The sequence below is a fragment of the Gymnoscopelus microlampas genome (genome assembly GCF_963454915.1).
Source record: "Gymnoscopelus microlampas genome assembly, chromosome: 16".
NCBI lineage: Eukaryota > Metazoa > Chordata > Actinopteri > Myctophiformes > Myctophidae > Gymnoscopelus > Gymnoscopelus microlampas.
Window position 1 is genome coordinate 5,993,284 of NC_139953.1, and position 72,089 is coordinate 6,065,372.

The window sequence follows — 72,089 nt, forward strand, 5'->3', positions numbered from 1 at the left end:
TGTGTTCAGGTTAAATCAGTGGCCTGACGCTGGTCATATGGCTGCAAATCAATTGTTACTGAACTTCAGTCCAACTCTGTTACTGTACCACTCTGCTCTACTATAACACTATACTGAACCATGAGTCTAACTCTGTTACTGTACTGCTCTACTCTACTATATCAATATACTGAACCATGAGTCTAACTCTGTTACTGTACCGCTCTACTCTACTATAACACTATACTGAACCATGAGTCTAACTCTGTTACTGTACCGCTCTGCTCTACTATAACACTATACTGAACCATGAGTCTAACTGTGTTACTGTACCGCTCTGCTCTACTATAACACTATACTGAACCATGAGTCTAACTCTGTTACTGTACCGCTCTACTCTACTATAACACTATACTGAACCATGAGTCTAACTCTGTTACTGTACCGCTCTGCTCTACTATAACACTATACTGAACCATGAGTCTAACTCTGTTACTGTACCGCTCTGCTCTACTATAACACTATACTGAACCATGAGTCTAACTCTGTTACTGTACCGCTCTGCTCTACTATAACACTATACTGAACCCGAGTTACTTTTGTGGTTAAAAGTTACAAATCTTAATCATTGCGATAGTGTGTGTTCAGTAACAGGGGTCTCCCCGTCTGTCCAGCTCTTTAATAAACAGAAAATACATGTTCAGTTGAGTTACACATTTCATCCAATCAGGAGAGAGAACACCACAAAGATCATTAATGACCTTGTGTTCCAGTTCCAATTTTGTCTGCTCCTTTTTGTGTGTTTGTTCAATCACTTCCTATTTCACCCGCTTATATCCTGTATCCTGGGAGTTGTCTCTCACCGATTGGATCAAATTGGTATTCCGACCTGAAAATGTATTTTCTGTTTACCAAAGAGCTGGAGAGACAGGGAGACTCCTGTTACTGAACAAACACTCTGTAGCAATGAGCAATGAGTACTATCTGAACATGGAGCTACTTAACACTTATTTGAACTAAACATATCACTTGCAGCACATTTAAAGCTGTATTTAGACAGTAATGTCTTTTTTTCTGGCAGTCCCAGGCTCTTAATTTAGAAATTCAGCATTAAATGATTGCACAGCCAAGGTATACACAGACATTGTAGCCTACAACTAAACACACAGATACAAAGATATGCAAATAGACCTTGCACACATGCACAGTAAAATGTCATTATAAACCTCAATCCTGCTATGCTGAGAATGTGAACAGGTGTGTGGTCCCACTGTTGTCCCCTGTATAGGGCATAGCAGTGGCGGCCATTTTCTGGTTCCACTCCAAAATAGTCAATTCATTTTCCCCATTGACATTTCCAAAAATATTTATATCAATTATTTTAAGCCTAGAATCAAGCCATCCAGCTTTTTTGAAAACGGCAAAACAAAGGGTATTTATTAAATATAGTATATCATATAATTAAATATAAAATAAAATAAAAATCACAGAAATAAATGTTTAATGGTCATGATTCACCAGGACCCTGGATGGCTTGATTCTAGGCTTAATTTAATTGATATAAATATTTTTGGAAATGTCAATGGGGAAAATGCATTGACTATTTTGGAGTGGAACCAGAAAATGGCCGCCACTGCTATCCCCTATAATGCACAGGTACTCTATGCTTCATTTATGCCTTCTGCAGTTAAATTCTTATTCAAGCATTTCACAAACTATATTCCAAGACAATCCAGCGAGTACAATGCTGCCCAGACATTTTAGGCCTGTTTCTGTGCAGAATAGTGTATGTGGACTGGACCAGTGGTGGAAGAAGATATTTTACTTAAGTAAAAGTAGCAATACCACAATATAGAAATACTCTGTTACAAGTAAAAGGCCTGTGTTCAAAATGTTACTTGAGTAAAAGTACAAAAGTATTGGCATCAACATATACTTAAAGTAAGAAAAGTACTAATGTTTGAAAATAGCAGATCTACAAGCTCACAACGCGTCGCGATGCTACGCGTTGTGAGCTTGTAGATCTGCTATTTTCAAATAGCCGATGTATAAAATAGAGCTAAAGTGGTTAATGTATGTTTTATAATATAGTAATTTATATCTGCAAATTAACTAGTAACTAAAGTTTTTAAGTAATTGTAGTGGACTAAAAGTACAATATTTGCCTTTGAGATGTAGTGGAGTAGAAGTAAAAGTATTGCAAATTGGAAATACTCTCGTAAAGTAAAAAGTAACTAAAACTTGTACCTAAGTACAGTACTTAGGTAGCCTACATGTACTTAGTTGGCTCCAGTTCGCTTGAGACTGCGCGCCTCCGAAATGGTTTAGTCAATGGAGGAGATGCGAGGCGGCTATGCACAGATTTGGGGGTTTTCTAGGTGTCTACGCACGGAATGACATCCGCGCAATGTATAAGAAGTTGTGTGAGATCGGGTTGCAAAGAGAGACTCAAAGAGTCTCCTACTGACCAATGACCTGGTCATCAAAACATTGGCTTAGGAATGCGACAAAAACTAAACAATCTCCATGAATTCAAGGCTTCGTTGGGTGTGTAATTGATCTTTTGGGTGAACTACTCCTTTAAGTTTGTCTTTTATATTTGCTCTAGCTTTAGTGTAAGGAACTAAGAACCCAGAGGTCTCTCCTTGTCAAGTCAGGATCAAGCAGAAGGCCATTTTTGGGATGGTGACCCACAGCTTAAGATACGCTGATAACAAAAAATCATACCATTTTGGTCAATAATATATCTATTCTTTAAAGAATATATTACGCTACTGCAGTTCTCAGAATCATCTGTACAGCACTTCTTTCACTGTTACTAAGGATGAGGGTTAGTAAATAATGGTTACTTTTTAACAGTCTCACACTGTGACCCGCAGGCTCATTAAAAACGGTTTATCTTCTAAGGCTCCTTCATTAACCCTGTTGAAGCAACACAGATCCGCATGAGTGCTGAATTTAAAACCCAAATTACACACTATGCTACTGTACATTACGCCCCGTTTCCTGAAATTATTGTTTGGGACACAAAAAATGATAATACGAACCACAGAACTGGTTCTAGTTCGTCCTGATACTAGAATACTACACTCTTCTTATAGTGACAGGCAGGCAGGCAGGCAGGCAGACAGACACATATATATACAGTAGATAAAGCCATGACTGGACAAACAGCAGTTATTTGACAAACACATCCTCGGGCCAGGCAGGCAGACAGACGGCAGTGGTGGAAAAAGTACTCAAATTCTTTACTTAAGTAATAGTATCAATGCTGCAATATTGAAATACGCTGTTACAAGTAAAAGTCCTGAATTCAAAATGTACTCGAGTAAAAGTACAGAAATATTGGCATGAAAATGGACTTAAAGTACCAAAAGTTAAAAGTACTCATTGTGCAAAATGTCCCATTTGAAGTTTTCAAATGTATTAAAATCTTTTGAAAATAGCCGATCTACAAGCTCACAATGCGTCGCAATGCGATGCATTGTGAGCTTGTAGATCTGCTATTTTCAAATGGCCAAAATGTATATAGGGCTGGCTGAAGTGGTTAATGTATATGTTATAATAATAATCTACAAAGTGACTAGTAACGAAAGTTTCCAAATAATTGTAGTGGAGTAAAAGTACAATATTTGCCTCTGAGCTGCAGTGGAGTAGAAGTAAAAGTATTGAAAATTGGAAATACTCCATTGAAGTAAGAAATACCTAAACATTTTACTTAAGTACAGTATTTGAGTAAATGTACTTAGTTACTTTACACCACAGACAGAGACAGACAAACATAGACAGTATACAGACAGACAGACAGACAGACAGACAGACAGACAGACAGACAGACAGACAGACAGACAGACAGATTAGATAGAGTCATGATTGGACAAGCAGCAGTTCTTTGACAAACACATCCCCGAGGGCAGGCAGAGGCAACGTTATCCATCCAGCCTCCCCTCCCTTTTAACTTGATCTGAAATGTCCATGTTGTCTTCTTGAATAATCAATACGCAATGTTAACACAACACAGCAGGCTGCCATGGTCTATGGTTGCAGACTTCCCCCTCTCTCTCTCCATTCATACAGGAGTGTGTTTACTAAACCTTATATTTAGCTCTGTGGTTCAGGTGGGGGAGGTCTAAAATGGACCCCTACACAGTGGTGGAAAGTAACCAAGTACATTTACTTAAGTAGGCCTACTGTACTCAAGTACAATTTTAAGGTATTCGTACTTTCCTTGAGTATTTCCAATTTCCAATACTTTTACTTCTACTCCACTACATCTCAAAGGCAAATGTTGCACCTTTACTCCACTGCATTTATTTGAAAACGTTGGTTACTAGTTACTTTGTAGATTTGGTTTATTATCATAAAACATACACTTTATACCCTGTTTTATTCATCAGCTATTTGACAATAGCCGATCTACAAGCGAGCTTGTAGATCTGCTATTTTCTACCATTTTAGTACTTTTACTTTTGGCACTTTAAGTATATTTTGATGCCAATATACTTTGTACTTTTACTCAAGTAACATTTTGAACACAAGCCCTTTACTTGTGTAACAGAGTATTTTTATATTGTGGTATTGCTACTTTTACATAACAAAAAAAAGTATTTCTTCCACCACTGAGTATAATAATAACAGATCTAAAAGCTCTCTTCCTATAATAAAGGACATCCCATTCTGCTGCTATAGCGGCGTGCGCACTCTGCATTCCAACTTCACTTCATTACGATCTGACACAATAATAAAGGGACAACAACCTCAAACCCCCAAATAATACACAAAACAGAAAACCTAAACACATTGTATTGTGGTGGTAGTACCTTGTTGTTGCCTGGTTTCCATGGTAACCGTCAGGTAAATAGATTGATCGGTGTGGTAGGCTACCGCACGCGCAGCCTCTTGATCCTGTGTGTTTACCGTCTGGATGTCACGCGCCGGTCAGACACCACCGACCGGACCACCCCGCAGGCGGAGCTATAAGACATGGCTTTAATTGTTAAAGGCGTCCGTTTAAAGGGATATTTCACTGTCAAACATGTTTGGGGACATTTTAATGTCTAGCTCGGCCATAAAAGAGCACCCCAGACCGTCTTTAAGTTGCTTTGATTCAGTGTTTATTAAAACATTTGATATTCATTTGTATCAGACACGCCCCCTTCCTATATAAACCTAGCCCTGAAACATGACTGTCATGACGAAACTTCAACGTGTTTTTTGCACTTTCTCCATTTACAGCCCGTACATCTACATAAACGTTCATATTTCAAATATAAAGTGCTTACCCCATGGCCACGGATGTTACAATTATGTACGGGCTCTCATAAGTACCCGTGTCTTCCGTATTGTTTAATAAAACGCATTTGATGCGATTGGTGGCCATTTCCTCATATAATGTTCAGAGTGCAATACACCTCCCAACCGATAGGGTCATGTAGTTGAAAGCATGTGGAGAAAATGGCCACCGATCGGATTAAAATGCTTTTTATTGATATATCATGGTATATATGGTTTATAATTATACAGTATTATATGTGTTTTAACAATACATGTGATCCGTTTGAACTGTTTAAACATGTGTCAGGAGTCTCACGACTAAAAACACAACTATAGGCTCTATTCACAGCAGCCATATTATGAAGAAATTCACAGGTGTTGCCAATGATACTAATGAAGGATCTGTTCCATTCTGGTCAAACAGTGCTGATATTGTGCATGTTGGCCCACTGGAAACACTCTGTTACACCAGTGGGTCTAAAGATGGGGTCCTGTGATCCTCATGGGCTTCCAAATGGCCCCTTACGGGTGTGTAACTCTGAGAGTGTACAAATGGAACCAAATGGACACGGGTCCATTTGGTTCCATTTGTACACTCTCAGAGTTATGGGGTCGTGGAAACCACTGTGCTACACTCAGGGACGTAGCACCAAATTCTGGACCCTGGGGACAAAGATTCACTGTGGGCCCCCCTAAGATTTTTTCCCTTACCTGGGGCCCTAGTAACTCAGTCCCACTTACACCCCCCCCCATGTGATGCCCCTGGCTACACTAAATGGAACAGAGCCTTCATTAGTATCATTGGTAACACCTGTGAAGGAAGTGATAATATGGCTGCTGTGCATAGAGCCTATTATTTGATCAGTTCAATAGAATGATTGTGGCATTAATACGTGTTTTGGGTCTTTGTATGACCTCTAGTGGCTGAAACGTTTAAATGCAAGCAAAAGTAAAAATACTCATTATGCAGAATGTCCCATTTCACAAGTTCAATATGTATACAAATCTTTTGAAAATAGTAGCTTATTCAGCTCCCAACGCCCATCACGACGCGTTATGAACTTGTAGATCGACTAATTTCAATTTGTAATAAAAATTCAAATCTAGTAACAAGTAATTCAAGTTTTCAAATAATTGTAGTGGAGTAAAAGTACAATACTTGCCTCTGAGATGTAGTGGAGTAGGAGTAGAAGTACAGCAAATTGGAAAATACAGTACTTGAGTAAATGTAATGAGTTACTTTCCACCACTGATGAATACGTGAATGTTTAATTGTTTAATTAATTTAATTAACAGTGCAGGTGGACAGGCCAGCCAAGCTACCAACCCACCTGATGATGATTATGACATTAACACATGTTTTGAGGTCTATGTGGGACCTCTAGTGTCTAAAATATGTAACTGCAATCTAAAACTAGTTTTGGAATGAAGACAGTTTTGACTGAAATGTGTTAATTTCGCCATTTTTATAACTGAAATAGGCTCTATTCACAGCAGCCATATTATGAAGACATTAACAGGTGTTGTCAATGATACTAATGAAGGCTCTGTTCCATTCTGGTCACACAGAGTCAGGGTGCTGATATTGTGCATGTTGGCCCACTGGAAACACTCTGTTAAACCAGTGGGTCTACAGTTGGGATCCAGGGACCCTCATGGGCTTCCAAATGGCCCCTTACAAGTGTGTAACGGGTCCATTTGGTTCCATTTGTACACTCTCAGAGTTATGGGGGTCGTGGAAACCACACTAAATGGAACAGAGCCTTCATTAGTATCATTGGTAACACCTGTGAAGGAAGTGATAATATGACTGCTGTGCATAGAGCCTATTGTGCAAAATGCAGGTCTGTTTGGTTACATTTGTACAATGTCTGATTTAAATGAAACACATGAGGTAGACAGGCCTGTCATTTATGTCACTTGATTCAAGTCATTCTAGTGGTAACCGGAACAGTGGGCTCCTGAGAATGCTGGGCAGTGGGCACCATTTTCTTTTCTATTTACATTTATTCTATAAGTTGTCCACCAAATTTGTTTTTTTTCTCCATTTAGTTTTACATTGATGAATACTTTATTAACATTTTGCAAATTGTACAGAGGTACGGTTTACAATGATGAAAGGATAACACAAAAAGCCCTAGGGGGCTTGTTTCCATTGTGTTCCTGTGTATTCAATTAATTAACATTTAAGGCCTAATATTTCTACAATTGCTACACAACCTGTGGATAGCCAGTCATTTTAGACATCAATGGGTCAATGTATGTCCGATAATGATATGACTGTGTATGTTCAAATACTTATACATATATACTGATCATGTTCCAAGCTTACATTTATTTTTATTTTACATTTTAGGGAAAAAAATAGCCAATTTAGCATTGAGATGCCCACAATGTCTAAGTGCCCACTGCCCACTCTTCCTGTATCCGTTCCAGTCACCTGGCATTCACACATAACAAGCCAGACCAGTCAACCAGAACATCTAGTAACGAAAATAAAGCAAAATAACAGGCAACACACCCAAACCGTGACAACAGAATATGTAAGAATGCTTGATGTCAGAGAGCTGGGTCAACTGCCCCCCCCCCCCCCCACACACACACACACACACACTTATGCACACGCACAGAGACGCATCTTGACGTTTTTGATCCAGTTCAACTTTATTCTCCATCAATCAATCAAGCAATCCTTCAGAAGAAAACAGTGTTTGTTAAGAGCATTGGTCGCAGCAAAACAGTGTACAGTCAGCTGTAGTGTATCTGTGACAACAAGTTTAGTTTCACTGGTAGGTATTCTACGGATATGGATTTAGACCTAATAGTCCAGCAAAAAAGCTAACTCAGGAAGTGTACAAATGGAACCAAATGGACCCTTACGTTTCCTTTTGACTCCATTTTGTACACTCTCATAGAGTTAAATTAACACTCAGGATGTAGCTGAGTAAGAAAGTTGCTAGTATCACATTTGTCTGATTGTCACTTTGAATATGTGCCTAAATAGTTGCGTCTTGACCACCACTTGCTGACGTGATGAAATAAACGAATACACCACAAAAGAACTGCACCTTAAGAGTTCAGGTTTCTCGGGGGAAAAAACAACAACCCAAGATACATTATTTATCTTCAAATTTTTCCACTGATGTGACCTTTCTTAACCTCCGTTTGTGCGTGTGTGTGTGTGTGTGTGTTTCTACAGTATGGACTGAAGTTGGTATAGGCCAAAATAACATGACCCTTTATGTTGTGCAAAGCTAGCTAATAAAAAGAGTATTTGGACTATAGCTGATATTCTAAATTATGTTGCAAATATCATTCTGGATATTAGGTTTAAGCCCCGAACACGGACTACCAACAACTCAACTCAACATCATAATATATTCAATTGTGAGTGCTGACTGAAGGGAGCGCACGATTGTTGGCAAAAGTTCCAAATAAAATCGGTGCAGGTACAGTATTGTACATGCATAGACATTATTATGTATTGGGGTAACAGGTCCATAATCTCTGCAACATTTTTCTCTCATGCTTAATTCATTATCCTCCAAAAATAGCAGATCTACAAGCTTGTGAGCCTGCAGCTTTGGAATTTTTGAAGCACGGCACTATCAATCAGGGTTTTGTGACTAATAACCATAACCGAATCATAACCTTTTTATGTTTAAGTATTTGTCCATGAATAACATCTGGGAAAATCGGCCAATTTTTTGAGTTCTTAGTCTGTTTTCTAAGGTGATATCTTTGCACCAAAGTGTTTTGGGGAGCTTGTAGCTCGCCCCGTTCGAGACGTACTGTACAGAGACCCTCGCCTGCTTCCTGGACCACAACAGGATGCAGTGTGGATATTAAAAGGCACCAGAACATTATCATTATTATTATGGCAACATTTTCATGGCAAACAACATTGACATGACTGGAGTTTATCAGCCAGCTGATAAATCCCCAGAAATGAGCAAATCAATAGAAGAATAACAAAAATCATTGAATCTACTACTATACCAACAGGTACTGTATAACTTACTGTAACTACAAACGTATTGTTTAACAAGAGAAGTTTGATTTTAGTGTGTATACTTTGTTGCTTTCCGGCGACTTGACTCAAAATGCTGTCTAGCGTTTTGCCATCGCGCGTCACTGATGAAGATCTCAAGGTGTGAGCAAATCAATATAAAGTACAGCAGTTGCGATAATTCGACAATTAATGACATGACATTTGTGGGCAGCAACTCGGCACTAAAACGTATGCATTCAGCAGCACAACACACCGGAACAAGGATATATCTGCATCGCAGGCGAGGAAATTATTAACAGGTGGGAGGGGCTGTGACCAGAGTTAAGATCACATTTAACCCCATTAAGACCTGGAACGCATCTGTGTCACTTTTTCATTTGAGCTAAAAAGCATTATTTTACACTTTGGCTATTCAAAAATAGAAGATATACAAGCTCATAGCACGGCACCGAGTGCCGCGCTACGAGCTTGTAGATCTGCTATTTTTTGAAAAATTGTGAAAATGTGTGCAAATCTTTGAATGTATATATTCTTTTAAAGCAAACACTTTTAACTCAAATCTTTGCTTCTGGGGGGTCCCTGGAACAAAATATTTTGAGATGGGGGTCCGCGGCCAAATTCATATAATTTTGGGGGTCCTTGACATGAAAAAGTTTGAAACCACTGATATAGAAACATACATTTTTAAGAAAACTGAGGACATTTTGCAGAAACGGAACCTCAGGCCTCAATGGGTTAAACTAAATGTAATTATTTAACCGTCTATTGTTTGACCACGCATGTCAAGTTTGTGTCTGCAATGATGGCCTGGCGACAAAACAGCCCCTTCAATTCCTACACCAGGAAGACGACGTTGTAATGTTTCAAATGTCTCACGATTTGGCACTTTTGTGTGATATATCAACCACTTAATCTCGATTATAATTCATTGCCACATCGTAGACATGGCAATTGTTGCTATTCCATGTCCAAAACAGCGATGCCAGGATGAAAGTGGTCAGAAATCAGGCAATGACAGGACGAAAAGCCTCGGACAGACACAGTTAATTAAATTCCTACCCCATTCTGTTCAATATTTAGTGAATATCTGTATATATTCACTATATTCAGTATCTGTGTTGGCAACAATTATGTATACAGTATGTAATCCTCCACTCATTGTCATAGAGTCAGTTACAATATCAGTTTACCACTTAAATCCTCTCTTCTAAGTAAAACAGACCTGAGTTGCAGCTGTGCTCGGACCTACATCAAATCATCAAATCTTTTTGCTGAAAATAGCTGAGCAACAAGCTCAGAGAACGCGCCGGAATGCGGCGCGTTGCGAGCTTGTAGATCTGCTATTTTTTGGGGCGAACGTTTTGGGGCGAACTGAATAGGGATGCTGGGGTTCAAGTGGTTAGAATCTCACAGTGCAGTTTTAAATGACCATTCAGTGTCATCCAAGTGAATTGACCTGGTTGATGGAGACAAACGTTGTCATCCTTTTGGCCTTCGCCATCATTATTTGTAACACGGTCAAATTGCAACTCCCCTAAAAAACAAACCAAAAAAAAACACTGAAGTTCTCCGTTATATAATCAGGACAACGCAGTGCTATGCTACTATATGTTTTTTTGGTTAAGCAACCATACAGTTTTTGGTTAAAAAGTGTGGATGAATTTGGTTCGCTAATCGCTGGCAACCGTTCCATAAAGGCAATCAAACAAACTGAAGGCCATGATGTATCGGAATTATGCCACAGCTTTGTGTCATGGAAGCAACATAATGAATTGGTATAATTACCATAGACCACAGCCGCTCATGTATTATTGGTAATTTAAAGATAGTTAAGCTGGGAGATGAGATGTGGTAAAACAGACAGCTACCGTCTTGTGTGAAAGAAAGTTGTAACATTATTTAAGGAGATGTACCGATCTCAAATCCAATTCAGTTTCTTTTCACTCCCTGGAACTGAACACTGTTGTGTTTCGGTCAAATCCGTGAAATGTCTTAGATTTGACCCTCACTACGATTATTAAGGATTTAAGGGCTTATATTGCAGCAGAGTACAGAAATGTCAAAACCGTTACAATTGTGAAACGGGATGTAGAGTAGGAGGGTGACATAAATTAGCCTTCATCGTCCATTCGTAACGTCGGAAGACAGGAGAACGAGACCCAGTTGACTGGTGTCCCCCAGGGGTTCATGCCCTACTTTTCCCCCCTCTATACCACATTTCTTAGCCAAAAATAGCCGATCTACAAGTTGTAAACAATGTAAATCAGCTATTTTCACCAAATGTTCGCGGCGGAATAGGGGCGCTAGGGTTTCCAGTGGTTAAACCTGGGTTATGGATTGAAATGTACTGTAACTGTAATAGCTGTTGCACAATATTAGGCAAATATTCTCTCTATTCAAATATGTTTCATGCACAGCAGCCATATTGGAAAGACATTGGGGCCTCTTCCTTACTTCCTTCAGGAAGGTGTTACCAATAATACTAACGAAAACAGAGTTCATGTTGGCTCACTGGAAACACCCCAGTGGGTTTCAAATTGGAGTCCAGGGACCCCCGTGGTTCCTTGAGGGGGTTCCAAATGGCCCCTTACGGATCTATTTGGTTCCATTTATACACTCTCAGAGTTATGGTGGTCCTTGAAAGTACAAGGTTCGAGAACCACTGTGCTACACTAAATGGAACAGAGCCGTCATTAGAATCATTGGTAACACCTGTGAAGGATGTGTGGCTGCTGTGCATAGAGCCTTTTGGTAACATTGGGCAGCATTAGGGATTCCAGTGGCACACGTCTTTTTAGATAGAGCCTAGAGAACAACACAATCTCCCTGAGAATACATTCAGAAGAGTGCAGATTTAGCATTTGATGGCCGCTGACATCAACCAGTAACAATCCATCATCAGTGTTCTGCAGAGACCTCGAATGTAATTCCAGTTTCACACTGTCCACTCTGTCCATTTGCATGTTGTGAGCAATACCATGGATGCATGGGTTTTCAAAGAGTTAAGAAACTAGTTTTCTGCGGTTCTTTGTCCACTTTTCAACCTGGCGTCCATATTTTGGACAAGTCAAATAGGTAACATAGATAAGGGTTTAGTGTCAGTGCTCAGGGACACTTTGACACATAAGGGGCCGTGAGGCGAACCGGTGACCTTCTGATTACCAGACGGCAGTGGCGTCCCCAGGAATAGGCTCTATTCACAGCAGCCATATTATGAGGACATTCGCAGGTGTTACCAATGATACTAATGAAGGCTCTGTTCCATTCTGGTCAAACAGAGTCAGGGTGCTGATATCGTGCATGTTGGCTCACTGGAAACACTCTGCTACACCAGCGGGTCTAAAGTTGGGGTCCAGGGACCCTCATGGGCTTCCAAATGGCCCCTTACAGGTGTGTACGGGTCCATTTGGTTCCATTTGTACACTCTCAGAGTTATGGGGGTCGTGGAAACCACTGTGCTACACTAAATGGAACAGAGCCTTCATTAGTATCATTGATAACACCTGTGAAGGAAGTGATAATATGGCTGCTGTGCATAGAGCCTATTACATTTAGGGCAGGCGAGATTTGTTTTTGCACCCCCCCCCCCTCTATTACCCCCAAAAAATAAATTTCAACTCAATCGAAAACCGGCGAAAGTGGCCGTTTTCGAGATGTTTTGGCCATTATCTCTGCTCAGTTCAAAGCTTGTTGGATGCGTGACAAGCACGCAATGACCCCTTTTCGGGTTATTTGGGTTTTCTAGGGGAGGCGAGACCTTAGTTGGGCAGGCGACCGACCGCCTGTCTCTACAGTGGGTACGCCTCTGCCAGACGGCCTTTCATCGGGTATATGACCCGATTTTGCCCTTCTCGTGTTCACTGCCTGCCCTGACGCCCCTGTCCGTTGAAGTAGGCGCGCAAAAGGACTTGTATAATAACAAGCCCACAATAGTGACGTCAGGTTTCAAGTGCTTAGAAGCTGTCTTCTTAGAGACAGGAGGTTTCTGCAGGACAATGACGTATTTGTACAGCAACATTTATATGTCCTATTGCTGCTAACCAGGCATGTTATATACTGTATATATAATACAGTATCTTTAGAAGTTCTCACAATATGTCAAATGAAAAAAAAAAGGAGTAGTGTTTTCCCACTCTATGCATCCAGTCAGAGACTTTCCACATTGACCAGAGATACCGCATATCGTTGCTGTCGGGCAGAAACCTTGTATGTCTATATTTAAACTTTTTATGTTTCTTCATAAATTAATGCCCTACTTCATCATACTAAAGTGTAATAAACAATAAAAAAAAATGCAGATCTACAAGCTCCCTACGTGCCAAGGAGCGTTGGGAGCTTGTAGATCGGCATGTTTTTTTTTTTTTTAATGGTTAAAGGTAGGGTAAGTGATTTGCAATTATTAAAATAATTGCAAAATGGGTCTATGTTCTGATAGTGCTCGTTACTATAGAGTGTCCTGTCCATATAAGGAGTCTCCATGTCTCTCCAGCTCTTTATTAAACAGAAAATGCATTTTCGTTTCAGTTTCATTTCCAATTTTATCCAATCAGGATAGAGAACTCAATCAGGATATAGATTAAACAAGTGAAATTGGAAGTGATGACACTAAGAAATGAGCATGCAAAATTAGAACTGGAACACTATAAAAATGAAGCTTAAAAATGGGTACTTTCTCCTGATTGGCTGAGATTTTGACACCTACCGGAAAATGTATTTTCTGTTTATTAAAGAGCTGGAGAGACAGGGAGACTCCTGTTACTGAACAAACACTCTATAGCAATGATTACTATCAGAATATAGTGCTTTAACCTTTAAAAAAAATACTTTTTGTTTTAACCCAAAAATATCACTTACCCTACCTTTAAGTGTGCCTGTGGGTTTACTACATGTTTAAACAATGAACATAAATTGTGACTAAATAACTACACTGGATGCATTGGAACACAGCATTCTTTTTTTTTTTTTTACATTTTCTGAAAAGTAACCTTTTTTTTTTTAGATACAAGGTGTCCACCCGGCAGCGACCATATATTGTTTTCATTGTGTCTATTTCTGTCCCATATTTTGTGTCCCTCCACTGAAAACATCTTTGTTGTGGACTCTCAAGAGAGACAGAACCATGAAACCAAACACCCAGAATGCTCTCTGGCGCCGGCGGGTCAAACAGGAAGCCATACTGAACAAAGTAGAGGACTGGAGGAAATGGCTGTGCACGTGGAACATTCAAAGATCTTGCAACCAGTCTTGAGAGAGAGTAGTTTTGGCCGTGGCGTGAAAAACACAGTTTTTTCTCGATGTTTTATCGTTTGCCAACGAAAAGGAAAGCTCCTGTGCACCCTATGCGTACTCAAGCATTTGGATGTGTAGTATCTGAACTCTCACTGTCTCTACCAGGGCAGAGTTCAGTGTTAAGGGCCTTTCCACAGTTATTTCTCTTTTTAGCTGGCAGCGCCTGTCTGCCATGCATTTCTATGGAGAAGACGCACTGGAGCGCACCTCTTCCTAGCGTAGCGCCCTGGGCTCTTCCAGCAGACAATAGTTCCAACTTTTGGAGAGGAGCGCCGGCCATTTGATCCTCCTGATTGTGCCTGAGTGACAACCCGGTAATTTGCCACCCGACGTTGAATCGTTTTCCCACAACCATGGAGAAGTCCTTGTTTACGTCGTTTCAGCTAAGCTATTTGTGCTGGTTAACTCAGATGACAGGACGTTTGGGCAGAGCAACGGTTGATATGTTGAAAAACAAAAAGAAATTACGGCAATGGTTCTCAAACTGTGGGCCCGGGACCACCAGGGTGGTCCCCGAAATACTTTTTTTTGGGGGGGGGTCCCAGATTATTTGCTTAATGTGCCACATTGTTTTCTCAAAAAAACAACACCACGCAGTAGAAGTCTATACAGGGTATCTGCACATTTCTAAAGTTACAATTTAAACCATTAAGACCTGGAACGCATCTGTGTCATGTTTTGATTTGAGCTAAAAAAAGCGTTATTTTACTCTTTCGCTATTCAAAAATAGCAGATCTACAAGCTCATGAGCGCTATGAGCTTGTAGATCTGCTATTTTTGAAAAATCGTGAAAATGTGTGCAAATCTTTGAATATATATATTCTTTTGAAGTGAACATTTGTAACTCAAATCTTTGCTTCTGGGGGTCCCTGGAACTACATTTTGAGATGGGGTTCGCAGTTCAAATATGATTATTTTGGGGGGGGGGGGGGGGGGGGGTGCCAAGGCATCAGATAAAGTCACTTTGCCATGTTGCTGTCTTGGGCTGTTGTGCATGAGTGCCCATTTTCAGGGCGTGTGGTTCGTCTGACGCAACGTTGGGAGTGGTCGGCTCACTGGAAGAAAACTACAAGCCCAATGGCTGTCGAGCAGCGGTCCACCACGGCGCCTCTTTCCAATCGGTCGGTGCCAGGTCAAAGTTCACAGACGAGGTACTTGAACACGCCCTCTCCACCCCCCTTTGCTCAAATAGAATGGAAGTTTATGTGACATCGCCCTTAAGCCTGACTTGGCGCTAAAATAGCCGATCTACAAGCTTGTGAGCGTGAGCCATTTTCGTGCGACTAAGTATAGATCAGGCTTTATGTGCAGTACTAGGAGTTCAGTGGCACGACTCTGGATAGATGGACGGACAGATGGATGGACGGAGTGAGGGAGAGAGTGAGAGAAGGAGGGAGAGGGAGGAACGATAAAGGAAAGAGGGAAGAATGAAGGACAGAGAGCAACGTGTGGCTGTTGCTGGGCGATAACTCATAATGCTCGAGAAAATCCCGTTGCCTGGCAGCACTCCAGGTGTGTGTGTGTGTGTGTGTGTGTGTGTGTGTGTGTGTGTGTGTGTGTGTGTGTGTGTGTGTGTGTGTGTGTGTGTGTGTGTGTGTGTGTGTGTGTGTGTGTGTGTGTGTGTGTGCGTGCGTGCGTGCGTGCGTGTGTGTGTGTTGGAACACTGCAAAGGTCACTCTATGAGCAGGGCTGGCTGACTGTCAGTAACAAACATTCTACTTAAGAGTATATGCTGCAAAAACTCTGCACTAGCGCTGTTTAATCCTTGTATTGACGGTTTTAAAATCTTCCAGCTAGTCTTTATCCTTTAACTTTCATGTTTAAACACAATTTAACTGAAAAGGGGGGCTGGATTGTCATGTCTTCCTGGGTTTGCTGGCCATATCCCACAGCCAAGCCCGGTAAACGCAGACTACACTCGCAAATACAAATTCAGATGTATAACATAGAGTATCTATATCATGTATAACATACAGTATCTATATCATGTATAGCCTATGTAACTGTTTCTCACATCCAAAGTAACTCTTAAGGCTTCTTTTCGCTTTGTCAAATGACGCAAAACGCAGAAAAAAAATTTCCCCCCCATTTCGGTTGAACATACTATATAACATGGCTTTTGACGTACAACACGGTGGTTTAACAAGGTATATTAATTAGCCTTTCGGTGCTCCCTGTTGTCCAACTTTTCATTACTATTTAAAAGGAGCCTATACCTGCCTCATTGTCACATGAGTCCTTTGCCATTATCACTTCCTGTTTCATAATGCATCAGCCTATTCATGACAGTTATTGAAGTCTGACACCTACAGATGTGCCATTTCAAAACTTCAAATGTCCTGCCATCGGCAAGACAGTAAATTTTCAGGGGATTCCCAGGGCAATAAGAGGGACAAAGAAGGGCATTTAAAATGCTGAATTATTTTGATGATCACTGCTTTTATGATGCTAATTAATTTGAGCAACTGGTCAAGGACCTCTTCAAATCACCTTTCGCCTCATAATGAGTCTGACACCTTCTTCAACAGACATTCTTTTGTTCTCATGTATATGGATGTCTGTTGAAGGGAAAAACGGGGGTGTGTAGTGACAACTTCTTTTCAGGGGCAAAACAGTGCATTTTTAAGGGCAGAACAGGGAGGAAAAAATGCATTTTCAGGGCACTTTCAGGGAAAGAACAGTAACGTGTGAAGTTTTGAAGTGGCACATCTGTATAACATCTTAAAACACCACACAATCACGCAAAACTCTAAACTGTGCCCGCTTTTGGTCACGTATGCACACAGAATGTAATCTGTGCAAAACGAAAAAATGTTACTTGTAAACCGTACTGTTATATTGTCATTTCTACCGATAAAAAAAAATCTATTACATAGCGGTGCGCCTTTTGGTTAGTGCTCCCACCAGTGCTACCAAGTAAAACAGTACATTTTGAATGTACGGATATAATAATTGTGCCACATTACGTCCCATATGCACGTACAGTATATGCATGGCAATGGGAGAGGGATAAGGTCATGGCACAGCGGACGTAAATGATTAAAATCTAATCGAGAGCACCGACGTCAGAACAGCATTTTGATGTTTTGAAAGTTTTGTGTGATTTTAAAATGTTTAACCCATTAAGACCTGGAACGCATCTATGTCACTTTTTGATTTGAGCTAAAAAAAAGCATTATTTTAGACTTTTGGCTATTCAAAAATAGCAGATCTACAAGCTCGTAGCGCGGCACCGAGTGCCGCGCTACGAGCTTGTAGATCTGCTATTTTTGAGAAATCGTGAAAATGTGTGCAAATCTTGGAATATATATTATTTTAAAGCGAACATTTTTTGCTCAAATCTTTGCTTCTGGGGGGTCCCTGGAACAAAATATTTTGATCCGCAGGGTCCGCGGCCAAATACATATAATTTTGGGGGTCCTTGACATGAAAAGGTTGGAGAACCACTGATATAGAAACATACGTTTTTTTTTCAGAATACTGTTGGGAATTAGGAGACATTTGTACTGTACGTGGTAGCAATAAAATCGGCCATACGACAGTGTCACGCGCCACGGATGCGACAACGTTGTGAGCTTGTAGATCAGCTATTTCGAGCGTGCGACACCATCATCGTACGACAAACGGGGAGGGGGGGGTGGGGGGGTGTTGGTGTATGAGTGTTGACGTGTCCATGAGCCAGACACTTAACCCCTAAACTGCTCCCCGGGCGCTGTAAGCACCCACTGCTCCTCCCGATACTGTAGCTAGGAGGATGCAGAGGACATAATGTGCACTGTGTCTGTGCAGGTGGACCGACTGGGACAAAAATAACCCTGTTCCCTTTGCTTTCTCTCTTAAGAGTGACAAAGAGACCCACAAACAGGCTGATGTGTCCTTTTAAAGATGATGCAACTAGTGGCATGTGAGGACTGAGGCACTGTGTGTGTCTGCGTGTGTGTGTGTGTGTGTGTGTGTGTGTGTGTGTGTGTGTGTGTGTGTGAGAGAGTGAGAGAGAGAGACCCACACACACACACACACACACACACACACACACACACAGAGACAGACAGTGAGTCACAGTAATCACTGCAAACTTGACCACCATCAGCCTGTGTGTGTGTGTGTGTGTGTGTGTGTGTGTGTGTGTGTGTGTGTGTGTGTGTGTGTGTGTGTGTGTGAGCATCACTTTCGTCATTTCCCTCTCATCCGCCTGCGTTTGGCAGCCCACGATAGAATAGGTGCTAAACACCGGCCTAGAGTCCCTCCTCTCGGCTCAGTGTGAGAGGATACTGGGAAGGATTTGGGGGATAGGGGAGGGGGGGGGTGTGTGACAGAGACAGACAGACAGAGAGAGAGAGAGAGAGAGAGGGTAAAGACTGAAGTTGACAATAACAAGAGAAAAGAGTGTGTGAGAGACAGGAGAAAGTCCCTCGATTTATGTAACCGCAACGGTTACGTAAAAAGCTACTGTTGTCGTCACTTTGTGTGTGCGTGTGTGTGTGTGTTTCTTTTTGGGGGGGGGGGGGGGGGGGCTCTTGGCTGGCACTCTTAAGCCCGATATATACTTCGTGCACCACAAAACAGCAAGCTCAGAAAGCTTTCTGATCTTGAAGGTCTGCTATTTTTGGCATAAATGAGTCATTACTCAGTCAGTACGTCATTCCAGTGTGTGTGTGTGTGTGTGTGTGTGTGTGTGTGTGCGTGTGCGTGTGAACCGTCACTGTATACCGGAGACTGTAGGTGGCGCTAGCAGTAGCAGTTAGTGGTTTATAGACGCCTCAGCCTGAAGACTCCTGATTTTAGCGTTTTGGCTTTAGTGTCTCCGTTGCACACGCGGGAGACACCGGGTTCGAATCCAGGGCGTTACACACTGGCAGAGGTTCAAAGGATTGAGGAAATCAGTAACTCAGTAGCTTTGTGATCAACAGCTTTCATATTATGCACCGTTCGCTCTCTTCCGAACTCCGTTTCCTCCCACGCGACGATGTCGTTTTCCACTCTTCTCTTGAGTCCAGGTACTCCTAAAGAAATGTCAGAGTCTTTCATTATTCGGGTGTCTCGTTTATATGTTCCCAGACCTGAACCTGATGTCGTGAACAGTGAGGTGATATGGGAGGGGCGTGGGCGTCGCCCGGCCAGGGAGGAAACGTGCGAAGGTGGGGGGGGGGTCGTTTCAGATCCAGCGTCCAGAACCCTGAGACTGTTGCTGCTTCCTCCTCCGTTTACACACGTAGTACACAGGAAATACTAGCAGTCCTGGAGGGAGGGAGAGAGAGAGAGAGAGAGAGAGAGAGAGAGAGAGAGAGAGAGAGAGAGAGAGAGAGAGAGAGAGAGAGAGAGAGAGAGAGAGAGAGAGAGAGAAAGAGAAACAGAGAGAATTGTTGCTAGTTATACTAAACATAGTCATGGAATCCCTGTCAACATAAATGACTTATTAGCATTATTGCCCCCCCCGTTTTTCTGTAAATATACTTTTACTGCTCCTAGTATTGATGATTTATTGCAGTGGTTCTCAACCTGGGGGTCGCGACCCCCAGGGGGGTCGCCAAATAATTTTGGGGGGTCGCCAGATTTTTTGGTGAATTTAAAAAAAAAAAAAAAAAAAAAAAAAACGTTTTTTTTTTTTTTTTTTTTTTTTTTACAAAATATTTTTTTATGTTATCATTAATTCATGTTTTATCAGTTAATTTACTCAATTTACCCACTTTTTTCAAAAATGTTTTGATAATAAACAATTATCAAATAACCTATTATAATTAAATAACCTTCGCGCGCGCGAACGGGACCGCACGCGTGCATGCGGGGGGTCGCGGGAAATAATATCATTATTTTGGGGGTCACGGCCTGAAAAGGTTGAGAACCCATGATTTATTGTATAGTATCGTATGTATTTATATGTCTTGATGAATTGAATACACAGGACCACAACGAAAACAAGCCCTCAGGGTTTTGTGTGTTATCCTTTTAGCATTATTGTATAACCGTACCTCTGTACTTTTTGCAAACTGTTAATAAATAAAGTATTCAATCAATCAACAATTCAATCCTTTTATACCTCACCATATGATGGTGCTGCGTGGCAAAAACTGCCGATCTAAAAGCTCACGTTGCGATGCGTTGTGAGCTTGTGAACTGACATAGACGGAGACAAAATAACACAAACCTCTTTGACTTTATCAGTGATGACGATGCATTATATGCGTATGGGTGATTGTAAAGTGCTAGATACGGAAACAAAGAGCTCTCATGTAGCCACCGGCCACAAGTGTTTATGTAAAACACTTTCACCCTCCTGAGATAGCATGTTCAGTAAAAGGTACGGTTACCAGGCAACCCGGTACTATTCCAGCCAGTGAGCCGGGTTCGAGTCGTACAGGGCAGAGTAGCTTTCTTCCTGGTACACACTTTAACCTCTGGCAGTGTAAAAATGGACCCCAGGCTGAGTTTAACACTTAAATCCTGTATATACGTTGATCGGGGTCCCACAGCTACGTAATGGGAAAATTAATCGCATAGGACCCTGGCCAGACTGAGTAGCGAAGTGAGAAAAAGACGAACGTAGCGAATCAGTTTGGATTCCAGGCTAGCACTTAGCCCCGCCTCCATTTTTTCCCTCTACGGCCAATCTACAAGCTCACAACGCGCCGTGACTCAACCCTGACACGTTGTGAGCTTGTAGAGTGGCTATTTTTTGGTAGAATGTTCAGCCTACTATTTTGACATGCCCAGAAATGGATGCTAGGGTTCAAGCGGTTAAAGCAAAGAAAAACGTTGCTCATTTTCAACCTAAATTGCATCGTTCTGATGTGAGGAGATCAATAAAAATGTGTGGCAAAAAAAATGTCTTCAGTGTCTATTTCTCCCCCAAAATGTTACATAGGGTATTTAACATATTATTGATAAGAAAAATAGAGTCCGCACAGGATCACGCTCCAAAGGTTATCAAATGTGTTTTTCTTCCACCATCATACGATGGAGGAAGAAAACAATTGTAATATTTTTGGTGCGTGATCCAGTACGCGGACGCTATTTTTCTTATAGTTTAACTTCTGTCCAATATCCTGGCACTTTACAGTGGATGTGCGTGCTTGTTTGTTCGTTTTATGTGACATATTATTGAGCTCACATCAGCCGACACAATTGGGGGTTTCCATTCAAATGAACACCGGATACTGTACAGTGAAATAAACAAAAACGAAAGGCAACTGTCACAACAGTTTTACAGCTGTGTGTGTGTGTGTGTGTGTGTGTGTGTGTGTGTGTGTGTGTGTGTGTGTGTGTGTGTGTGTGTGTGTACTTACCTATCACTAATGAGAGAGCTCCCAGCACCACGACCAGCACAATGACCACAGGAGCTATTACCAATTTACTGACTGTAGAGACACACACACACACACACACACACACACACACACACACACACACACACACACACACACACACACACACACACACACACACACACACACACACACACACACACACATGAAGCAATTTCTCCCTGATATAACAGCGTACAGTGGAAATGGACAAGTTAATTAAATACAGATACTTTAGCTCCCTGACCTACATGGTAAAATCCTCATTGTTAGCTGAATTACTACGGGACAAATGAACACAGGATTTTTTTTTACTGTGCATCTAACTGTGATGGCTGTAATCATTAAGAGACAGTATCTTTCGCCAAAACAAAAGACACAGTGAGCAGCGTACCTCTGCTATTTTTTTTATGTTTTTTGAAAACTTTTGAACATTTTAACCCATTAAGACCTGGAACGCATATGTGTCACTTTTTCGATTTGAGCTAAAAAAGCATTATTTTACACTTTGGCTATTCAAAAATAGCAGATATACAACCACAACTCTGAGAGTGTACACATTTGTACACTCTCAGAGTTACACACCTGTAAGGGGCCATTTGGAAGCCCATGAGGGTCCCTGGACCCCAACTGTAGACCCACTTGTGTAACAGAGTGTTTCCAGTGAGCCAACATGCACAATATCAGCACCCTGACTCTGTTTGACCAGAATGGAACAGAGCCTTCATTAGTATCATTAGTAACACTTGTGCATTTCTTCATAATATGGCTGCTGTGAATAGAGCCTATTGCCAAAACGAATACATTGGGGGGAAAGGGGCTAAAAAGCAAACAATTAAATGAAAACGAAGTACACAAATAGCTGATTTGGTTGATTATAAAATAATCAATTGAAATTAGTTTTATGTTGATTTGTTGATGTACAAAAAATAAAAACACACTCCTCAATTATTTGACTGAATGAAAAACGAATCAAAAGAATAATCACTAAGAAAACAATGGATAGTTGTAGCCCTTCCAATGGATCCTATTTGGACTGCTGATTCATATAAAAACCCTTGCAGAAAACACAATGACCTCCCCCTGGGTAACAGTATGTATGTCATGTTGGATTCATCTTTCCAGTAGGACATAAAATGTGGTTCTTGGCTCTGTGTTGAAGGCCTGTGATAAGCCACCATGTCAACTCGCAAACAAACAGACAAAAAAAGCAGAAACAGACAAGAAATGTATGGATATGGACATATATTGTACATACAGTACATCACACACTCACACAGACACACACACACAGCTGCACATCATTGCCGTCGGGAAGAAACCTTGTATCTCTATACTTCAACTTTTATGTTTGTTTTGTTTTTTCATAAATGAATGCCCTACTTTGTCGCCCAAAAGTAGCAACAACAGCCGGTCTACAAGACTTGTTGACCAGCTTGTAGATTGGCTATTTTTCCTACTTTTTGAAAACGTTTCAGAGTGAATGTGGTTATGTGGTTTTTATAAATATTTAACCAATGGAAAGTATTAACTTTGAAAGAAGTTTTCCACCCCACAGCACGAAATATGTTTTCCTCCTGTACAATAAGTTTCTTCCTTCCATAGTGCCATCTATCGACCGATCTTTTTTCATGCACCTTATAATATGTTGATTTAACAGTGCCTTCCTGTTAGTTTTGTTTTCTCTTTACTATTCCAACTCTTCCTGTACACACGCACGCACGCACGGTGGCCCTTTGCTTATCTTCTGACATTGCTTATCACAGAGTGTGTGTGTCTGTATCTGTGTACAACATCTCTCTACAGATCTACTCAGCTTTTGTTGTGAAAGATAAATATCTTAAGAGCAGTAAAGCCGTTCTACAGCCACTCAGGAAGAGGAAAGTGTTTCACCGGCAGTGTGTTACACCTTCTAGCTAGCAGGGCAGCCTTACTTCGTTATCTATAGGCTCTACGCACAGCAGCCATATTATCACTTCCTTCACAGGTGTTACCAATGATACTAATGAAGGTTCTGTTCCATTTAGTGTCGCACAGTGGTTTCCACGACCCCCATAACTCTGAGAGTGTACAAATGGAACCAAATGGACCCTTACGGGTCCATTTGGTTCCATTTGTACACTCTCAGAGTTACACACCCGCAAGCGGCCATTTGGAAGCCCATGAGGGTCCCTGGACCCCAACTGTAGACCCACTGGTGTAACAGGGTGTTTCCAGTGGGCCAACATGCACACAATATCAGCACCCTGACTCTGTCTGACCAGAATGGAACAGAGCCTTCATTAGTATCATTGGTAACACCTGTGAATGTCTTCATAATACGGCTGCTGTGAATAGAGCCTATCGTAACTCAATATCATAAACGACAGAGTCACATACCGTACAGAATCGCCCCGGGGTGGTTTGTTTATTTTTGGAACACAGTGATGACGATGCTAAGATGACCCTTGGGTATTTTTCAATAGAAAGAATACTTCCGTGACGTGACCCAGGGGGATAGCGGAGTGACGTCAGGACCTCGACACTCGATACTTCGATATTCGGTCCTGCTGCTAGCGGGGCTAAAATATGATCCTAAATTTAACCCATTAAGACCTGGAACTGTGTCATTTTTAGATTTGAGCTAAAAAGCATTATTTTACACTTTGGGCTATTCAAAAATAGCAGATATACAAGCTCATAGCGCGGCACCGAGTGCCGCGCTATGAGCTTGTAGATCTGCTATTTTTGAAAAATCGTGAAAATGTGTGCAAATCTTCTGAATATATATATTTTTAAAGCAAACATTTTTAACTCAAATCTTTGTTTCTGGGGGTCCCTGGAACAAAATATTTTGATGGGGGTCCGCGGCCAAATATATATCATTTTGGGGGTCCTTGACATGAAAAAGATTGAGCACCACTGATATAGAAACATACGTTTTTCTGAAAACTGTTGAGATTTAGGAGACATGTAGAATCGGCTTCAGGTCTCAATGGGTTAAAATGATACCACAGCCTCAGGTAGAGACACCCATCACACGTGCACAGACACAGACACACACACACACACACACACACACACACACACACACACACTCACCACAAACAGAGCCTCTAACCAGCCGTCTCAGGTGAGGTTTATCCGGCAGGTAGCGATACTTGCAGCCAAACACGCTGAGGTTGGACGTGTGATCTCCAAAAAACCTGGAGACAGAAAGATAAGAAAACAGACAAACGGACTCAGAGGCCATGTTCAGCTCACAGGCAAATCTGATCTTTAGGACCGACTGTGCACTTTGTTATATATGGGGGCGGCAGTGGCTCAGGAGGTGGAGCGGCCGCTTGGGAAACTCGGAAGGTTCCCGAGTTCGATCCCGGGCTCCCCCTGTGTTACTGTCAAAATGTCCTTGAGCAAGACACTGAAGGTTGTTGCCTTTCATGGTTCCCTCTGCCATCGGTGCAGTGTTGGAAAAGTTACTAAAACACAGTAATATATTACTTATTACATATTACTGGTTTAAAAAATAGTTACTTTACTTATTACTCCCTGCCAAAAGTAATTAGTTACTTTACTAGTTACTGGGAAACAAAGTAATATATTACTTTAAGTTACAAATTACTTTAGTTACTTTCCAACACTGTGTTGGAATAGTTACTAAAACATTAGTTTCCAACACTGTGTTGGAAAAGTTACTAAAACATAGTAATATATTACTTATTACATATTACATATTACTTGTTTAAAAAGTAATAGTTACTTTACTTATTACTCCCTGCCAAAAGTAATTAGTTACTTTACTAGTTACTGGAAAAAAGTAATAATATTACTTTAAGTTACATATTACTTTAGTTACTTTCCAACACTGCATCGGTGTATGCATGTAATGCACATTGTAAAGTGCTTTGGATAAAGGTGCTATATAAATGCGATTTTATTTTACCAAGGTTTGATTTGTGTATTCAAGACATCGTCGGAGGAACTATCTGCATTGTTTGCTGTTGTAACATCGTAACTAATAAATAGGCGTGTAGTACTTCGCCACCCGCCGAAAATAGTCGATCTACGAGTTCACAATACCTGTTGTGAGCTTCATACAACCAAGTATAAATCAGGCTTCAGCAGGGCTGGGCTGTGGATTATTTAGTTAGTGGAGCACTGCGTCGGCGCGTACACGCGCACGTGAGCGATCGCCAATTGAAATAGCCTCTTTAATGTGTAGGCCTATGTATTAACTCATTGAGTGCCATTAACGTGTTTCACGTGTTTTTACCGCTATGCCAATGACGTGTTTGACGTGTTTTTGAAAAAAATAGTAAAAAGAAAAAACATTTTTTTTTTTTTTTTTAAACATGTCTAGAACCCAAGATATCATCATCTGAAGATTTGCAGCTCCATCCACTCCTTGTTTAACTTAGAAATGAAAAAGGCTGTATCTCGCTTCCTAAGCACTTTTTGTTTTCTGTGAAAAAAACTCTGGCACTGGGACAACATAATATAGAAATATTTTTTGTTTATTCGTTTCTGTTCTTTTACATACTCATAGGTAGTACAATTGAGTGCCAGAATTGCCAAACGTTTAAAAAAAAATAAACATTCTGGCACTCAATGAGTTAACTCACAAATATACTGTAAATCAAATTTTATTCTATTTACTTGCATAATTGGAAAAAGTTTAGCGATGCAGACGTCTCTGTAATTTAATGCAGGGGTCTTCAACTGGGGGTCCTCAGAGTAACTTCAGGGGGTCCGCCAAATCTTTGTGTGATAAGATTTTTTTTTACCTTAACCCTAGCATCCCTTTTCTGAGGAGAACTTTAGCCGATCTACAAGCTCACATTTTGCTCACTACAAAATAGCCGATCTACAAGCTCACAACGCCTCGCGCTGCGAGGCGTTGTGAGCTTGTAGATCGGCTAGTTTTGGCAAAGAGGTGTAGGTATAGAGGGAAAAAAGAACAGTAAACGTAAACAAAAAAAAGTTGAATCTAAAACACAACATAGAGGGGGTCTCTGCTTCATCTCTCTCTCTCAGCTAGGGGGTCCATGGGCTGAAAACGTTGAAGACCCCTGATTTAATGAGTTCATGAGCCACTGTTATCCAACTCTTTGGACTGCTTCAGACCAGAACATCTGACACCTTCTGACCTTTAGGCTAACTTAGCAGGTCACACAATTGGAGCATTGACACGCATCCAGCCAGGTCGGTCATTCCTGTTCATTCAAGCTGTGGCGCTCGGCGTCGATCGGCAGGTTTTTGTTAGCGAGGTGCGGAAACTGCTGCGAATGGTGCATGTGCCATTAGCTTCAAAGCTAATAGGCTCTATTCACAGCAGCCATATTATCACTTCCTTCCCAGGTGTTACCAATGATACTAATGAAGGCTCTGTTCCATTTAGTGTAGCACAGTGGTTTCCACGACCCCCATAACTCTGAGAGTGTACAAATGGAACCAAATGGACCCTTACGGGTCCATTTGGTTCCATTTGTAAACTCTCAGAGTTACACACCTGTAAGGGGCCATTTGGAAGGTTTCCAGTGAGCCAACATGCACAATATCAGCACCCTGACTCTGTTTGACCAGAATGGAACAGAGCCTTCATTAGTATCATTGGTAACACCTGTGGAATGTCTTCATAATATGGCTGCTGTGAATAGAGCCTAGTAGTGGCGCTGCGCTCCACTAGGCTCCACCGGCAGCCCGCCCACCCCCTGGGCTTCAGTATCCGAGTATCCAGGCTGAGACACATCTTATTCAAAGAGGAAGGTGCAAATGTACTGTACACACCCTTCATCAGGACAGACAATGTTAGTCACACCGTACCTCAGGTGTCTGTAGCGCTCTCCACAGCGGTAGCAGAAGTTGGTGTTACACTGCGTACACGTCATGTGGTCACAGCCCTCTGTGCGCTGAATGTGGATCTAAACCAGAGACAAGAGACACCAGAAAACACATCGTTTGCTGTCGTCGGGCAGAGACTTTGTAATGTTTAAACGTTTTGTTTTTCGTCTTACACCGGCGGCGCACAAAAGTAGCGAGAATAGCCGATCCACAAGCCTATCAACTGCGTTGTACGAATGCCACCTGCTCCGATACAAATACTTGATACATAAATACTGTTCCCTCTAGTTTCACGTAGCCAGACAACTATTCCACAATCTCCGAATGCTACTACATTACATTACATTACATTACATTACATTACATTACATTACAGTCATTTAGCAGACGCTTTTATCCAAAGCGACTTACAATAAGTGCATTCAACATAGGTAGGGAACGAAACTACTAATCACCAGAAGTCTTAAGTGCATTTCCTGTAAAAACAAGCAACCAAGAGTATACCTAGCGCTAAGGTAAAAGTGCAATATATAGAACTACACCTCCCGAAAGCAGAGAAAGACAGCTGTCAGCTGTTCGTCATTTCCGGTCACAAAAATACATGTTTAAATATCTTGACATTTTATTTTTGAATTTTCATTTCTGAGGGTTAGGGCTAGGGTTAGCAGCAAGCTATATACTGTAGGTGTCGATTATTTTGATTTATATTGGGACAAATTTGCGTGACTGTGAAGACGAAACAGATCATTTTCAGAGCTTCCGTGCTCCAGACTGTATGACAGAAGCATTTGAAAATCGTGGGAGGCGACAGTCTGGATCACAAGACTATCCTCCCTCCATCCCGACCATAACAAAAATCGCACCCTGTGTGAAGGAAGCGGTGCCTTTGGTGAGTGGCCTCCTGGTGGCGCTATAATAGGGCGGGGCGGGGCTTCAGCAATTAATGCTCGTCCCTATTGGTGGTCTAAGTCCACATACCAAATTTGGACTTGGTGGCATGCTGCAAACTGGAGTTATAGCTGTTTAAAGCCAGTGGCCTCCTGGTGGCGCTATAATAGGGCGGGGCGGGGCTTCAGCAGTCAATGCTCGTCCCTATTGGTGGTCTAAGTCCACATACCAAATTTGGACTTGCTGGCATGCTGCGAACTGGAGTTATAGCTGTTTAAAGCCCGTGCTCAAACGGACATCTGGGCTCAAACGGACAAACGGACATACGGACGGACATAGTCAAGTGTAGAGCGGCTGGCACCGCTAAAAATCATATTTTATTTGAGACTATTTGAGTCAATTTATCGATTGAAAATATATATTAGGAAAACATAAAAAACGTGCTAAACGATGCAAAACGAATCAAAAAAGTAATTGATAGAATAATCACTAAGAAAACAATGTATAATTGCAGCCCTGTAGCTCAATGTCTACCTTGCACTGTGGACACTTCTGGGCGTTCCTCTGTCCGTGCTCCACCACGCTGGCCCAGTGGCGTAGCAGCTTGTCCCCTCTCCTGTAGTCGCGGCACTTCAGGCCGTCGTGCCAGGGGGCGTGGCATTTGAAGCACCAAACAAACTGGCATTTGCTACACTGGATCTGTAGCAAAGGGAGTGCAGCAAAAAATGTATTAAAGGAGACACACCATGAATTTCACTTTTAAAAAAAAAAATTGTATTTTTTGGGCTCCCCAGTGTCTCTTGTACCCCAAAAAATATTTTTTTTTAACATTCAGTCATTCATTCTCATTTCAGAGATTTTCAGAATGGGCGTGTCTGAACAGGCCATCTCAGAATGGCAAGTTTGCTTACCTCACGAAACTTTCTGCCCATGTATTTTGACAGACAGAATTGCTCAGTACCGCAGTACAGCACCCCTCTGCCCAACAGGACGTTTTGGTATTGCAGCTGAAAGTGCTTTATAAGCCTGAGAGAATTGACTTGGGATGAGTATATCTGAGTGTTGATTTAGGCTCAAACCTTTTGAAAATGGTTTGAGGGACATACACCATATGATATTAAATATCAAATATTTTTTTTAAATTCATGGTGTGTCTCCTTTAATATAGCATCACTTTAACCACTTTGACCATATTTTATACTTTGGCCATTCAAAAATAGCAGATATACAACCTCATAGCGCGGCACCGAGTGCCGCGCTATGAGCTTGTAGATCTGCTATTTTTTGAAAAATCCCCGGCGCAATATATTTTTGAGATGGGGTCCGAAGCCATATACATATCATTTTGGGGGTCCTTGACGTGAAAGAGTTTGAGAACCGCTGAGTTACACCTCATGGGAATACAGCCACAGAGGCAAAAACACAGCCGCAAGAAGAGCTCGCTGATCTATCAAACCTGTGGAGTTGGTTTGAACCAGTGAAATGTTAAGACAACATACATCAGATGGTTTCTCGAACCTTTTCATGTTAAGGACCCCCAAATGAATATGTACGGAACCCCATTTGAAACGATTTTGTGCCAGGAGCGCCAATTAGAGAAGGTTTGTCAATATTTTTAATTTTTAAAAAATGTTACTAACTTTCCGCGGTGTTGGCTCCGAGGACGCCATTGATGAATGAATTTGGGAAACACATTAAAAAGCGAACGCACATATGTAAATCCCGCCCACTACACTTGATTGGGTAAAGCACGGCTTGCTTCCTGATCTGAAGCCCCGCCCACTTGTACGCCGACGTTCAGACGTTCTGAACGGCCCTCCCGACAGATGCAGAAGCGCAGCTCGGAATCTGTTCTTCAGAGATTAGGGGGATCCTTGATGCGTGATTATGGATCCCACCTACGCTCCAGGATAATAGACCCGCCTTACCTGTCTGATTGGCTCCCTGGCAGGCATAGTTTTACTGAGGTTAGGGTTAAGGTTAGGTTTAGGCATCGAAACAAGAACTGTCAATCACAGCGACTACTGACCAATCACAGCGGGGTTTGCCTGGAGCTGCGGTAGGATCCATAATAGGCTCTATGCACAGCAGCCATATTATCACTTCCTTCCCAGGTGTTACCAATGATACTAATGAAGGCTCTGTTCCATTTAGTCTAGCACAGTGGTTTCCACGACCCCCATAACTCTGAGAGTGTACAGAGTTCCAAATGGACCCTTACGGGTCCATTTGGAAGCCCATGAGGGTCCCTGGACCCCAACTGTAGACCCACTGGTGTCACAGAGTGTTTCCAGTGAGCCAACATGCACAATATCCGCACCCTGACTCTGTTTGACCAGTATGGAACAGAGCCTTCATTAGTGTCATTGGTAACACCTGTGAATGTCTTCATAATATGGCTGCTGTGAATAGAGCCCATAACGCGTCCTTGACATGAACACGTTTGAGAACCACTGTTACGGTGTGTTTGTGGCGTGTTGTGTTCACCTTGTACTTGGTCTCCTTGGTGCTGGGGGGTGTGCGTGGGGTTAGCGAGGTGAACAGGCTGCAGTGAGGACACGGCTTGGTGCTGGCGTCCAGCCGGCTCAGCTCCAGGAAGTACCGGTACTTTCCCACTTCCTCGTTGGCCAGGTGGGAAACCACAAGCCCCTCCTCCAGCAGACCAAAGCACTCTGGGATTGGACAGGTGATGTAGGCCCTGCCCACTCGGACCTGTGGAAAATTATGTTAAATAAAAAAAAAAATAGTCGATACAAAAAAAAGTAAGCACAATATAGCTATTATAATAATGATTAAGACCTATAATTTATACTAATAAAAAACGATCCTTCATTTATATAAAACAGATTTTTTTTTTAAAGGTCGGAAAATGACTTTTAATTATCACACACGAGAATTTACACTTTTAGTTTGAACCTATTAACACCTGAGGCCGATTCTACAAATGCCTTCTGAATCAGTGGTTTTAAAACTTTTTTCAAGGACCCCCAAAATGATATGTATTTGGCCACGGACCCCCCCATCTGAAAACGTTTTGTGCCAAGGACCCCCCAGGAGTGAAGATTTGTGTTCAAAAAATCTAAACGATTCCCAACTTTTCAAAAATAGCAGATTTACAAGCTTGCAGCGTGGCAGGTAGTGACGCGCTGTGAGCTTGTAGATCTGCTATTTTTGAGAACCACTGTTCTGAATTCTAAGAGTTTTTTGAAAAACGTATGTTGCTATTATGTATATAGCTAGAATCAGAAATTCCCGGTTTTAACCCATTAAGACCTGAAGCCGATTCTACAAATGTCTTCTAAATCCCAACAGTATTCTGAAAAAACGTATGTTTCTATATCAGTGGTTCTTAAACTTTTTCATGTCAAGGCCCCGCTAAATTATATGTATTTGGCCGCCGACCCCCAACTCAAAATATTTTGTTCCAGGGACCCCCAGAAGCAAAAATCTGAGTTACAAATGTTCGCTTTAAAACAATATATATTCCAAGATTTGCACACATTTTCACGATTTCTCAAAAATAGCCGATCTACAAGCTTGTAGCGGGGCACTCGGTGCCGCGCTACGAGCTTGTATATCTGATATTTTTGAATAGCCAAAGTGTAAAATAATGCTTTTTAGCTCAAATCTAAAAATGACGTTCCCGGTCTTAATGGGTTAAGTCAACTAATAAAATATTGAAAACATGAAAACAAGTGGAAAAGTTTTTGCCTGCAGGCCAGACTCCTTTCAGGAAGGAGTCTGGCCTGAAGGATTGTCTGAGCGTTTCTAGTCCGTTCACCAAATGGACGAGCCTATCAGCGTCGTCGCTAATCGTTCTGTGATTGACAGCGAAAGTTGCCCAATCAGGTGGCGAGTTCGAGTGAGCCCAAATGGAACCGAGTGCAGCCGACAAAAAACAAACGGCAGCCATCTTTTTTTCTTCAAAACGCTCTCAAACTTCTATTTTGAGGCACGGAATTTACTTTTAAGGTATCGTTTGGATAGAATTTAGTTGTTTAACTTCATATATGTGGTCAATTAATCATGACAGAGCCTATTTAAAAATACAAATTCAGAGAACCGACAGGGGCGGGCAGTGACGCGAGATTTCCGGAGGGAGCGTTTACCTGGCTAGAAAAGTTTTACAGCCAATAGTGTTACAGTTAAATGCATACATACATCAGAAGAAAAGTGGAGTTGTGAACGTCTCACGCTGCGCTTGGCACAACGCTTAACTCAGCGTCTGTGTTTGGCATTCTTCGTCAAAGCTAAACCCTGTCTGGTATTTCCAGTTACTTAACCCACCGTCGTTACATCATAAGTGTGATATAACCGTATTACCGCGCATATTATGTACATTGAGAGCCATTCATTCATTCAAGTCTCCCCGCTAGGCTAAGCAGCACAGAAAGTGATCTGGTATAACCATGACTGCAGCACATTGACCTGGTTCAGCCCAGTGTGATGGTGGGAACTTCACTGAAAGACATACTCATGACTACGCCCCAAACACTGTATAGTTAACACCCAAAGGAATGATGTGGGCAACACGCACGCACGCACACGCGCACACACACACTCACTCTATTACCACTGTAGAACTGTTAAAGCTGTAAACCACACTAATTATATGAGTTTGTATTGTGTTAACATACTCTACCATACAGATAGAATTACATTTTATTCATAAACAAAAAGTTACATAGTGGTGCTTTAAAGTGGTGTGGTAGTGTAAGTGATATGTTTTTGGTTGAGACAAAACCATTTTTTGTTGAGAAGTTAACGCTCTGTAATCAGATAGTAATCATTGCTCTAGAGCAGGGGTGGGCAACTTTGATGATGAGGGCCACTATATTTCCACACTCACTCCAGAGGGCCACATTGCATATACTGTCGGGCCATTCTATGTCACACAGAAGTAGCAAAAATACGAAAAACCATGCGGCGCGTTTTGAGTTTGTAGATCGGCTATTTTTTAATTGGAATCCTGATTTTCTTTTTGCCATTTTTGAATTGGAATCCTGAAAAGTTCCATTTTTATTTAATTTCAAATGCATTTAGTTATACTTATGTTAACTTTATGAACTTAAATACAAACACATTGGACATAAAAAAAGACAATAGAATTGTAATACTAGTCAATAAGCTACTAATATAGACTGAAGTAATTAAAGCGGGTCATGTTTGCATGTTTGGAATTGTAACAGCTGAAATCAATAATATATCAGTACCGGTATACTGATATTAACCTGCGGGCCGCATCAAGTGAAGGTGGGGGCCGCATGTGGCCCCCGGGCCGCCAGTTGCCCATGTATGCTATAGAGTGTTTGTTCAGTAACAGGGGTCTCTCCTCCGTCTCTCCAGCTCTTTTAACACATGGGGTGCCAGTTTTTTTTTTAAAACAGAGTACACTGAGTGCCAGGATTTTTAACCATTTTTGAGGAGCCGAGATACAGGCTTTTGAAGTCATAAGTTAACCAGGAAGTGGATTGGAGTCTAAATCTTCGGAAAATGATATCTCCTGGTGCTGTGAAAAAAAAAAAAAAAGTTTTTTTTTTTCAAATTTTTTTTTTCTTCAAAAAACGTATATATATACGGTTTTGGCACCCAATGTGTTAATAAACAGAAAATATATTTTCAGGTGGTTTGCCATTTTTATCCAATCAGGAGAGAGTACCCATTTACCAGATCACTTTTTGTGTCATCACTTCTAATGTCACCTGTTTATCCTGAATCTCCTGCACGTTCTGTTTAATAAAGAGCTGGAGAGGCAAGGAGACTCCTGTTACTGAACAAACACTCTATAGCAATGAGTACTATCAGAATATAGAGCGCATTAACACTTATTTTAACAAAAGAAAATCACTTACTCTCTGTGTGTGTGTGTGTGTGTGTGTGTGTGTGTGTGATTTGACATGACTGCGTTCAGTAATTCCTCTCTCTCTCTGTCCTACAGTCTGTCTTTTAACCTCGCTTTACCTCTTCTGATTACATAATTCACTGTTCACTGTTTCCCCCTCCGTCCAACTTTCTCTACACCTTCTCATGTTCTGCCTTTCATTTTCTTATCACTCTCTCACACACACACAGGTTTTTATTACTACTCTCGTGGGGACATTTAGTCCTCACAAGTATAGCTATACAAACACACACACTTAAAATCACAAACGGTCTCTCCCTACAACACAAACCCCAGTTAAACCCCATCGGGTCTGTAGAATGGATATGTATTAACCCATTAAGACCTGGAACGCATCTGTGTCACTTTAGATTTCTTTGGCTATTCAAAAATAGCAGATCTACAAGATCATAGCGCGGCACAGAGTGCCGTGCTATGAGCTTGTAGATCTGCTATTTTTTGAAAAAAATTTGTTGTTTTTTTTTGTTTGTTTTTAAAGAAAAAAAAACAGAAATACAAAGCCTCTGTCTGTCCGTGTGTGTGTGTGTGTGTGTGTGTGTGTGTGTGTGTGTGTGTGTGTGTGTGTGTGAGATGGACACCAATCAGAAAACAATGGGGGCTGCATACACAGTAAGGTGGTGATACACACCCACACATGTAAATGACTGTTACATGGCATTAACAAAACTCTATACGCACTGCTGCTCGCAGGGCTGTTTGTGTCACTGTGTGTTGACCGTTGCCACAGACCGGTTTGACAGGCTACAACCTACAGTCTCTCGTAGTCACACACACACACACACACACACACACACACACACACACACACACACACACACACACACACACACACACACACACACACACACACACACACACACACACACACACACACACACACACACACACACACACACACACACACACACACACACACAACCCAGGTCAACTTTCTGTGTGTCAGCAATAAGAGCAAAAAGCACCCCTGTCTCCTAGTAGTATAACCATACAGGTGCTGCTTACTGTGTGAAACACTGCATAATGTACCAACCACATCAACTAGAACACTCAGCCAAAAGACCATCTTCTCAAAGGCTACGTTCAGACTGGCAGCGTGAAATCCCATTTCTGACCTATCTAGATTAGAATATGGATATGGTTTGAACGGCACATTTTCAGGTTTGAAATGCGATTCAAATCTGATGGATGTGTTCCGAGGCGACCATAGGTTTGGGATTTGTAGTGCGCCCCCCCCCCCCCCCATCCGGTTATTACCCTGGCCCGGGGTGCAGTCCGCAGAAAGAGACAAGAAGGAGAAACATATAGGACAAGACAAAGAAGACTAGACTAGGACTACACAAACTCAGTCACACTGTCAGTCACAATAGGGAGTAGAAAACTAAACACACACACACACACACACACACACACACACACACACACACACACACACACACACACACACACACACACACACACACACACACACACACACACACACACACACACACACACGATGGGGGCAGCTTGGATCCTCAAAGGGAGTTTGTTCCACAACTTCGGTGCCAACACAGCAAAGGCAATGTCACCCGTCCTTACTGTGCTAGACCAAAAGTAAGGGGTCAATAACATACCTTAACCTACTCACTAGCTGATATAGTGGGGCATATTAAGTCAATATTCCATCAGAATCTTTCACTTGGTGATACAAGCACCAAAATTGGCACAAATGATGTCCAGGATGTACTATCTAAGAAAAGTACGAGATCCAGCTGACAATCCAAGATGGCCGCCAGTTTTCAAGATGGCCGCCTCATCAAATGCAAAATAAATGTTTTTTGAAGTAAAACTTGAATGAACACAAATGTATTAATGATCCAAACATCAAAATGAATGTATTCTGACTGGAAGAACTCAATAGTGTCAATTGAATTCCAATATGGCCGCCAGTTTTCAAGATGGCGGTTATTACGTGACTCAAAATGAGCATTTTCGGAAGCTGTCTGATCACAGATATTGCATTAAGTTGAAGGGAAACATCCATGATCATTCATTGAAATGCTGTGGTCAAGCTCTATTGGTTTGTCATTTTTTATAAGAGTGATGTCAAAGCACAACCCGGGCACACTGGTGACATCACTGCTGTGAGACTCAGCATGGGGTTCAGTGTCGGCTTGTAGTGTACTAGCTGTACTGTAGGTGTAGTTTACTAACTGTTGTAGTGGTGTACTCATTGTAGTTTGTACTGTAGTATACGTTAATGTCCCAAATGCTAATAAGCCCCTGTATATATCTCAACTACAAGTTTAGTTTGTTGTAGTATTGTAGTTAGATTGCCGCACCTGAATTGACAGGATGTGCCAGCGCGGGAGACAAACAAACTCATCAGCCTTGAAGGCTTAAGTGCTTGCAACCACGAAGAAGCTGACTCCAGCATCTTCATACATGCTCTCCATGCAGCCAAGCAACAAATGAAGTCTGTGTTGATTGAGGCATGCAACACAGATATTCTTGTTGTTGCAGTCAGTGCAGGCTTAGAAATTATGTGGGTATAATTTGGCCAGGGTCAGTCCATTAGGTGATTGCCAATTCATGATATGGTAGTAATTGTTGGCCCAGAGAAATCCAGTGGCATGCTGTCCTTCCACGCCAGTGGAAAGACAGTTGTGTCAGCTTTTCATGGTAAAGGCAAGAAAACTGCATGTCAGGCAACAGTGTGCAAAATGCAAACTGAAAGCCCTGCCAACTGTGGCTGGCAAAAAGATGGAGAGGTCTGGACAATCCCTCCACCTATTGTTCAGACTTGTGAGCAGTTGACAAAATGTGTCTAAAAGACTGAATCCCGAGGACGATGCAAATGCTACCACTTCATGCTTAAGTGTACACAGTTGTGTGTCTGCAAATGCGAGGACTAAAAGAAGAACCAAACTGTTACGGTTTGGTTCCATATGACCAAAGTGCAGTCCAGTCCAGTCCAGTCCAGCATAATACAGTACAGTCCAGTACAGTACTACAGTCCAATACAGTACAGTCCAGTATAATACAGTCCAGTCCAGTCCAGTAAAGCACAGTACTGTGCCGCAAAGTGCAGTACAGTATAATACAGTGCCGTACAGTGCCTACAGTGCCGTACAGTGCCTACAGTGCCGTACAGTACAGCACAGCATAGTACAGCACAGCACAGCACAGCACAGCATTTGTATCATCATAATATCCAATAATTAAAATTTTGTAAATGCAGAATTGGATTTCACATACTCAAAAACATATATTTGAATGTATAGACCATCAAAATAGGATTATTCAATCAAAATATAGTTCAAACACCATTTAAAACCACTTCGAATGGCGGCCATCTTGAAAAATGGCGGCCATATTGTTTTTTCAAGTGGATCTCGTACTTTTCTGAGAGAGTAGGTTCTGAAGCACTTGTGTGCCAAATTTGGTGCTTGAAACGGGACCGAGGCAAACTGTACCCGTTCCAAAACGAACGGAGGATAATTCAAATGTATTCGACCTGGTCTGACCGAGTCTCTAGACCTGTACTGGACCCGGAGCTCATTTATAGCAAAAATCACTGTGGTATTAAGATTAGCCATGTGTGTCAGTCAAGAGCTACCCCCGCCCCAACAGAGTAATCACAGACTAGCTGCTCGCGTGCTTTCTGCTGTGTTGCAGACAGACAGACAACATTTCACCGACTTTATACCGTCTGTCCCCGCAGATTATGTCCATAAACATGCTCCACACAGACGACGTTCCAACTTGCATCTTCCCGGTGGCTTTTGTTTGCATTTCACCTGCTAACAAGCCTCCATGGTGGTACTACGCAGGTCGCAGGGTAGCCACCCGGAAGACTCGCCCCAAAACACACTCGCCCCCATTTTCTTGTATTTTTTTTTTACTGAGGACAAGGTTAGAAATACGTTTAGGTTTAGGCATAGTTTTACTGAGGTTAAGTTTAGGAATAAGGTTAGATTTTGGCACCGTTTTAACGAGGTTACGTTTAGGATTAAGGTGAGGTTTAGGCATAGTTTACTGAGGTTACGGGGCGACTGTGTTTTGGGGACTGCAGTGCGGTGCGCGTGAGATTGGCTGCGTTTCAATCGGCTGTTAACATTAAACTATGAGAGAACAGGCGATATGGATTTGGGAGCGTAATTACAACACATTGGTCTCATTTTAAAACCGAAGGTTAAAGAGATTAATATAATAATAATAATACAAAGCTGGTCGTTGTGTCCACACGGGTCCATCCATTTCAAATGGACCCGACCGCGGCAACTGGAACTGATCCGACCCGTGCCCGAGGGACATGTCAATATTTTGGGTCTTCGGTACCGGGTGGACCCGTGCTACCCTCTAATGCAAGGTACATTATTTGTAATGTGTAAATAGCGCATTATATTATGCAGAGGGAAAAACAGTGTATTTATTTTTTTTATTGGTAAATAGCGCTTTTTTTTGGAACACATTTCCTTAACGGTTAATGATCAATTGATGGTAAGGCCTAACGGTAACCGGTTAATAAAATGTCTCCATTGGCCATCCCTATTCCGCACTATAAGGCGCACCGTCAGTGCGCCTTATAGTGCGGATGCGCCTTATAATGCGGTGCGCCCTATATATGAAAATAATAAATTTATTGAAGGTGCGCCTTATAGTGCGGAAAATGCGTACTACAACAACATGCTAGCAATCTTCCAGTGGATATTTCTCCTCAAAAGTACGACAAAGAATTTCACTCCATATTTAAACCTCCAGACACCATTTAGGGGCTCACATTATCCAACAAATGCAACTAAAAATGTTCATTGTTCGCACCGCAGTTCCCTATACATTAATTAGCAGGTCTGTCAATGTTTGTGTGTATGTGTGGGTGCATCTAAATGATATGCTGGTGCAACCATATGAAAAAGTTAAGCGCACCAGTGCAAAAAGTCCTGCCTGTAAATCTGTGATGTGACAATAAAGTTGGTTTGAGTTGAGTTTTCAGTAACCAACGTGAGGTTATCACCCCTTCTCATGATGAACCTGCCCCACGAATGATGGTGTGCCCCCCCCTGTCCCGCATGTACTCTTATGTGTATAATTTGCATATTCTCTGATACATGGGCAAAGTTCAAAACAATATTTTAGCAAAAACCATAATGTATGTCATTGCTGACATAGCTTAAAAGTTGACCATGCAGGGATGGTTAATGAATAAATCCCACACAGTTCGCCTGTTTCACAGACCTCACTTGAACTCATGGCATACGTTCCATTGCAAAGCAATGACTTCAAAGGTTAGGCGTGCTCAACTCCTCAAGTCTTTGACCTCAAGCCTTGAGGTCAAACTGGGAGCACATTCTTGACAACTTGAACAACAGAAACATCCACACTTAAAAAAAACAAAAACATATAGCAGAATTACAAGAAGGGTGCGTTTTGGCCTGTTTCGGCCTTCGTCGACGAAGGCCACAGGCTGAAACGCCTCAGTCTTAAAACACTTGTTTTAAGCTTTGATCGGGAGTGCGGAGAGAGATGAAGCAGGGACTCCCACTACTTATTGTATAAAATTGTGTTGCAGATTAAACTTTTTCAAGATTTCATAGATAGCTTCACTGACTATCAGTGTTGTGTAAAGGAGTGGTAGACATTTAACCACTTAAACCCTCAATAGAATAGGGACGCTAGGGTTCAAGTGGTTAATGTAAAAAAAAAAAAAAAATCCTATCAATCACACAAAGACCTGTAGTAACTTTGAGGACCCCCTAGGGGTCCCGGACCCCCTGTTGAAGAGTCATATGTTCCATTGCAACAACATACACACCTGCTTGCAGAGAGACGGCCTCTAGCTTCAGTTAGTGTTACAGTTGTTTGCAGTTTGAAAAAAAAAACATCTTTTGTGTGGAATAGGCTCTATGCACAGCAGCCATATTGGGAATGAATTGGGCCCCTTCCTTACTTCCTTCACAGGTGTTACCAATGATACTAATTAAGGCTCTGTTCCATTTAGTGTGGCATAGTGGTTGTCTTATTTACAAGGACCCCCATAACTCTGAGAGTGTACAAATGGAACCAAATGGACCCTTACGGGTCCATTTGGTTCCATTTGTACACTCTCAGAGTTACACACCCACCACAAGGGGCCATTTGGGAACCAAAATGGAGTGTTTCTAGTGAGCCAACATGCACAATATCAGCACCCTGACCAGAATGGAACAGAGCCTTCATTAGTATCATTGGTAACACCTGTGAAGGAAGTAGGAAGAGACCCAATTTCTTTCCAATATGGCTTCTGTGCATAGAGCCTATTCATGACGTCTGGGCTGGTGTAAAAACATTACATTGTGTCACACAGCAGGAGGACTGACTGTGTGGCCTCAAGTTACAGAACCAGCGGGCAGACGGTTTGATCTCTCCACTCTCTACAACAGCAGCATGTAATACAGCTCTGAGCTAATAACATGCGCTAGAGCTCAATGTTCCTCTACCTACCTCATACATGGGCAACTGCTCACAATAATTTGTGAGCTTGTAGATCGGCCGCTATTGTGTGCAAATGTTCCTGCCGGAATAGGGATGCTAGGGTTGTGGTTACCCGTTGTATTCTCTCAAAATGATTACCTTCTTTTAATGAGTATCTTGCTCAGTACTGTAGCCCACCCACAATACCCACGAGACAATAGACTCTATGCACAGCACAGCAGACATATTGGAAAGAAATTGGGCCTCTTCCTTACTTCCTTCACAGGTCTTACCAATAGGCTCTATGCACAGCAGCCATTTTGGAGAGAAATTGGGCCTCTTCTTACTTCCTCCACAGGTGTTACCAATGATACTAATGAAGGCTCTGTTCCATTCTGGTCAGGGTGCTGATATCGTGCATGTTGGCTCACTAGAAACACTCCATTTTGGTTCCCAAATAGCCCCTTATGGTGGGTGTGTAACTCTGAGAGTTATGGGGGTTCTTGAAAATAAGACAACCACTATGCCACACTAAATGGAACAGAGCCTTAATTAGTATTATTGGTAACACCTGTGAAGGAAGTAACGAAGGGGCCCAATTCATTCCCAATATGGCTGCTGTGCATAGAGCCTATTATACATAAGAAGGCTCTGTTCCATTTAGTGTAGCACAGTGGTTCTCAAACATTTAAAATTACAAGGACCCCCATAACTCTGAGAGTGTACAAAATGGAACCAAATGGACCCCTCAGAGTTACACACCCGTAGAGGCCATTTAGAATGCCCCTCAAGGAACCATGAGGGTCCCTGGACCAACCTTTGAGACCCACTGGTGTAGCAGAAGTGTTTCCAGTGAGCCAACATGCACAATATCAGCACCCTGACTCTGTTTGACCAGAATGGAACAGAGCCTTCATTAGTATCATTGGCCTATGGTGCCCACCACACATTATTTATTTTATTTTATTTTGGTCAAAGAAATACGAGTAAACACAATATAGCTTAAAAACCCAGGATATACACATAAAAGCGTAATAAGATAAAACACTTTCCAATGTGGTCCTGTGTCACACACACACACACACACACACACACGTTGTAGGGGGCACGTTGATCCAAAATTAGTTTTGTATTACATGAATTTGACCTTTAATCTCAAACTGCATGTGTGAGTGTGACATAACCGAAGCAAGCCTGTACACTGCATAGAGTACACACACACACACACACACACACACACACACACACACACACACACACACACACACACACACACACACACACACACACACACACACACACACACACACACACACACACACACACACACACACACACGTGACAGGCCTGGTGTGTGTGTGTGTGTGGGGGGGGGGGGGGGTGTACTGAATGGCTGTTATGCATACAAAGGGATGTTCACACACACACACACACACACACACACACACACACACACACACACACACACACACACACACGCACACGCACACGCACACCCACACCCACACAGCACGCCATGACAGAATAGTTAACTGACCTCATAGTGAAGGCCATTTCCAACTACCTTACATCTACAGTGAGAACGCACAAACATTTCCATTCATGTTCCATCTCTGTATCAGACATGTTTACAGCGAACACACCTGATGTTGTGGTTAATTAAGACTCCAGAGAAGTGTCTGTATTAGTGTATTAGCGATAGCCTGCCTGCACCTTTGACCCTAGCCTAGAGAGGAAGCCGTGACCAAGGTCATTAAATGACCAACCATTCCCAAATTCCACTTCAAAGCTAGGCTTTTTGAGTGGTGCCAACCACTCCTATACGTGACTTTGTCTGTGTGCGTGTGCGTGTGTGTGTGTGTGTGTGTGTGTGTGTGTGTGTCTGTCCGTATGTATGTTTGAGCACGAACTGAGCATGACCTCAACAGCTGCGGCTGATTGCAACACAAAGATGCAACCAGTTACACTGATTATACACGAACAGGAGTGCAACACACACACGCACGCACGCACACACACACACACACACACACACACACACACACACACACACACACACACACACACACACACACACACACACACACACACACACACACACACACACACACACACACACACACACACACACACACACTTTTGAGTAGAAATACTTAAACTGAGTAAAAATACTTAAACTGAGTAAAAAATACTTAAAATTAGTAAAAACACGTAAAAGATGTTAAAATGAATAAAAACACGTAAAAGGCACCACTCTCTTCACACTGGGTGTGGTTTTTTTGTATTGGGCAGCCTAGGACATGCCCACGTCTTTGTTAAGAGGGTTTCAACCTCTAACAGGCTTGTGTGTGCTGTCTCTGCTATCATTGGCAGCCGGCAGACAATGGCGGAGATGCTGTTACTTATACCCATGAGTACCGAGTGAAATGCTTCTCGTATCTTGAACACATAATATGCCATGATTCTGGGAATGTAACCGTAGCGCACCTTTAATATTTGAGTCCTCGACTCCTTGTATGCTCTCCCTTTTTCATGTGGACGTGAATGTGTGTGTGTGCGTGTGTGTGTGTGTGTGTGTGTGTGTGTGTGTGTGTGTGTGTGTGTGTGTGTGTGTGTGTCAGTGGTGGAAAAAGTACTCAGATATTTTACTTAAGTAAAAGTAGCAATACCACAATATAAAAATACTCTGTCACAAGTAAAAGGCCTGTGTTCAAAATGTTACTTGAGTAAAAGTTCAAAAAGTACTGGCATCAAAATATACTTAAAGTACCAAAAGTAAAAGGACTAAATTGTTTGAAAATAGCAGATCTACAAGTTCACAACGCGTCGCATCGCGACGCGTTGTGAACTTGTAGATCTGCTATTTTCAAATAGCCTATGTATAAAACAGGCCTAAAGTTGCTTATGTATGTTTTATAACGTAATAATGAATATCTGCAACTAGTAACTAAAGTTTTAAACAACAATTGTAGTGGAGTAAAAGTACAATACTTGCCTCTGAGATGTAGTGGAGTAGAAGTAAAAGTACTGAAAATTGGAAATACTCCAGTAAAGTAAAAAACACTTCAAATTTGTACTTATAGTACAGCACTGGAGTAAATGCACTCAGTTACTTTCCACCACTGGTGTGTGCGTGTGCGTGCGTGTGCACGCGCGCGCGACTCTCTCACCTGGGAGCTGACGTAGAGCTTCAGGCACTCTCCGCAGACGGCCTTGCGGCAGCAGTGCAGCGGCGATATGGCCTTGTCGTCCAGACACACGCGGCAGCAGCGCACCGCCGCGCCCACGCCCCCCCCCTCCTCCCCCGACAGGGGGTCCACCAAGTCGTCCAGCGTGTACGGCTCGGGAACCGCCGACGAAGAGAACGAGAACCGAATGGAACCGGCGGAAACGGGAACAACAACCGAACCGCCGGCGTCTTCTTCCTCCCCCTCCCCCTCCCCCTCCTGGCCGGACTCGAACTCTCTCTCTCGTCCCCGTTCGCCGTCGAGGGCAGATCGACCCAGAAGTTCCGCGATTTTGATCTCGGCGTCCGTCGTTGTTGTGGCGTTGTTGGCGCGACGGTCGTTGACGATGCAGTACACCGTGCAGTAAACGTGCTCCCTCGCGGCGCCGGTCGTCGCCAGCGACCCGTCCGACGAAGACGACGTCGTCGTCGTCGTTCCGTTAGCCGTGCGGAAACACTCCGGAGGCGCCGCCGAATCCCCTCGGTTCGAATCCGACGGCGTCGGATTCGAACCGAGGGGATTCGGCGCCTCCTTCTTCTTCTGGCAGTCGCCGCACTCGATCCGGACGCCGCCGCCGCCGCCGCCGCAGCTCCCTCTGTCGTTGCTGTTGCCGTCCGTGTTGTTGTTGTTTCTGCTGCTGCGCTGCTGCTGCTGTTGGAGGACCCGGTTGTTGTTGTTCAGGTTGAGAGACGGAGACTTGGAGACGGACACCAGGCTCCTCCTCAGGAGCTCCACGGCGCTCGTTCTCCTCCGCTCGCCTCCTCCTCCACCGTGGTGGTGGTGGTGGTGGTGGGGGTCCGGGGGCGGGGCTGATGGGGCGACCAAAACGGACAAATATCAAATATCACGACATTTTGTTGAGTTGTGACTCGATATCATTGTTGTGATGATGTTGCATTGTTACCTATTATAGAGCAGTGCTTTTCAACCCTTTTCGGGCTAGTGTGTGTGTGTGTGTGTGTGTGTGTGCAATTTGGGGGTCCTTGACATGAAAAAGTTTGAGAACCACTGCACTGAAAAAAAACTTTTGCGGGCTATTTAACCCTTTAAGACCGGGAACGCATCTGTGTCATTTTAAGATTTCTTTGGCTCTATAAAAATAGCAGATCTACAAGCTTGTCGTGCCGAGTGCCGCGCTACGAGCTTGTAGATCTGCTATTTATTTTTTTTATCGTGAAAATGTGTGCAAATCTTTAGTTTGAATATATATATATACTTTTTTAAAGCGAAAGTTTTTAACTCAAATCTTTGCTTCTGGGGATTTTACAAATGTCTTCTAAATCCTAACAGGTTTTTATTTATTTTATTTTTTACTTATGTTGCTATATTTTCAATGGTTTTACATTTTTTTTCATGTCAAGGACCCCCAAAATAATATGTATTTGTCCGCGGACCCCCTCCCATCTAAAACATTTTTTTTTTTTTATAGTAATGGGGTTGACACTACAGTATACCAGTGGTTCTCAGAGTGGGTCTTTGAGGGGGTCCCCCAGATAAATGATGGACAGTAGGAACCAAATGGACCCTTATGGGGCTGTAATTCTGAGAGTGTACAAATGGAACCAAATGGACCCGTATGTCTACACTCTCAAGAGTTATGGTGGTCCGTGGTCTAATGCAGGGGTCCTCAGACCACCAGGGCCTTATACTGTATACAGCAACAGAAAAATGTTGAATATGTTTGACATTTTTAACACCACAAATCTTGTATAGGGGTCCCTGGCACAAAACATTTGGGGTCCGTGGCCAAATACACATTAAAGGGATAGTTCACCCCAAAAAATACTTTTTTTCCTATTGATTAGTCACCCCATGGAGACTTGAATTCACGGATATTTTTTTGTTTTTGTCGCATTCCTAAGCCAATACTTTGAGCGGTTCCGGTAGGAGACATACATAAAGAGTCTCCTTTGTGTCTCGGACTGTCTCCTACCGGAACCGCTGTCTACGGGTCCGCTGGTTATCAAATTATTGGCTTAGGAATGAGACAAAAACTAAAAAATATCCATGAATTCCAAGTCTCCATGGGGTGACTAATCGAATGGGGAAAAAAAGTAATTTTGGGGGTGAACTATCCCTTTAATTTAGGGGTCTTTGACACGAAAAAAGTTTGAGAACCACTGCAGTATATATTACTGGTGAGAGTACAGGTACATATGTGTAATATGGCGCCCTGGAGTGAGTGTGGCCCCCTCCATCATCAAAGTTAACCACCCCCCCTGGAGTCTATGGGTGCGTTCGGGAAATTACGCACCGGAGCACACTCGCCTATTAGTTTGTATTGGCCAGTGCGCTCAGTGCTGTATTTTCGAACGCGCCCAAAATGATTACGATGTGAATATAGAGCTATTTAACACTTAACAAACAAACACAAACAATTACACCACCTTGTACAGTACGTGATTAAAACCAGGAAAACACTTACTGTGTGGCATATCACAATATATCTAAAATCCCAGACAATTACCGTAGTGTCATATCACTGGTTTTCAACCCTTTTCATATCAAGGTCCATTATTTATTCGGCATTTGAGCCACGGAACCACCATTTGATGACATTTAGACTCTTAGACCCAAAACTTTGAACATTTTGTCATCGTTGGACACAATTTTGTCCACTATTCCATGCTGTATTGATGTTGGTACTGTGGAGTATCGCCACAATACCGCCTGTCAGGTAAGCACCTCACCAGGGAGAGGCCATGGGACAGAGACAGAGTGAGACCAGAGAGACAGCGCACCAGCCTGGGCAGCGTCATAGAGGGGCGGTACCTGCCACTCACCATCATGAATCAGCCCCAACTCAGCGCAGCTGCGGCGACAGGTTAGGTGTGGCACCTGGCTACAAGTATGGCTACTCTGTCTCAGTCTGGCATTGGCTCTCCTGGTGACTGGACGGGTGCTACAGGCGGTAAGGCAATATTCTCCACTATTCCCGCACATTGTTAAATGCTTGTGAATCGTAGTATTAAAAAGGACACTCTTTGTTTACTCCTAGGCAACCTGTGGGAGTTAATCACATTACCCGACACAATGCATGGATAAATGACGATGACGCTGAGGCGCATGGAATCCAAACAGAGACATTGTGATGCATGAAAATACCCCGACGCGGGGCGAACTTTGAGTTTGATCTTTATTATTTGAAGTTATTTGAAAGTATTACCAAGGACCTGCGGGTCCCACATACAAAGAGGTGTGAATAAATACCCTTCATTGGGCTTGTACCCTGCATTTTGTGTTTGGCGTTGATCAGTTCCCCACAGTACCAATAGGAGAGATACGTTGATCAAAATAACAATTCTTCTAAGTCTTGTGTAGACTTAAATTAAGTAATGCAGATGTTTAAGAATAATTGAACGCTTGAGAGAGTAAAATGAAACCAAATGGACCCGTAAGGGTCCATTTGGTTTCATTTTACACTCTCAAGAGTTAAAGAGCTAATAAGGGTCCATTAGCAACTCTCCCTCATTTAGCTGGGGACCACCTGGAACCCCCTCAAGGACCACTGGTGGTCCCCGGACCACTGGTTGAGAACCACTGTCATATCACAATATCAATCAATATATTATAGATATATATATTATTGCCCTGCCCTACCGTGGTCGTTGTTGTTGCTGTCTGCTGCGTCTTTCTCCTCCTCACCGCTGCCTTCCTCCTCCTCCTCCTCCTCCTGCCCCCCTCCATGATGTCTGTCACCCTGTCTACTGATAATGATGGCAGTAGAGTTCCTCCTGCTGGTGACATACCGGGTTAAATGGCAATCTCTAGTGTTAGGGTTAGATCTCTATTCTCTGGTGGCACTGGTGCTGACATACTGGTTCAATATCATTAGTGACACTACTGGTTCAGATCACTAATGACATACTGGTTCATATCACTAATGACATACTGGTTCATATCACTAGTGACATACTGGTTCATATCACTAGTGACATACTGGTTCATATCACAAGTGACATACTGGTTCATATCACTAGTGACACTACTGGTTCATATCACTAGTGACATACTGGTTCATATCACTAGTGACATACTGGTTCATATCACTAGTGACATACTGGTTCATATCACTAGTGACATACTGGTTCATATCACTAGTGACATACTGGTTCAGATCACTAATGACATACTGGTTCATATCACTAGTGACACTACTGGTTCATATCACTAGTGACATACTGGTTCATATCACTAGTGACATACTGGTTCATATCACTAGTGACATACTGGTTCATATCACTAGTGACATACTGGTTCATATCACTAATGGCATACTGGTTCAATCATATCACTAGTGACATACTGGTTCATATCACTAGTGACATACTGGTTCGTATCACTAGTGACATACTGGTTCATATCACTAATGACATACTGGTTCATATCACTAGTGACACTACTGGTTCATATCACCAGTGACACTACTGGTTCATATCACCAATGACATACTGGTTCATATCACTAATGACATACTGGTTCATATCACTAGTGACACTACTGGTTCATATCACCAATGACATACTGGTTCATATCACTAATGACATACTGGTTCATATCACTAGTGACACTACTGGTTCATATCACCAGTGACACTACTGGTTCATATCACCAATGACATACTGGTTCATATCACTAATGACATACTGGTTCATATCACTAATGACACTACTGGTTCATATCACTAGTGACACTACTGGTTCATATCACTAGTGACATACTGGTTCATATCACTAGTGACATACTGGTTCATATCACTAGTGACACTATTGGTTCAGATCACTAGTGACATACTGGTTCATATCACTAGTGACACTACTGGTTCATATCACTAGTGACATACTGGTTCATATCACTAGTGACATACTGGTTCATATCACTAGTGACACTACTGGTTCATATCACTAGTGACATACTGGTTCATATCACTAGTGACATACTGGTTCAGATCACTAGTGACATACTGGTTCATATCACTAGTGACATACTGGTTCAGATCACTAGTGACATACTGGTTCATATCACTAGTGACATACTGGTTCAGATCACTAGTGACATACTGGTTCATATCACTAGTGACACTACTGGTTCATATCACTAGTGACATACTGGTTCATATCACTAGTGACATACTGGTTCATATCACTAGTGACATACTGGTTCATATCACTAGTGACACTACTGGTTCATATCACTAGTGACATACTGGTTCATATCACTAGTGACACTACTGGTTCATATCACTAGTGACATACTGGTTCATATCACTAGTGACACTACTGGTTCATATCACTAGTGACATACTGGCTCATATCACTAGTGACACTACTGGTTCATATCACTAATGACATACTGGTTCATATCACTAGTGACACTACTGGTTCATATCACTAATGACATACTGGTTCATATGACTAGTGACAGACTGGTTCATATCACTAGTGACATACTGGTTCATATCACTAGTGACATACTGGTTCATATCACTAGTGACATACTGGTTCATATCACTAGTGATATACTGGTTCATATCACTAATGACATACTGGTTCATATCACTAGTGACACTACTGGTTCATATCACTAGTGACATACTGGTTCATATCACTAGTGACATACTGGTTCATATCACTAATGACATACTGGTTCAGATCACTAGTGACACTACTGGTTCATATCACTAGTGACATACTGGTTCATATCACTAGTGACATACTGGTTCATATCACTAGTGACATACTGGTTCATATCACTAGTGACATACTGGTTCATATCACTAGTGACATACTGGTTCATATCACTAGTGACACTACTGGTTCATATCACTAGTGACATACTGGTTCATATCACTAGTGACATACTGGTTCATATCACTAGTGACACTACTGGTTCATATCACTAGTGACACTACTGGTTCATATCACTTGTGACATACTGGTTCATATCACTAGTGACACTACTGGTTCATATCACTAGTGACATACTGGTTCATATCACTAGTGACATACTGGTTCGTATCACTAGTGACACTACTGGTTCATATCACTAATGACATACTGGTTCATATCACTAGTGACACTACTGGTTCATATCACTAGTGACACTACTGGTTCATATCACTAGTGACACTACTGGTTCATATCACTAATGACATACTGGTTCATATCACTAATGACATACTGGTTCATATCACTAGTGACACTACTGGTTCATATCACTAATGACATACTGGTTCATATCACTAGTGACATACTGGTTCATATCACTAGTGACATACTGGTTCAAATCACTAGTGACATACTGGTTCATATCACTAGTGACACTACTGGTTCATATCACTAGTGACATACTGGTTCATATCACTAGTGACATACTGGTTCATATCACTAGTGACATACTGGTTCATATCACTAGTGACACTACTGGTTCATATCACTAGTGACACTACTGGTTCATATCACTAGTGACATACTGGTTCATATCACTAGTGACACTACTGGTTCATATCACTAGTGACACTACTGGTTCATATCACTTGTGACATACTGGTTCATATCACTAGTGACACTACTGGTTCATATCACTAATGACATACTGGTTCATATCACTAGTGACACTACTGGTTCATATCACTAGTGACATACTGGTTCATATCACTAGTGACATACTGGTTCGTATCACTAGTGACACTACTGGTTCATATCACTAATGACATACTGGTTCATATCACTAGTGACACTACTGGTTCATATCACTAGTGACACTACTGGTTCATATCACTAGTGACATACTGGTTCATATCACTAATGACATACTGGTTCATATCACTAGTGACATACTGGTTCATATCACTAATGACAGACTGGTTCATATCACTAGTGACACTACTGGTTCATATCACTAATGACATACTGGTTCATATCACTAGTGACATACTGGTTCATATCACTAGTGACAGACTGGTTCAGATCACTAATGACATACTGGTTCATATCACTAGTGACACTACTGGTTCATATCACTAATGACATACTGGTTCAGATAACTAATGACATACTGGTTCATATCACTAGTGACAGACTGGTTCAGATCACTAATGACATACTGGTTCATATCACTAATGACATACTGGTTCATATCACTAATGACATACTGGTTCATATCACTAATGACATACTGGTTCATATCACTAGTGACACTACTGGTTCATATCACTAGTGACACTACTGGTTCATATCACTAATGACATACTGGTTCATATCACTAGTAACATACTGGTTCATATCACTAATGACATACTGGTTCATATCACTAGTGACATACTGGTTCATATCACTAATGACAGACTGGTTCATATCACTAGTGACACTACTGGTTCATATCACTAATGACATACTGGTTCATATCACTAGTGACATACTGGTTCATATCACTAGTGACATACTGGTTCATATCACTAATGACATACTGGTTCATATCACTAATGACATACTGGTTCAATCATATCACTAGTGACACTACTGGTTCATATCACTAATGACATACAGGTTCATTATCACTAATGACACTACTGGTTCATATCACTAGTGACGCTACTGGTTCATATCACTAGTGACATACTGGTTCATATCACTAATGACATATTGGTTCATATCACTAGTGACACTACTGGTTCATATCACTAGTGACATACTGGTTCATATCACTAATGACATATTGGTTCATATCACTAGTGACACTACTGGTTCATATCACTAATGACATACTGGTTCATATCACTAGTGACATACTGGTTCATATCACTAATGACATATTGGTTCATATCACTAGTGACACTACTGGTTCATTATCACTAATGACATACTGGTTCATATCACTAGTGACATACTGGTTCATATCACTAATGACATATTGGTTCATATCACTAGTGACACTACTGGTTCATTATCACTAATGACATACTGGTTCATATCACTAGTGACATACTGGTTCATATCACTAATGACATACTGGTTCAGATCAATAATGACATACTGGTTCAGATAACTAATGATATACTGGTTCAGATCACTAATGACATACTGGTTCAGATCACTAATGACATACTGGTTCATATCACTAATGACATACTGGTTCATATCACTAATGACATACTGGTTCATATCACCAATGACATACTGGTTCATATCACTATTGACATACTGGTTCATATCACTAATGACATACTGGTTCATATCACTATTGACATACTGGTTCATATCACTAGTGACACTACTGGTTCATATCACTAATGACATACTGGTTCATATCACTAATGACATACTGGTTCATATCACTAATGACATACTGGTTCATATCACTATTGACATACTGGTTCATATCACTAGTGACATACTGGTTCATATCACTAGTGACATACTGGTTCAGATCAATAATGACACTACTGGTTCAGATCAATAATGACACTACTGGTTCAGATCACTAATGACATACTGGTTCAGATCACTAATGACTACTGGTTCAGATCAATAATGACACTACTGGTTCATATCACTAATGACATACTGGTTCATATCACTAATGACACTACTGGTTCAGATCACTAGTGACGTACTGGTTCAGATCACTAATGACATACTGGTTCAGATCACTAATGACATACTGGTTCAGATCACTAGTGACACTACTGGTTCAGGTCACTAATGACATACTGGTTCAGATCACTAATGACATACTGGTTCAGATCACTAGTGACACTACTGGTTCAGATCAATAATGACATACTGGTTCAGATCACTAATGACATACTGGTTCAGATCACTAGTGACACTACTGGTTCAGGTCACTAATGACATACTGGTTCAGGTCACTAATGACATACTGGTTCAGATCACTAATGACATTACTGGTTCAGATCACTAGTGACACTACTGGTTCAGGTCACTAATGACATACTGGTTCAGATCACTAGTGACACTACTGGTTCAGGTCACTAATGACATACTGGTTCAGATCACTAGTGACACTACTGGTTCAGGTCACTAATGACATACTGGTTCAGATCACTAGTGACACTACTGGTTCAGGTCACTAATGACATACTGGTTCAGATCACTAGTGACACTACTGGTTCAGGTCACTAATGACATACTGGTTCAGATCACTAATGACATTACTGGTTCAGATCACTAATGACACAACTGGTTCAGGTCACTAATGACACTACTGGTTCAGATCACTAGTGGTGCTGACATACTGGTTTAGATCTCTAGATCACTGGTGCTGACACACTGGTTTAGATATCTACTGGTGCTGACACACTGGTTTAGATATCTACTGGTGCTGACACACTGGTTTAGAATAGATATCTACTGGTGCTGACATACTGGTTTAGATCTCTCAGACCACACTGACCTCCTCTCAACTTTGCCGTCGATGAAGGAAGTCTCGGTGATCGTCAGCTTGTTGTTGCTGTTGAGGCGTGTTGTTGTTGTTGATGAGGACAATGTTGATGATGAAGACAGCCTGACCGGCTTCCCTTCGTCCAGGCTGCTGATCAGAGTGATCTTACAGCTGTTGTTGTGATCATAAACTCTTCCCGGTGGGTGATCCTCCATCCCCGGCGATGTGTTTGTCCTCCCCATAGGACTGAGATTTTACTGTGATCTGCTGCCGTGTGTGTGTGTGTGTGTGTGTGTGTGTGTGTGTGTGTGTGTGTGTGTGTGTGTATGTGTGTGTGTGTGTGGTGGCTATAACCTCCACTAGTCTGTCTGCCATCAAAACAAACACAACAGCAGCAGCTCCAGCCACCGCGTTGCCAGATCGTGTGAGAGAAATAAGCAAACCAGGTCTAGGAAAACAAACCCAAAAGAAGCAACTAGGCATGAGCACTTTAAACCTATACTCAGTGTATTTCCAATTTTCCAATTCCTATTTTATACATAGGCTATTTGAAAATAGCCGATCTACAAGCTCACAACGCGTCGCATCGTGACGCGTTGTGAGCTTGTAGATCTGCTATTTTCAAATATTTAGTACTTTTGCTTTTGGTACTTTAAGTACATTTTGATGCCAATACTTTTGTACTTTTACTCTGTACATTTTTAATTCTGGACTTTTACTTGTAACAGAGTATTTTTATATTGCAGTATTGGTACTTTTACTTAAGTAAAGAATTTGAGTACTTTTTCCACCACTGCCTATACTGTATATACATTGATTGAAATATTTTCAAAACATCTTGAAATAAAATGTGGGATATTTGGAATATTTTTTTAAACATTCTAACAACACACATCTGGCACAAAACATGTTCAGATGGGGGTTAGGGACAAATACATATTAAAGAAGTAGTTCACCCAAAAAAAATACTTATTTTCTATCAATTGCACACCCCAGGAAGCCTTGAATTCATCGATTTGTTTTTGTTTTTGTCACATTCCTAAGCTAATAATTTGATTCCCGTCTCCTACCGACTAATGTGTCCGGTAGGAGACACAAAGTAGATTATTTGTGTCTCCTACCGGAAATACACACGGTAGGCTAATCAAATTGTTGGCTTAGGAATGCCACAAAATCAAAAATAAATCCATGAATTCAAGGCTTCATGGGGTGTGCAATTGATATAAAATAAGTCATTTTTTGGGTGAACTCCTCCTTTAATGTATATATTAATAAAACGTTTGAGAAACACTGGTTTAAACAACATTAGGAAACAAGCCCACATTAAGCAGTTGCATTTTTATTTTGGGCTTGTTTCTAAAGTGTATACAATAATACAAAATAAGCCCAAAGTCGCTTATAATAAGCGGACATGGCAACGTTGCCAGCCAGCCAGCAGTGCTGCTGGATGCTTCCTGGTGTGCGTCAGCATGGGAGGAGCGATGGGAGAAAACGTTCAACCACTGGGATGACCAATTAACTTTGCAGGATGCAGATCCGGTGTAGAGCGGATACGGAAACGGTCTGCGTGCATGCATACATGTGTATTGAAATGACTGGACACAGTGGGCGGGCTTTAGACCGGATCTGAGCACTGAGCAGTAAATAGAAACCAGGCTTTTTTTTTTTTTTTTTTTTTTTTTACAAATCTTTGCTTTTTGTTACACAGTTATAAAGCCTAGTGACGTCAGACTGGAAGAAGTAGGCCTACTCAGATTTGGGACTTATTAAGTAAAAGTAGCAATACCACAGTATAAAATTACTTTGTTACAAGTAAAAGTGCTGGTTTCAAAATCTTAAGTACACTTTTGAGGATTTCTTTTTTACTTTACTGGAGTATTTAGTATACTTTTACTTCTACTCCACTACATCTCAGAGGCAAATATTGTACTTTTACTCCACTACAATTATTTGGCAACTTTAGTTACTTTGCAGATTTAGATTATCACAAAACATATATTAACCACTTCAGCCCTATATTTCTTATATTTCAATGTGTCGCGATGCGACTGTGAGCTTGTAGATCTGCTATTTTCAAATGGAACGTGTGAAATGGGACATTCTGCACAATGAGTACTTTGACAAGTACATTTTAATTACTGGACTTTTACTTGTAACAGAGTATTTCTTCAATGCTGTATTGATACTTTTACTTAAGTAAAAAAAATGAGTACTTTTTCCACAACTGGACCAATCTTCAATGTTGTTCAGGCCAAGGACCCCTTTAGCTGAGAGAGAGATGAAGCAGGGACCCCCACTACATATTCAATTGATGTTAAATGTGTTTTCAGACATTTAATAACTTGACCTTTGGCTCTGTACTTGGTCTGCTCTTTTTTCCCTCTACACCAAACCTCTTCGCCGAAAACAAGCTGAGCTTGTAGATCTGCTATTTTCGGCTAATGTTCCCCACAGAACATAGGGATGTGAGGGTTGAAGTGGTGAATGTAAAAAATAAAAACAATAAAGTCCCAGTATCGCACAAAGATTTGCCGGCCCCACTGTACTAACTCTGAGGACCGCCCTAGTGGTCCCGGACCCCCTGTTGACGACCCCCTGCACTAGACTGCTACACTGCGGGACCCTGTCTGGGTCTACAGAGTGTGAGTGGTGTTTAACGTTGGTTCGTCTTGTTGAAACCAGGTCAGTCATTCTAAAAGCAGATGTAATCTGTCACTATACTGATGATGTAAGAATATCAGCTCTCTCTCCGCTCACTTTACCAGATTAAATTTCCACTGAATATACTTCCTGGTGGCTGCTGCAGTGTGTGTGTGTGTGTGTGTGTGTGTGTGTGTGTGTGTGTGTGTGTGTGTGTGTGTGTGTGTGTGTGTGTGTGTGTGTGTGTGAGAGAGAGAGAGAGAGAGAGAGAGAGAGAGAGAGAGAGAGAGAGAGAGAGAGAGAACAACAATACTACCTGCTCTCTGTGTGTGTCAGAGGAAATGGTTAGAGTGTTGCCCTTGGCTTGTTCACTGATCCTGTTACAATGGGGAACACAACCGGTTCCAATTCACTTTCAGTTCTACAATTCATCCACGTGAACACTTTTTGCACCTTATGTTTTAACCTCATGACGTACATACAGTACTTACTGGTTTGTGTATTATGTAGATATATCTTTGAGTGTGTTCTTTTTTTCTCCTTGCTCTCCCTGTCCCTCCCCCCTATTTTTTAGCGGCGCTAGCCGCTCTATACCTATACCTTTAGGTATAGAGCGGATCCTGCTCTATACCTGACTTTGTCCGTGTTCACCGTCAACGTTCTGATTGGTCAGACACGTCAACAAAGTGATTGGTCAAGCTTCACGTGACACGTGGCTATAAACACATTATAAACACATATCGATGACAAAATGTATCAAAGGCGGCGCTACCTTCACAGCGCTTCTGTGTGAACTACTAGTGGGGGGGGGGGGGGCAACATTGTTTTTGGGGGGTCCCCTCCCCAGGTGACAGTAAAGGGACAATTTAAATGGATATTTCACTTTCAAGGCTTTGGGGCAAACGCAGTGAGTGGGGCAAACGCAGTCCCCACCAATATTATTTACGATTCTGTCCCTATCGGTATATAACTCGGACGGCGCTTAGTCGACTAGCAGACCATCGGCTGGTCGTTGCGGGCACTCGCGCCTGGAGGCGCTCGGGCGCAACTCCTCAGCCTCAAGGTCTGCTGAGTCGGCGAGCCTCCGTCATGGTCCAAAACTATAAAGTTGTCCGCGGATGACTGAAAAAGTTTATCCCAAGCGGGAGTCGATCCCACACTCCCAGTGATAGTGGGTTGGGAGTCTAATGATTAGCGAGGTGCGCCACTGTGGTCGGTGCCGAGATCGGGTATTTTGGTTGTATTAGAATGTGACGTCTTAACTCTTCTATTGTAGAAGAAAGAAGTCCCCGCCCGCGCCCCCGCCCAAAAACAGTGCACTTAGATAGCTGGCCCTCTCAACACGCTACCAGCAGTGTTGAGGACCCACAGTTTACTGACCTGCTAACTGCCTGTTCAGAATCCTCTTAAATGGGAGTCTCACTCAAGACGTCAGTCTGCACTCTGCTACCCTCTAGGGGCTACACAAGGACGGGTGTTTTTGATGAATCTAACAAATTCATCAACTTTTGTTTGAAGTTATAATGGGTTTATATAGGAAGGGGGCGTGTCTGATAAAATGTATATCAAATATCTAAATACTGAATCAAGCAACTTAAAAACGGTCTGGGGGGCTGACCAAAGCCTGAGTAGACGATAAAATGACCCAAAGTTGAAGTGAAATATCCCTTTAAGGACTTTTAAGACCTTTAAAAAAAAAAAAAAAAATTGTCAAATAATATAAGAAAGAGGTAGAAATTGTGAAAATAGCCGATCTACAAGCTCACAACGTGTAGATCGGCTATTTTCACAATATATCTATATGTGGAACCAAGTCAAACAAAATGTAAGCCTCAACTCCTACATTTTCAAGTGGCTGTCTGGGTGAGGGGTCCAGCCTTCCCTCATCAACACACAGGCACATGCACAGATGCACAGGACCAAGAGGGGCTCTTGGCCTGCTTTTCATGAAAAGAGAGCATCCAATGGATGCAACGTAGAAGTTATTATTTGGTCACAAGCTCTTTGTTAAAGAGGTGGTGCCATAGTTTTGCACTTTTTCTGTTTTTCATGTGTCTATGAGGTCGATAGAACTTCATTAAGCCCCATGGTGGTGTTTTAATGGTGTTTTATGTCTTCTCTGACTATTTTGAGTTTCTTCCTGGAGGCTGAAACTTTGAGGGTCAAACGTGCCAATAGAAAAACAGCCCTTTAGTGACACAGTAAAAACTCCCCTCATTATCATAACACAACAGGTGTGGGCATGAGGAGGAGGAGGGACTAGGACAGGTGGGTGGTGCTAAGGTGGTGGAGGAGGTGCTAAGGTGAGAACCAGGTATACTTAATGAACTGGAGGCGTGTCCACATAAAAACTTTTTTTTTTTTTTTTTTAATCTTCCTCCTAGTATAACCATAATGCCTGGTGATTATGTTTTAGGGGGGGGGGGGAATCACTGAAAATCACAGCACCACCTCTTTAATACTTTTCATTGGTTCAATATTTATAAACCCCACGCTTAACAACCTTTTTCACTTTCAAAGTTATTTCCAAAATAGCCGATCTGCAAGCTCACAACCCCCAAATCGACATGCACTCGACCACGGACGCCCATCCGAAAATATTTTGTGCCACGGATCCAATAAGAGAAGATCTGCATTGTTACAATTTACTCAAAGTGACCCAAAATCTTGCCAATTCTTCTAAGATTTTGCACACATTTTCAAATAGACACACTCGGATAAAATAGGGTTAAAGTGGTTATTCCTCTTTTTTGGCTGGAGACCCCCCTGGAACCAGTGTTGCCAGTGTCTGAGAGAGAAACAAGCAACCAGGTCTAGGAAAACCAGCCCAGAAGAAGCAACTATTGGCTACATGAGCACTTTAACATGTATATCAGCTATTTTAAAATAGCAGATCTACAAGCTCACATGAGCTTGTAGATCGGCTATTTTCAAATAAAATATTGCTGGGAAATTATAATAAGCAGATCTGGCAACCCTGCCTGAAACCCCCATTAAGGACCCCTGAGGGTCCCCGGGGCCCCACTTTGAGAACCGCTGGAGTAGAGCATTAATTTTACGAATAAACATACAAAGTTGAGATAAAAGGTTTCTGCCCAGCAACAAGGATAATACTGGTTATGTGAGTCATTTTGGAGGCAGATGTGTGAAAGGTGACAGAGAACAGAAGACAGCAGATGACCGTATTCCCCATCACTGTCTACTTTATTGTATGTACAGTCAGTCACCATGGGAACACACCAGAAGCACACAAGAGAAGGTCGTGTCAGTGGTGAACATGAACAACCCAAACCAGAGCCCCATATGGACAAAAGTTAAACACATAACCCGCTAAGACCTATTTGGAAAAAAAAGTTTTATATTATTGATCAAATAAAATAAAAATAATCTATATTAAAATGCCTTTTAAGAAAATATCTGATCTACAAGCTCACAATGAATCACATGGTGACGTGTTATGAGCTTGTAGATCTGCTATTTTCCCACACTTTAGTCACACTTAAAAAAAGAAAAAAAGCAGATCTACAAGCTCTCATGTTGTGACCTTGTAAATCTGTCATTTTAACTATTTGGGGGGAACGTGGGGAGGGGGGACGTTTTGAAAGATATTTGACTTTTTCTTTTTAACATCTTTGGCATTGCCCAAAATAAGAAGGCCAGCATTTGGTAAACAACATGGGAATATTTCCACATATTGTGGACACATGCCCATTGATTACCTATTTTTACAGGCATGGCATTTTTATTTTATTATTTTTATCCCAAAAAAAATAAAACAAAAATAATAATCAGAAATCTTTCAAAAGAATTTCAGAAACCTTAAAATAACAATTCCATGAATAAATATAACAAAAAACTTTCAAGAAATAGCTAAAATAGCACATCTGCAAGCTCACAGCGAGTTTGAAGATGCTATTTTCACTATTAAATAGGGGTTATAAACGGTTAATTCATAATGTATTTTTATGTGGTCCCTGGAAGACTCCAACATTTTTGGCTCTCGAGTTGAAAGGTTTTGGGTCTATAGGCTCTATTCACAGCAGCCATATTATGAAGACATTCACAGGTGTTACCAATGATACTAATGAAGGCTCTGTTCCATTCTGGTCAAACAGAGTCAGGGTGCTGATATTGTGCATGTTGGCTCACTGGAAACACTCTGTTACACCAGTGGGTCTACAGTTGGGGTCCAGGGACCCTCATGGGCTCATACAATGGAACCAAATGGACCCTTACAGTCCATTTGGTTCCATTCGTACACTCTCAGAGTTATGGGCGTCGTGGAAACCACTGTGCTACACTAAATGGAACAGAGCCTTCATTAGTATCATTGGTAACACCTGGGAAGGAAGTGATAATATGGCTGCTGTGCATAGAGCCTGTCTACAGAATGCCTCAGTCTTAGAGAGGTTCTGGGTTCAACGCTGGTCAGTTCACCACATACACAGAAAAGTAGAATGTACCAGCCACAGTACAATGTCTAGAGCGTGCACACACGCACACGCACGCACGCACACACACACACACACACACACACACACACACACACACACACACACACACACACACACACACACACACACACACAGTCACATATCATTTGAAATCCTTTCTGATGCCTTGAGAAGTCGCCTCAGTATAGTCGGTTGGTCGTGTCTGACGGAGGAACGGGTCCATCAGGTTAAGTTACGTTGGTTCTCAAGGAACTATAGGCAAGATCAATCCATCACAGAAGACAGGGTTAGAATGGAATTCACTTTCAGGTCAATAAAGCCAAAAAAAAATCCATGTTCAATGGAATGAATACATTTTCTAATTTCCCTTTTTAATCTCTATCAGTCATTATCGACTGAGAGCATAATTGCTTCCGTATTCAATGCTGTTTTTATTTTTATTTTAAACGTTTGCTGGGGGGGGACCTAAATAACAAAGTAACCAGCATAGTGTTCATTAGTGCAATAAAAGTCTAATTATTATTAAAAACATTAATAAATAAACCACAAAAAACAACAACATTCATGCTATGAAGTGAAAGTGAATTCACATCCTTGATAGAACAATATAATTAACCACATGAACCCTACAGCGTCCCTATTCTGGGCATTTTTCATGGCGGGTGAACATTAATGAAAACAGGCAAACGTATAGGCGAAAACAGCCGATCCACAAGCTCACAATGTGTTGCAAGTTGCAACCCGTTGTGAGCTTGTAGATCGGATATTTTCACTATTTGACGTACAACAAAGTAACGCAGGGTTCAAATGGTTAAAGTAAAGTATTACAGCGACTGTAGTGTGACTGGAGTCCCTTCACTTCTCTCACTCTCCTCTGGATACATCCTAGTTTAGAACAATGGTTCTCAACCTATTCAGGCCGCTACCCCCCCACAATAATCATATTTGAACTGGGGACCAGTGTTGCCAGATGCTGTGACAGAAACAAGCAACCAGGTCTAGGAAAACCAGCCCCAAAGAAGCGATTATGGGCCACATGAGTACTTTAACATCAGCTATTTGAAAATAGCCGATCTACAAGCTCACAACGCGTCGCATCGACGCGTTGTGAGCTTGTAGATCGGCTATTTTCAAATAAAATCTTGCGGGGAAATTATAATAAGCAGATCTGGCAACCCTGCTGGGGACCCCCCAAAATACTGATATTTGAACTGGAAGAACTATGAGCTTCCGGTTCAGAAGAGTTTGTTGATTACTTTTGATGCATTAATGCATTAATGGTCTTTTCCATTTCATTTCGGGGTTTTTTTCAGGTATTAAAAAGGTCCTTATATTGTCATTTTACTGTCATCTGGGACCCCGACCCCCCTCCCCAAATCCACAGGTTGAGAACCACTGTTTTGGAAGAAAAGTTAAATCGCAGTCCCACTTGTACAACGACATCATACTGTACATTAGTAGTCGACTAGAAAAAACAGTAAACACGGCCACGGGATTAAAAATAAAAAATAAAACGTCTAGAAGTTTTTCCAAAAAAGTTACATTTCAGCTTTTTACACAGTAAGTCGTTAACCCCCCCGCCCCCGCCCCGCCCCGCCCCCCACCCCTTTATTTGGCAGACGTTTCAGACTGTGTTATTTATAGATAAAAAAAGAACCACCGACTTCAACACCGATAACGCTTTTTGAAGAGAACTAGTGGAGCGTTTGACCGACCAAACGATTCCTGCTTTTTAAGTAGCTAAGTTAGTCAGCTTGAGATTAAATAAGCAACAGTTTTGACACTTCATGCAAAACACACAAATGTCAGGTTTTTTTTTTTTTTTTTTTTGCCTCCACAATGACCGTGAACTCAGCTTCACAGTTTATCGTGACTTTGAACGTAGCAGCCCCGCGACAGAACGCCGTTACGAATTCACATTTTCGCTCATAGTTCGAGTTCAAAGTCCATTTATATAGTTATGAACAACTAAAGCGTTTTTTTTTTCTTTTTTTCTCCCCACCAGAAATGTTCCTTGGAGACTTGGGAAAGGCCTCGTACAACATTTGGTCCACATACAAAAGAAAGAAAGAAAGAAAACAACGACCTAGAACCGACGTAAAGTGAAAACACATTTAAGTCACATGATCCCCCCGGACACGATCGGCTCGCTCCTTCTTGAAACCGAATCAAAAAAACGGAAAACAAACCCGCTCGTCTAAATGAGACTAAATTCGTCACCGTTTTTCAAACTTTCTCTATCTAACAACAAACAACATGGTATAGCGGAGGAGCACTGGTCCCATTCCATTGGTTTGAGAATCAGAATCATTATTGCCGTGTGCCTCATTCATAAGTCCGTCGTACGGCGGTGTCGCGACGGTCGAAAAAGAGCAGATCTACAATCTAGTGCAGGGGTCTTCAACGTTTTCAGGACAAGGACCCCCTCGCTGAAAGAGATGAAGCAGGGACCCCCTCTATATTGTAAAAAAAAAATTGTTTCAGATTCAACTTTTTTTGTTTACTTGGTCTGCTCTTTTTTCCCTCTACACCAAACACCTCTTTAGCCAAAAATAGCCGATCTGCTATTTTTGGCTAAAGTTCTCCTCAGAAAAGGGATGCTAGGGTTCAAGTGGTTAAGGTAAAAAAAATAAAATCATATCACACAAAGATTTTTGTGGACCCCCTGTAGTAACTCTGAGGACCCCCTAAGGGGTCCCAGACCGCCTGTTGAAGACCCCTGATCTAGTGAGTTTGTAAATCTGCCGTTTTTACACTGTGCGACGCGGCCGTACGATAACGTATAAATCAGGCTTTTAGTCCTTTACACGAGTGAGGAAGTTACCGTAGACCTGATAGGGGGTTTTGCTGCAATGGCGTCGCAGCATGGGGAAAGCAAGTCTTCCATGGCGCTATAAGCTAGGACGCTTTGACCTTTGTCCAAAGGGGGGGGGGGGGGATTGAACCATGTTCACGACGGCATGGGTTATAGTCTCCTCATGGTGTCTCTGTAAAGTGGACCGAGCCTCCAATCCTTTTTGGACCCAAAAATAGCTTAAAAACAAGGATCTACAGATGTATCCACGTCCGTAGATATATAGACTGTTGTTGGTTGGCACTGCTTCAGTGACGTCATCCATCGGAAAAAAGGGGGAAAGGTTTTGGAAGCGGGCGGCTGAAGAGCGCCGAGTCTTTTTGAAAACAGCCGTCCACTCCGGAACCTTCTCTGGAAGTCCGTCCTGGTTGCTCAGCAACGGGCGCAAGCATTTCCACGTCCTTGTGTCATCCGAAAATCATAGTATGTGCGTCTGAATTCTCTCGGCACTACTTGATGGAGGACTCTCTGTCATTGTCCAGGTTCCTGGATTGTTAACTTGTTTTTTTTTGTTGGATTTCTTAAGATGGTAGAAAGGATAAGAATTCTCCAGTTCTCTGTACTGACTGTATCCCCCCGACTGAGTTTGTCCTTCCTTTTCGGTAAAGGATCTTCAACTGTTTGTCTGTGAAAGTTTTGGAACTGCTTTAGGCTAGTTCTGTTTTGTTTTTTTTATCAGGAAGCGCTGGATGCCGAGGAGAAGAAATTGGGAGGTTTGGGTTTCCCCTGGGTTTCCCCTGGGTATATCCAATACTTTCAGCATATTTTTCATAAAGAAAGGACAAAACCTAGTAGCCTGCCCTGCAGCAAGTGATGGTCTATAGTGGACAGGTGGGGGAAAAAAAGCTGAAATAATTTCTATAATAACCTGCACTACACAGCCATTTTTACACTCTGGAACTTTACAGTGAAGACTTTGAAGAAAACAGGAACTGTTGTATGGTCTATAAAGGGCCGTGCACATACCAAGAACGAGTTCTATAAAGAAAACTATAATAGTTATAGTTATATGTATAGAGCTAGCTATGGACGGTCCTTCAATCCATCTGACTGTCTGTCTGTCTGTCTGTCTGTCTGTCTGTCTGACTCCCTGTCTGACTCCCTGTCTGACTCCCTCTCTGTCTGTGTGTCTGTGTGTGTGTCTGTCTGTCTGTCTGTCTGTGTGTGTCCGTCTGTCCGTCTGTCAGAGACTGGTGTAAGAGTCCCATCTCAAACAATGGTGTCACCTGTACCGTACAACGACGGAACCATTAAAAACTGCATGGGATGGACCCTTGTGAGTCTGTTCTTAACTTGGAAAGAACTCCTCTCTGTCTGTCTGTCTGTCTGTCTGTCTGCCTGTCTGTCTACTGTACTTGTCTGTCTGTCTGTCTGTCTATCCGTCATTTAGTCTCACTGACAGAATAAATTAGTATTGTAAACACAGCTTAGCTCCATACAGGATTTGAAAGAAAGTCACTTATGAATGTGTTGAAGATTTGTTTGTGTGCATTATGTGATAGGCTCTATGCACAGCAGCCATATTGGAAAGACACTGGGCTTCTTCCTTACTTCCTGCACAGGTCTTACCAATAGGCTCTATTCACAGCAGCCATATTATGAAGACATTCACAGGTGTTACCAATGATACTAATGAAGGCTCTGTTCCATTCTGGTCAAACAGAGTCAGGGTGCTGATATTGTGCGTGTTGGCTCACTGGAAACACTCTGTTACACCAGTGGGTCTACAGTTGGGGTCCAGGGACCCTCATGGGCTTCCAAATGGCCACTTACAGGTGTGTAACTCTGAGAGTGTACAAATGGGACCAAATGGACCCGTAAGGGTCCATTTGGTCCCATTTGTACACTCTCAGAGTTTTGTACACTCTCAAGAGTTATGGGGGTTGTGGAAACCACTGTGCTACACTAAATGGAACAGAGCCTTCATTAGTATCATTGGTAACACCTTGTTGATTGTACAAATGGAACCAAATGGGCCCGCACTCTAAGAGTTACACACCCGTAAGGGGTTAGAGACCCACTGATGTAGAAGAGTATCAGCACCCAGAATGGTTTGACCAGAATGGAACGCAACAGAGCCTTAATTAGTACAATTGATAAGACCTGTGAATGAAGTAAGGAAGAGGCCCAATTTCTTTCCAAAATGGCTGCTGTGCATAGAGCCTATTAGGCATCATTGGACTTATTGTACACTGTCCAACAAAACCGAAATGTACTGGGGGAAAAAACAGTCTTGGGGGGGGGAAAGGTGTTCCTTAACATTCCTTAATCAGTAGTAGTTTGAAGGAGGCCCACCATCTATCCAGTCAAAGAGGCACAGAGAGTAGAACATTCCAAGACAGGGTCTGTTGTGTACGTAGAGATGTTGCGTTTCATTTCTGCTTCTGTCACTCTGTTTTCATCAGAGTGACACAGCATTTTAGAACCTGGAAGGAATGTGTCTATGACATCGCAGCCGTTCCATGGGGGCCACAGCCTCTGGGAGCTTCAGCTTCCCTTCCAATCCCGGTTGAATCCGCGTCCAAACTAAGTCCAGTGACATTGTTCCGTAGTCGCGGCAAGTGAAAGTCCCAACTGTCACCCTTGCGGCAGCCACTTCGTGTCCCCTCTATCCCTGCTTGATAATTCCGGTTAATTCATTTTGGGGATGTGAAACTGGAGGCGATGAGTTTAGCCTCCTGGGCTGAGTAGATAAACGGTATCTCTTAACAGAAGTGTTCCTTTATTTTTTACTAATATGGTGCACCACATGTCCCGAAGTTACCGGGCTCCACCACACGAGGTCAGTGCTTTACCAGGAATAGCCTGCACAGTGCAGGCAGACAGTGGAAACCATAGATATGACAGAATATGTGTGGTGTGTGTGTGTGTGTGTGTGTGTGTGTGGGGGGGGGCTTCTCATCAACATCCACTGTTTATCCGTTGAATCTGTCAGTCTGTTAGTTTCGTTTAAGACATTTAGAGTAGAATTTAACCAGCAGTCCTCCGTGGTGGTTGGTTGGGTCACTGTAAGGCAGCACTCCCTCTTACTTTCCTCCTTTTACTTTGACCTGAGGAGAGGAGAGGAGAGGAGAGGAGAGGAGAGGAGAGGAGAGGAGAGGAGAGGAGATATTCAATGCATTCTTTTGACAGTTAAAACTATTGGTGTAAAACATCAGCAACAACCCAACATAACTGCTGTACGGCTGTGTAATTAGCGAGTTATTGAACAACTCATAGTTGCTCAGGGAGAACACCAGTGTTCAGTGTTGAGATGATGTTCATCTCACCTTATTACACGGCTTGGTTGAATGCTCGATTCTGATTGGTCTATCACGGTCTGTAATTTTTTCAATAATGACTGCTGAACTCAACGACAGACCGCTGTCTAATCACAGGCTCATATCAATCTGCGCTGCTTCGGCAGCTTTGTAAACAAACACACAATGTACTTTATTGAAAACATTTGAGGTGAGAAATAGACAATGCAGTAACGGAATATTGATTTATTTGATTTATACAACACTTCCCGTTGTTTTCCGAGGCAACCACATTGCACTGGACGCACCTGGCATAGCAATGAGTTCCTTTGTTTTGTTTTTAATTTTGGGTCAATTTATTAATTTCTTTAAGACCTGGAACGCATCTGTGTCACTTTTTGATTTGAGCTAAAACGCATTATTTTACACTTTGGCTATTTTTTGAAAAATCGTGAATATGTGTGCAAATCTTTGAATATATATTCTTTTAAAGCGAACATTCCTCAAAATTCGAATCCTTGCTTCTGGGGGGTCCCTGGAAGAAAATATTTTGAAATGGGGGTCGGCGGCCAAATACAATTTTGGGGGTCCTTGACATGAAAACGTTTGAGAACCACTGATACAGAAACATACGTTTTTTTCAGAAAACTGTTTTAGAAGGATTTAGAAGACATTTGTAGAATCGGCTTCAGGTCTTAACGGGTTAAATAGCCGTGTAATAAGCGGGATAATCAAAAATGATTATTATTATTGAGCTGGTTATTATTGAGAAAAAAAACATTGGGTCTAATCACCCTGTTGGCGTTCATTTCTCATCTCCCCATTGATAATCCCTTGCATACTGTCCACTAAATAAAATAACATAGATGCTGCTGCAACCAATCTTCTACCACAGTAACTTGATCAAACAGACAATTTACAAAGGCATTATTTCCTTGCTTAAAAAAAATCAGATAAGCCCTATTTTCATACTTCGTCGTACGATAGAGTTAGTGTGGCGAAGATAGCAGATCTACAAGCTCACATGGGAAAATCTAAATCGGTACATCGGGTTGGAAGTGGTTTTAAAAATCCTCCTCTTCTTCCATGCATGTGTGTCTAGAGTGGACCTAGTATATCAGTCACAGACATTTATTGATCGTTAGAAGAAAAATAACTCATGCTATGTTTCCAGTTGAGCTTCCTGATTCTTTCTATAATGCTGTTGGTGTGTGTGTGTGTGTGTGTGTGTGTGTGTGTGTGTGTGTGTGTGTGTGTGTGTGTGTGTGTGTGTGCGTGCGTGCGTGCGTGCGTGAAAGTCTTCTATTATCTTATCTATAAATTACTTTGTTTTAATTCACAATCACTCCATATGGTTGGTCTGACAGTAGGCTTTTAAATGGCTGCCACGGTGTGTGTGTGTGTGTGTGTGTGTGTGTGTGTGTGTGTGTGTGTGTGTGTGTGTGTGTGTGTGTGTGTGTGTGTGTGTGTGTGTGTGTGTGTGTGTGTGTGTGTGTGTGTGTGTGTGTGCGTGTGTGTGTGAGTGAGTGTGTGCGTGTGCGCGTGTGTGTGTGTGCGTGTGTGTGTGAGTGACAGTTTTCCATTGGGACCATACAGCTGATGCAGTTTTATTGGTCCCTCTGGTCTAAACCAATAAACACTGAACCCAATGGACAACAGCTGGGGAACAATGATAGCATATTGATGATTGTGCACGCACGCACGTGTGTGTGTGTGTGTGTGTGTGTGTGTGTGTGTGTGTGTGTGTGTGTGTGTGTGTGTGCGTGTGCGTGTGCGTGTGCGTGTGTGTGTGTGTGTTTGTGCGCGCGCGCGCGTTTGTGCGTGTGCATGTGTGCACGCTTGTGTAAGTTTATCTTTGCATTGTATATGTCTGTTTATGAGTGTGAAAGCGTTCTCTGTGTGTGTGTGTGTGTGTGTGTGTGTGTTTTGTTTCTCGGCGCCCATTATTTTGATGTCCGTGATTTACGAGGTGTGTTATGTGTTCGTCTGGGGAGATATAAAACTACAGAATGTTCCTTTATTACCTTTCTTTGTTCTTTGTTTCAGTATCACGCTTCATCCATCTCCCCCCCGCGCTCTCGCTCTCTCTCTCTCTCTCTCTCTCTCTCTCTCTCTCTCTCTCTCTCTCTGCTCCCGTCCATCTCTTTCTATTTAGATCTCTCCCTCTCTCTCTCTCTCTCTCTGTGTCTGTAATAAAAACAGAGTATTGATAAGCTGTCTGCCAGAGCGTGCTGCATTCATAGTTTATGTAGACGTGTTGGCTGTTAACGGTGATACATGTTTGGCGGCTGTGGGTCGCTGTTCTCTGCGTTTGACAGAGGTGAACGGATGGAGAGCCAACGTCTGTCTTTTTTCAAAGAAATGTACCTTCGTACAACATCGTAAAACATGCCGCGTATCACACGTGGCACTGTTCATTTCGTCGATTAAAACTTTGACGGAAAATGCTTGTCGACTACCTTTTTTTCACAGATTTACATTTTTACTTTAATTTACATTTTAGTCCACTAAAACAAATGTAGATTTAGTCGCCAAAAAATAGACTTAAACTGTAACATTTCAGATGACTAAAATATGACTGAAACTAAATGGAATTTCATTCAAAAGACTATGACTAAAACTAAATCAAAATGTGCTGTTAAAATTAACACTGGCACGCAGTATACTGTATAGCTAGTAGTACTCACATTTACATAGGTAACAGAGGTGACATAGAGCTAGTAGTACTCACATTTACATAGGTAACAGAGGTGACATAAAGCTAGTAGTACTCACATTTACATAGGTAACAGAGGTGACATAGAGGTAGTAGTACTCACATGTACATAGGTTGACAGAGGTGACATAGAGGTAGTGGTACTCACATGTACATAGGTAACAGAGGTGACATAGAGGTAGTACTACTCACATGTACATAGGTAACAGAGGTGACATAGAGGTAGTAATACTCACATGTACATAGGTAACAGAGGTGACATAGAGGTAGTAGTACTCACATGTACATAGGTAACACAGGTGACATAGAGGTAGTAATACTCACATGTACATAGGTTGTAGCTGCAGATGGGAGGTCTTCTGAGGACCCTGGTACCCGTAGGAGTCAAACCCTCCTATAAAATCAACTGCAAACCAAGAACACACATTACAAAGTGTCCACACACACACACACACACACACACACACACACACACACACACACACACACACACACACACACACACACACACACACACACACACACACACACACACACACACACACCCCCATTACAATGTAATCTAACTATCCACACACAGGATGGGGATGCAAATATATTGTCACTTTGTGCAAAATAATATTTGGTAGAGGTTTGGGTTTATTTAAAAAATAAATAAGAAATAAAAATGTTGTGTTGGGGTTTGTAATGTTTTAAATGGTCAGAAGTCACTTGGTTTGCGTTTGTTTATGCGCGAAAAGAACGACTTTGAGACCGGTTTAACCGTACTATGTAATTCAAATGGTGCTACTTGTACACTCTCATGGTTACAGAACCGATAAAAGGGTCCATTTGGTTCCTAACTATCAATTAGTCAATAAGTTACCTTTAGACCAGTGGCTCTCAAATCTTTTCATGTCAAGGACCCCCAAAACGATATGTATTTGGCCGCGGACCCCCATCTCAAAATATTTAGTTCCAGGGACCCCCAGAAGCAAAGATTTGAGTTACAAATGTTCGCTTTAAAAAAATATATATATTCAAAGATTTAACAAAATAGCAGATCTACAAGCTCCACACAAGTTCATAGCGCGGCATTAAAAGACCGCCTTGTATGTAAGAATGACTTTGATTGGTGCATGAATCAGCTGACGGCTCAGCTGTCAGCTGATTGCTAGCTCTCTGACAGCTTGCCTGAATTATGTTCAATATGTTCAGCAAAGGAAAAAAGAAGAGTAAATAATGGAAAATGATGAAACAAATTGTTTGCTTTATGAAATCCTTGGATGAAGACTTTCACAAATTGTGTTTTGTTATGTTGCATTTTCTTCTGTCATCTTTTTGAATTTCCATTCCGCTTTGATGGGGAAAAAAATAATTTGATATATTTTTTTTATAAGGTGGCACGCACGCACACACATTTGTATCACTATACTTGTGAGGACATCATCATTTTAAGACAGTGATTTTTTCAACCATAAAACAACCATTTCTCCTGTGAGGACCAAGAAAATGGTCTGTGGATAGCCGAGTGCCGCGCTATTTTTTTAAAAACTTTGCTATATCAGTGGTTCTCAAACTTTTTCATGTCAAGGACCCCCAAAATGATGTATGTATTTGGCCGCGAACCCCCAGAAGCAAAATATTTTGTTCCAGGGACCCACAGAAGCAAAGATTTGAGTTAAAAATATTCGCTTTAATAAACATATATATTCAAAGATTTGCACAAAAATAGCAGATCTACAAACCGAGTGCCGCGCTACGAGCTTGTATATCTGCTATTTTTGAATAGCTCAAAGACATCTTAAAATGACACACAGATGCGTTCCTGGTCTTAAAGGGTTTAAGCACAGCTCAAGGCCTATTTCTTCACTCTTGCTTTTAGTTGATTTTTAAATCTCTGTGTTGTTATTCATGTCCTCACTGTTTTGCCTGACTCACTGCCTTTTTTTGCTATACATGTTTAAATGTTGTTTCATGTTTTTGCTTTTCTCTTTTGCTTTACTGTTAAATTATTTGTGTTTTTTTCTGTAAAGCACTTGTGCTTTATTCTTGCTCTGTAAAGCACTTTGAGCTGCATTTCATGTCATAAAAAGGTGACACGCACACACACACACACACGCACACACACACACACACACACACGCACACACACGCACGCACACGTTCTTTCCCTACTGTACTTTGCCCGCGCGACTACACCATAAACTGGCCATTGAGTGTTAATACCACAACGGCTCTTAGACGGCCCAGTGTCCAACTATTTTAGGTGCAATCGTAAGGCTTCAGGCTTTACATCCACAGCCCCGCCGCCCGCTCTCCCCTTAAATTGAATCTGCTCCACAATGATTCTTTCCTAAACTGTTTTCCCTCCGTGCACAAAGATAATTTGATGAACAAGCTTCTCCCTCGCCAAAAACGATCGCTTACCGCTCATTTAAGTCTCGATGGCCGCCTGCAGGCACCTCTCCATTGGATTTTACCACTCAGTGTGTGTGTGTGTGTGTGTGTGTGTGCTGCTGACCGCGGTGTGACAGTGACTGACGGACACGTGACCACTTAAGCCCTGTATATACTATAATAGCAAAAACAGCTGGTCACTGAGAACACTGGCTCTCAGTGTCGAGGACCCACACATGTATATCGTGTCTGGCCGTGTACTCCCATTTTACAATATATAA

At 41.9% G+C, this 72,089-nt stretch overlaps 3 protein-coding genes across 7 annotated transcripts in view; all 3 read right to left on the minus strand.

The window, feature by feature from the left end:
* Positions 1-4,881, minus strand: part of tpd52l1 (tpd52 like 1) — a 36,799-nt gene extending 31,918 nt beyond the window's left edge. For all 3 annotated transcript variants that reach the window (XM_084081624.1, XM_084081623.1, XM_084081622.1), the window contains exon 1: positions 4,800-4,881. In XM_084081624.1, coding sequence (XP_083937750.1) covers positions 4,800-4,821 — 22 coding nt within the window. In that variant the 5' untranslated portion in view covers positions 4,822-4,881. The remainder of the gene's footprint in view (positions 1-4,799) is intronic.
* Positions 4,882-18,681: 13,800 nt separating this feature from the next.
* Positions 18,682-53,788, minus strand: rnf217 (ring finger protein 217). Its single transcript, XM_084082002.1, has 9 exons — positions 53,539-53,788; positions 47,725-47,861; positions 44,068-44,933; positions 31,051-31,275; positions 29,098-29,262; positions 27,658-27,755; positions 24,937-25,040; positions 21,838-21,909; positions 18,682-19,792 (listed from the first exon to the last, which is right to left on the minus strand). The coding sequence occupies exons 1-9, from the start codon at positions 53,766-53,768 to the stop codon at positions 19,710-19,712; spliced, it is 1,980 nt and encodes a 659-aa protein (XP_083938128.1). The 5' UTR covers positions 53,769-53,788; the 3' UTR covers positions 18,682-19,709.
* Positions 53,789-69,749: 15,961 nt separating this feature from the next.
* Positions 69,750-72,089, minus strand: part of nkain2 (sodium/potassium transporting ATPase interacting 2) — a gene marked incomplete at its 3' end in the record, with an annotated part of 188,834 nt that continues 186,494 nt past the window's right edge. For all 3 annotated transcript variants that reach the window (XM_084081627.1, XM_084081625.1, XM_084081626.1), the window contains one exon: positions 69,750-69,835. In XM_084081627.1, coding sequence (XP_083937753.1) covers positions 69,750-69,835 — 86 coding nt within the window. The remainder of the gene's footprint in view (positions 69,836-72,089) is intronic.

Coding starts and splice junctions, on each gene's coding strand:
- rnf217 (XM_084082002.1), bottom strand. CDS start 53,768: ATGGGGAGGACAAACACATCGCCGGGGATGGAGGATCACCCACCGGGA. Junction 25,041..27,657: donor GAGCGCTACAGACACCTGAG/GTACGGTGTGAC, acceptor TTCTGTCTCCAG/GTTTTTTGGAGATCACACGT. Junction 21,910..24,936: donor GGTTAGAGGCTCTGTTTGTG/GTGAGTGTGTGT, acceptor GTGTCTCTACAG/TCAGTAAATTGGTAATAGCT.